Source organism: Bombina bombina, chromosome 6, assembly GCF_027579735.1.
Source record: "Bombina bombina isolate aBomBom1 chromosome 6, aBomBom1.pri, whole genome shotgun sequence".
In the NCBI taxonomy this organism is placed as follows: Eukaryota; Metazoa; Chordata; class Amphibia; order Anura; family Bombinatoridae; genus Bombina; species Bombina bombina.
In genome coordinates, this window is record NC_069504.1 from 789,389,338 (window position 1) to 789,461,426 (window position 72,089).

The following is a 72,089-nucleotide window of genomic DNA, read 5'->3' on the forward strand; positions in this document are numbered from 1 at the left end:
ACCTCCTGCCTCGGGCCTCTGGTGGGCACCTCCGGTCTCAGGCCTCTGGTAGGCACCTCCAGTCACGGGCCTCTGTCAGGCACCTCCGGGCTCGGGCCTCTGTCAGGCACCTCCGGGCTCAGGCATCTGGTGGGCGCCTCCGGTGTTAGGCCTCTGGTGTGCACCTCTGGTCTCGGGCCTCTGGTGGGGGCCTCCGGTTCGGGCCTCTGGAGGGCGCCTCCAGTGTCCAACCTCTAGTGGGCGCCTCCTGCCTCGAGCCTCTGTTTGGGGTGTCTGGGGTCTCGGGCCTCTGGTAGGCACCTCCTGCCTCAGACCTCTGTGGGCGCCTTGGGCCACTGTTGGGCACCTCCTGCCTCGGGCCTCTGGTAGGTACCTCCTGCCTCAGACCTCTGTGGGCGCCTCAGGCCGCTGTTGGGCACCTCCTGCCTCGGGCCTCTGGTGGGCGCCCTGAGTCTCGAGCCTCTACTAGGTGCCTCCTGCCTGTGGTGGGCACCTCTGGCCTTGGGCCTCTGTCGGGAACCTCCAGTCTCGGGCTTCTGGCAGGCACCTCTGGTCACAGGCCTCTATAGGGCACCTCCGGGCTAAGGCCTCTGGTGGATGCCTCCGGTCTTAGGCCTCTTGTTGGCCCCTCTGGTCTCGGGATTCTGGTGGGCGATTCCTGCCTCTGGCCTTTGGTGGGTGCCTCGGGCCTCTGTTGGGCACCTCCTGCCTCGTGTTGGGAGCCTCCTGCCTCGGACCTCTGGTGGGAGCCTCGGGCCTCTGTTGGGCACCTCCTGCCGCGGGCCTCTGGTGGGTGCCTCCTGCCTCTGGTCTCTGGTGGGCACCCCTGCCTCGGGCCTCTGGTAGGCACCTCCGGTCTTAGGCCTCTAGTTGGCTCCTCCTGCCTCAGGTCTCTGGTGGGCGATACGGTCTCAGGCCTCTGGTGGGCGCCTCCTGCTTTAAGCCTAAGTTTGCACTCCTGTTCCTGGTCCTACCATGGGCATTACCTTAGACGCCAGTTCTGGTGTGTTCACACCTGCTTACCTTTCCTGCTTCCAGCTTACAAGTCTCCTGATCCAGTGTAATAAACTAACTTTCTTGTCTGTTACTTAAGCATGCCTAATAATAATTCCAGAAAGCAGCACATACCGCTTGCCCCTTTCAGTATTGCAGACAGTCTTTAGCCTGCCACCACCTTGCATAAGCTCCATACCCCTGAACCCGCTCATCCGAGTGTGACACACATTCATCCACAAATAATTCTTCAAACTATCTACCACTTTATATAACTACTTCATACTGTTCACTACCATCTTCATACTATTACTATAATTCAGTACTCATGTAAACACCTCAACTTTAAATACAAACACTTTTGTATGGCCATAATATAAGATATACATTCAATGCCAGTTTGTATTTAAGGGCACGTTAGTGGAACCTGTTTTTCAGTACTCTGCCTCTCTTTTTTTAATCCCAAATTTAGGCTCCCAATATGCCGAATTAGATTATGGGCTTTCTACCTGACGCCTCTATAAAAGTGAGGTCGGGCAGAAAGCCCCTTCACCTCCTCCTCCTTCCATCCACATTCTCCGTTAAACAAGGCAGATTACCAAAAGTAGGGCCAGAAAATAAATATGAAATGAGCTCAAGATGAAAAACTATCATACCATAACTATAATTAAATACTCATGTAAACACCTCAACTTTAAATACAAACAAATACAAATACAAACAAATGTAGGTTTCAATATGACAAATTAGATTATGAGCTTTCCTCTGGTCTTGGGCTTCTGGTATGTACCTTTTGCCTCTGGTGAGCACCTCCTGCCTCGGATATCTGGTGGGCACCTCCAATTTTAGTCCTCTGGTGGGCACCTATGTTCTCGGGCCTCTGGTGGGTGCCTCGGGCCTCTGGTCAGCACCTCTTGGTGTGGGCCTCTGGTGGGAACCTCCTGCCTCAGGGATCTGGTGGGCACCTCGGGCCTCTGGTTGGTGCCTCCTGCCTTGGGCCTCTATTGGGTGCCTCGGACCTTTGGTGGGCACCTCTGTTCTTGGGCCTCTGGTGGGCACCTCCAGTGGGCACCTTAGGCCTCTGGGGGCACCTCCTGCCTTGAGCCTCTGGTGGGCGCCTCCTGGCCCGGGCCTCTGGTGGACGCCTCCGGTTTTGGGCCTCTGGTGGGTACCTTGGGCCTCTGTTGGTCACCTCCTGACTCGAGCCTCTGGTGGGTGCCTCTTGTCTCTGGCCTGTGGCAGGCACCTGTGATCTCGGGCCTCTGGTAGGCACCTCCAGTCACAGGCCTCTGTCGGGCACCTCTGGGCTCGGGCCTTTAGTGGGTGCCTCCTGACTCAAGCCTCTGGTGGGCACCTTCAGTCTCGGGCCTCTGAAGGGTGCTTCTGGGTGCGGGCCTCTGGTCTTGGGCCTCTGGTGGGCGCCTCCGGTCTCCAACCTCTGGTGGGCGCCTCTGGCTTGGTAGACGCCTCGGGCCTCTGTTGGGCACCTCCTGCCTCGGACCTCTGGTGGGCGCCTCGAGCCTCTGTTGGGCACCTGGTGGGTGCCTTGAGTCTCGGGACTCTGGTGGGTGCCTCGAGTCTAGGGCCTCTGGTGGGCACCTCTGGCCTCGGGCCAATGGTGGGCTCCTCCAGCCTTTGGCCTCTGGTGGGCGCCTCTGGGGGGCGCCTCCAGCCTTTGGCCTCTGGTGGGTGCCTCCGGCCTTCGGCCTCTAGTGGGTGCCTCCTGTCACATGCCTCTTGTGAGTGCCTCCTGTCTCAAGCCTCTGGTGGGCATCCCGGTCTCAGGCCTCTGGTGGGTGCTTATGGCCCCGGGCCTCTGGTGGGTGTCTCCTGTCCTCAGTCTAAGTTTACACTCCTGTTCCTATACCTACCGTGGGCCTCTGGTGGGTGCCTCCTGCCTCGATCCTGCCTCGGGCCTCTGTTGTGCACCTTCGGTCTCGGGCCTCTGGTGGGCGCCTCCGGTCTTAGGCCTTTGGCGGGCACCTCCGGTTTGGGCCTCTAGTGGGCACTTCCAGTGTCCGACCTCTGGTGGGTGCCTCCTGTCTCGGGCCCCTGTTTGGCGCATCCGGTGTTGGGCCTCTGGTGGGCGCCTCCTGCCTCTGACTTTTGTAGGCGCCTTGGGCCTCTGTTGGGCACCTCCTGCCCTAGGCCTCTGGTGGGCGCCTCCAGTCTCAGGCCTCTGGTGGGTGCCTCGAGTCTCGGGCCTCTGGTGGGCGCATCGAGTCTCGGGCCTCTGGTGGGCACCTCTGGCCTGGGGCCTCTGGTGGGCTCCTCCAGCCTTTGGCCTCTGGTGGGCACCTCTGGCCTTTGGCCTCTGGTGGGTGCCTCCGGCCTTCGGCCTCTGATGGGTGCCTTCTGCCACGGACCTTTTGTGAGCTCCTCTGGTCTCAAGCTTCTAGTGGGCATCCCGGTCTAAGGCCTTCGGTGGGCGCTTATAGCCCTGGGCCTCCCGTGGGTATCTCCTGTCTTCAGTCTAAGTTTGCACTTCTGTTCCTATACCTACCGTGGGCCTCTGGTGGGTGCCTCCTGCCTCAATCCTCTGGTGAGAATCTTCGGTCTTGGGCCTCGGGTGGGCGCCTCCTGCCTCTGGCCTTTGGTGGCACCTCGGGCCTCTGTTGGGCACCTCCTGCCTCGGGCCTCTGGTGGGTACCTCCAGTCTTGGGCCTCTGGTAGGCACCACTGGTCATGGGCCTGGGTCAGGCACCTCCGGGCTTGGGCCTCTGTCAGGCACCTCCGAGCTTAGGCCTCTGGTGGGCGCCTCCAGTCTTAGGTCTCTGGTGGGCACTTCCGGTCTCGGGCCTCTGGTGGGCGCCTTGGATTCGGGCCTCTGGTGGGTGGCTCCGGTGTCCGACCTCTGGTGGGCACCTCCTACCTCGGGCCTCTGTTTGGCGCATCTAGTCTCGGGCCTCTAGTGGGCGCCTCCTGCCTCGGACCTCTGTGGGCACCTTGGGCCACTATTGGGCACCTCCTGCTTCGGGCCTCTGGTGGGCGTCTCGAGTCTTGGGCCTCTGGTGGGCACCTCGAGTCTCAGGCCTCTTGTGGGTACCTCGGGTCTCGGGCCTCTGGTGGGCACCTCTGGCCTTGGGCCTCTGGTGGGCGCCTCCATTCTCGAGCCTCTGGTAGGAGCCTCAGGCCTCTGTCGGGCACCTCCGATCTCAGGCCTCTGTCGGGCACCTCTGGTGTCGGGCCTCTGGCAGGCACCTCTGGTTGAAGCCTCTGTCGGGCACCTCCGGGCTCGGGACTCTGGTGGACGCCTCTGGTCTCAGGCCTCTGGTGGGCACCTCTGGTCTTGGGCCTCTGGTGGGCGTCTCCCGTGTCCGAAATCTGGTGGGCGCCTCCTGTCTCGGGCCTCTGTTTAGCGCTTCTGGTCTTGGGCATCTGGTGGGTACCTCTGGCCTCGGGCCAATGGTGGGCTCCTTCAGCCTTTGGTCTCTGGTAGAGCGCCTCTGGGGGGCACCTCCAGCCTTTGGCCTCTGGTGGGTGCCTCCGGTCATGGGCCTCTTGTGAGCGCCTCCAGTCTCAAGCCTCTGGTGGGCATCCCGGTCTCAGGCCTCCAGAGGGCGCTTATGGCCGCGGGCCTCCGGTGGGTGTCTCCTGTCTTCAGTCTAAGTTTGCACTCCTATTCCTATACCTACCGTGGGCCTCTGGTGGGTGCATCCTGCCTCGATCCTTTGGTGGGAACCTTCGGTCTCTGACCTCTGGTGGGCACCTCCTGCCTCCGGCCTTTGGTGGGTGCCTTGGGCCTCTGTAGGGCGCCTCCTGCCTCAGACCTCTGGTGGGTGCCTCGGGCCTCTGTTAGGCACCTCCTGCCTTGGGCCTCTGGTGGGTGCCTCCTGCTTTGGGCCTCTGATGGGCACCCCCTGCCTTGGGCCTCTGGTAGGTGCCTCCGGTCTTAGGCCTCTGGTTGGCTCCTCAGGCCTCAGGCCTCTGGTGGACGACTCCGGTCTCAGGCCTCCGGTGGGTGCCTCCAAAATGGGCTTTCTACCTGACTCCACTCTAAAAGTAAGATCGGGCAGAAAGCCCCTGCCCCCTCCTCCTCCTTCCATCCACATTCTCCATTAAACAAGGCAGATTACCAAAAGTAGGGCCAGAAAATAATTATGAAATGTGCTCAAGATGAAAAACTGTTCCACTGTCCACTCATCATACCATAACATAATTTAATACTCATGTAAACACCTCAACTTTAAATACAAACAAATACAAACAAATGTAGGTCCCAATATGCCAAATTAGATTATGAGATTCCCTCTGGTCTCGGGCCTCTGGCATCTACCTCGTGCCTCTGGTGGGTGCCTCCTGCCTCGGGTCTCTGGTGGGCGCCTCCGTTCTCGGGCTTCTGGTGGGCACCTGCGATCTTGGGGCCTCTTCAGGGCACCTATGGTCTCGGGCCTCTGATGGGTGCCTCCTTCCTCGGGCATCTGGTTGGCACCTCTTGGTGTCAGCGGTGGGGGCCTCAGGCTTTGTTGGGCACATCCAGTCTTGGGTCTCTGGTTTGCGCCTCCTGCCTTGGACCTCTGGTGGGTGCCTCCGGTCTCGGGCCTCTTGCGGGCTCCTCTGGTCTCAGGCCTCTGGTAGGCTCCTCCGGTCTCAAGCCTCTGGTAAGCACCGCCTGCCTCAAACCTTTGGTGGGCGCCTCGGGCCTCTGTTGGGCACCTCCTGTCTCGGGCCTCTGGTGGGTGCTTTCTTCTTCGGGTCTCTGGTGGGCACTCCCTGCCTCTGGCCTTTGGTGGGCACCTCCTACTTTCAGCCTAAGTTTGCACTCCTGTTCCTGGTCCTACCATGGGCATTACCTCAGATGCCAGTTCTGGTGTGTTCACACCTGCTTACCTATCCTGCTTCCAGCCTCCAAGTCTCCGGTTCCAGTGTAATAAACTAACTTGCTTGTCTGTTACTTAAGCATGCCTAATAGGGGTAATTCCAGAAAACAGCACATACCGCTGGCCCCTTTCAGTATTCCAGACAGTCCTTAGCCTGCCACCACCTTGCATAAGCTCCATACCCCTGAAATTGCTTATCCGAGTGTGACACACATTCATCCACAAATATTCCTTCAAACTATCTACCACTTTATATAACTACTTCATACTATTCGCTACCATCTTCATACTATTACTATAATTCAGTACTCATGTAAACACCTCAACTTTAAATGCAAACACTTTGTATGACCATAATGCAAGATATACATTCAGTGCCAGTTTGTATTTAAGGGCACGTTCATGGAACCTACTTTTCAGTACTCTGCCTCTCTTTTTATATCCCAAATTTAGGCACCCAATATGCCGAATTAGATTATGGGCTTTCTACCTGATGCTCTATAAAAGTGAGGTCTGGAAGAAAGCCCCTTCACCTCCTCCTCCTTCGATCCACATTCTCCGTTAAATTAGGCAGATTACCAAAAGTAGGGCCGGAAAACAAATATGAAGTGGGCTCAAGATGAAAGACCATTACATTGTCCACTCATCATACCATAACTATAATTCAATACTCATGTAAACACCTCAACTTTAAATACAAACACTTCTGTATGGTCATAATATAAGATACACATTTTGCGCCAGTTTGCATTTAAGGGCATTGTCACGGAACCTACTTTTCAGTACCCTGCCTCTTTTTTGATCCCAAATTAGGCTCCCAATTTCGCTCCCAATATGCCCCTTCACCTCCTCCTCCTTCCATCCACATTCTCCGTTAAACAAGGCAGATTACCAAAAGTAGGGCCAGAAAATAAATATGAAATGGGCTCAAGATGAAAAACTGTTCCATTCTCCACTCATCATACCATAACTATAATTCAATACTCATGTAAACACCTCAACTGTAAATACAAACAAATACAAATACAAACAAATGTAGGTTTCAATATGACGAATTAGATTATGAGCTTTCCTCTGGTCTCGGGCTTCTGGTACGTACCTCTTGCCCCTGGTGGGCGCCTCCTGCCTTGGGCATCTGGTGGGCACCTCCAATTTTGGGCCTCTGGTGGGCACCTATGTTCTCGGGCCTCTGGTCGGCACATCTTGGCGTGGGCCTCTGGTGGGCTCCTCCAGCCTTTGGCCTCCGGTGAGTGCCTACCGGCCTTCGGCCTCTGGTGGGTGCCTCCGGCCTCTGGTTGGCACATCTTGGCGTGGGCCTCTGGTGGGAACCTCCTGCGTCAGGGATCTGGTGGGCACCTCGGGCCTCTGGTTGGTGCCTCCTGCCTTGGGCCTCTGTTGGGCGCCTCGGACCTCTGGTTGGCACCTCTGTTCTGGGGCCTCTGGTGGGCGCCTCTGGTCATTGGCCTCTGGTGGGCACCTTAGGCCTCTGGTGGGCACCTCCTGCATTGAGCCTCTGGTGGGCACCTCTGGTCCAGGGCCTCTGGTGGGAGCCTCCGGTCTTGGGCACCTGGTGGGCATCTCCAGGCTCGGGCCTCTGGTGGGCACCTCGGGCCTCTGTTGGGAACCTCCTGCCTCCGGCCTCTGGTGGGTGCCTCCTGCCTCTGTTGCGTGCCTTTGATCTCAGGCCTCTGGTGGGCACCTCCGGTCTCTGGCCTTTGGTGGGTGCCTCCGTTCTCAGGCCTCTAGTAGAAACCTCCTGCCTCGGGCCTCTGGTGGGCACCTCCTTCCTTGGGCCTGTGGGGGGCATCTCCGGTCTCAGGCTTCTGGTAGGCACCTCCAGTCACGGGCCTCTGTGAGGCACCTCCGGGCTTAGGCCTCTGGTGGAAGCCTCCAGTCTTAGGCCTCTGGTGGGCACCTCCGGTCTCGGGCCTCTGGTGGGCGCCTCTGGTTCGGGCCTCTGGTGGGTGCCTCCTGCCTCTGTTGGGCGCCTCTGATCTCGGGCCTCTGGTGGGTGCCTCCTGTCTTGGGCCTCTGGTGGGCACTTCCATTCTCGGGCCTCTAGTAGATGCCTCCTGCCTTGGGCCTCTGGTGGGCACCTCCTGCCTTGGGCCTCTGGTGGCCACCTCCAATCTCAGGCCTCTGTTGGGCACCTCCTGTCTTGGCCTCTGGTGGGCGCCTCAAGTCTCGGGCCTCTGGTGGGTGCCTCGAGTCTCAGGCCTCTGGTGGGCACCTCGAGTCTCTGGACTCTGGTGGGCACCTCTGGCCTTGGGCCTCTGGTGGGCTCCTCCAGCCTTTGGCCTCCGGTGAGTGCCTCCGGCCTTCGGCCTCTGGTGGGTGCCTCCGGCTTCTGGTAGGTGCCTCCTGCCACAGGCCTCTTGTGAGCGCCTCCAGTCTTAAGCCTCTGGTGGGCATCCCGGTCTCAGGCCTCCGGTGGCCGCTTATGTTCCCGGGCCTCCGGTGGGTGTCTTCAGTCTAAGTTTGCACTCCTGTTCCTATACCTACTGTGGGCCTCTGGTGGGTGCCTCCTGCCTCGATCCTCTGGTGGGAACCTTCGGTCTCGGGCCTTTGGTGGGCGCCTCCTGCTTCCTGTCTTTGGTGGGCACCTTGGGCCTCTGTTGGGCACCTCCTGCCTCAGACCTTTGGTGGGCACCTTGGGCCTCTGTTGGGCACCTCCTGCCTCTGGTGGGTGCCTCCTGTCTTGGGCCTCTGGTGGGTGCCTCCTTCCTCTGGTCTCTGGTAGGCGCTCTCTGCTTTGGGCCTCTGATAGGCGCCTCCGGTCTTAGGCCTCTGGTTGGCTCCTCCTGCCTCAGGCCTCTGGTGGGCGACTCCGGTTTCAGGCCTCTGGTGGGCGCCTCCTGCTTTCAGCCTAAGTTTTCACTCCTGTTTCTGGTCCTACAGTGGGCATTACCTCAGACTCCAGTTCTGGTATGTTCACACCTGCTTACCTATCCTGCTTCCAGCCTCCATTTCTCCTGTTCCAGTGTAATAAACTAACTTGTTTGTCTGTTACTTAAGCATGCTTAATAGGGGTAATTCCAGAAACTACTAGGGTAATGGAACCCAATAGGGGGCGCTATAGTATGTAATATGTAGTTAGCAGTTGTACTTCAATAAACAATTGCAATCTAATTGCTATGTACAATACATAGAAATATATATAAACACACCTATATATATATTATTATAATTGCCTATAATAATCAGCAATTGATGTATTAATAAGGCACATATATCAAAGTCCCAAACCGTAGATGGATCACACCCAGATGGAAAACAGTCCAATATGATCCTGTAGTGTGTGTTCTAAAAAAGACCTTGAGGCCGCACTCTAACTTCACCCTCCACAGGTCAGCAAATCTAGGATAAAAAACAAGGAAAGAGGCGCCGTATGTGTGAATCCATAACCACAAGCATCAAAGAAAGGACAAGTGCAGGGTACTCACAATATAGGAAGGCACTCAGATGTGCCTGTAGAGGCAGGCTGGTATTTACAGCACACCAGCTGGCTGTATAAGGCACTCCAGGGGATCGTGTGGTAGAAATCAGATGGTCAGTCCAGCAGTATAAGGCTCAGGAGCTGAGTGCAGAAAAAACAAAAGGGCGCACAAACTGTGTGAATCTGTAAGGACCCAATAGTCAGTTAACAACCAGTGCAGGGTACTCACATTCTGTAGAGACACTCAAGTGTGTCAATAGAGGCAGGCTGGCTTTCACAGCAAACCAGCTGGCTGTGTCAGATAAGCAGCAGGATTAATCCCCAGCAGACAGGATACGGGATGAACAGGTAGCTTTATTTTGTTCCTTGCTTTATATTCATACACATCTGGTGCTGCAGAGATACTGTTAATCACAGGTGTGGCTGTGAGTCATTGCTTCTCCTTGGAAACCCGTCTGTTTTCTTTTGTACTCTTTGCTTTGAGCTACAAAGCAAAGAGTACAAAAGAAAACAGACGGGTTTCCAAGGAGAAGCAATGACTCACAGCCACACCTGTGATTAACAGTATCTCTGCAGCACCAGATGTGTATGAATATAAAGCAAGGAACAAAATAAAGCTACCTGTTCATCCCGTATCCTGTCTGCTGGGGATTAATCCTGCTGCTTATCTGACACAGCCAGCTGGTTTGCTGTGAAAGCCAGCCTGCCTCTATTGACACACTTGAGTGTCTCTACAGAATGTGAGTACCCTGCACTGGTTGTTAACTGACTATTGGGTCCTTACAGATTCACACAGTTTGTGCGCCCTTTTGTTTTTTCTGCACTCAGCTCCTGAGCCTTATACTGCTGGACTGACCATCTGATTTCTACCACACGATCCCCTGGAGTGCCTTATACAGCCAGCTGGTGTGCTGTAAATACCAGCCTGCCTCTACAGGCACATCTGAGTGCCTTCCTATATTGTGAGTACCCTGCACTTGTCCTTTCTTTGATGCTTGTGGTTATGGATTCACACATACGGCACCTCTTTCCTTGTTTTTTATCCGTAATTCCAGAAAGCAGCACATACCGCTTGCCCCTTTCAGTATTCCAGACAGTCCTTAGCCTGCCACCACCTTGCATAAGCTCCATACCCCTGAACCCGCTCATCCGAGTGTGACACACATTCATCCACAAATAATTCTTCAAACTATCTACCACTTGTATGGCCATAATATAAGATATACATTCAGTGCCAGTTTGCATTTAAGGGCACATTCATGGAACCTACTTTTCAGTACTCTGCCTCTCTTTTTTTATCCCAAATTTAGGCTCCCAATATGAACTAGATTATGGGCTTTGTACCTGACGCCTCTATAAAAGTGAGGTCGGGCAGAAAGCCCCTTCACTTCCTCCTCCTTCCATCCACATTCTCCATTAAACAGGCAGATTACCAAAAGTTGGGCCGGAAAAGAAATATGAAGTGAGCTCAAGATGAAAGACTGTTACATTGTCCACTCATCATACCATAACTATAATGCAATACTCATGTAAACACCTCAACTTTAAATACAAACACTTCTGTATGGTTATAATATAAGATACACATTTTGTGCCAGGTTGCATTTAAGGGCACATTCATGGAACCTACTTTTCAGTACCCTGCCTCTCTTTTTTTATCCCAAATTTAGGCTCCCAATATGAACTAGATTATGGGCTTTGTACCTGATGCCTCTATAAAAGTGAGGTCGGGCAGAAAGCCCCTTCACTTCCTCGTCTTCCATCCACATTCTCCATTAAACAGGCAGATTACCAAAAGTTGGGCCGGAAAAGAAATATGAAGTGGGCTCAAGATGAAAGACTGTTACATTGTCCACTCATCATACCATAACTATAATGCAATACTCATGTAAACACCTCAACTTTAAATACAAACACTTCTGTATGGTTATAATATAAGATACACATTTTGTGCCAGGTTGCATTTAAGGGCACTATCACGGAACCTACTTTTCAGTACCCTGCCTCTTTTTTATCCCAAATTTGGTTCCCAATTTGGCTCCCAATATGCTGAATTAGATTATGGACTTTCTACCTGACTCCACTCTAAAAGTGAGGTCGGGCAGAAAGCCCCCTTAACTCCTCCTCCTTCCATCCACATTCTCCGTTAAACAAGGCAGATTACCAAAAGTAGGGCTGGAAAATAAATATGAAATGGGCTCAAGATGAAAAACTGTTTCATTGACCACTCATCATACCATAACTATAATTCAATACTCATGTAAACACCTCAACTTTAAATACAAACAAATACAAATACAAATAAATGTAGGTTTCAATATGCCGAATAAGATTATGAGCTTTCCTCTGGTCTCAGGCTTCTGGTACATACCTCGTGCCTCTGGTGGGCGCCTCCTGCCTCGGGCCTCTGGTGGGCACCTCTGATTTTGGGCCTCTGGTGGGCACCTACGTTCTCTGGCCTCTGGTGGGTGCCTCGGGCCTCTGTTCTGCACCTCTTGACATGGGCCTCTGGTGGGAACCTCCTGCCTCAGGGATCTAGTGGGCACCTCGGCCTCTGGTGGGTGCCTCCTGCCTTGGGCCTCTGTTGGGTGCCCTGTACCTCTGGTGGGCATCTCCGTTCTTGGGCCTCTGGTGGGCACCTCTGGTCATGGGCCTCTGTTGGACACCTCAGGCCTCTGCTGGGCACCTCCTGCCTCGAGCCTCTGGTGGGTGCCTCCATTCCTGGGCCTCTGGTGGGCGCCTCTGGTCTTGGGCCTCTGGTGGGCACCTCTGGGCTCGGGCCTCTGGTGGGCACCTTGGGCCTCTGGTTGTTACCTCCTGCCTCAAGCCTCTAGTGGGTGTCTCTGGTCTCTGGCCTGTGGCAGGCACCTCTGGTCTCGGGCCTCTGGTAGGCACCTCCAGTCACGGGCCTCTGTCAGGCACCTCTGGGCTTGGGCCTCTAGTGGGCGTCTCCAGTCTCGGGCCTCTGGTGGGCACCTTCGGTTTTGCGGCTCTGGTGGGCGCCTCCAGTCATTGGCCTCTGTCGGACACCTCTGGGCTCGGGCCTTTGGTGGACGCCTCCGATCTCGGGCCTCTGGTGGGTGCCTCCGGTCTCAGGCCTCTGGTGGGCACCTCAGGTCTCGGGCCTCTGGTGGGTGTCTCCGTTCTCGTGCCTCTAGTAGAAGCCTCATGCCTCGGGCCTCTGGTGGGCACCTCCTGCCTCGGGCCTCTGGTAGCCACGTCCAGTCTCGGGCCCCTGGTAGCACCTCCGGTCATGGGCCTCTGTCAGGCACCTCCGGGCTTGGGCCTCTTTTAGGCACCTATGGGCTTATGCCTCTGGTGGGTGCCTCCGGTCTTAAGCCTCTGGTGGGCACCTCCGTTCTCGGGCCTCTAGTAGAAGCCTCCTGCCTCGGGCCTCTGGTGGGCACCTCCTGCCTCAGGCCTCTGGTGGGTGCCTCTGTTCTCGAGCCTCTAGTAGAAGCCTCCTGCCTCGGGCCTTTGGTGGGCTCCTCCTGCCTCGGACATCTGGTGGGTGCATCGGGCCTCTGTTGGGCACCTCTGGGCTTGGGCCTCTGGTGGGCACCTCTGGGCTTGGGCTTCTGGTGGGCACCTCTGGGCTCAGGCCTCTGGTAGGCATCTCAGGCCTCGGGCCTCTGGTGGGCACCTTGGGCCTCTCGTGGGCACCTCCTGCCTTGGGACTCTGATGGGCTCAAGATGAAAAACTGTTCTATTGTCCACTCATCATACCATAACTATAATTCAATACTCATGTAAACACCTCAACTTTAAATACAAACAAATGTAGGTCCCAATATGCCGAATTAGATTATGAGATTTCCTCTGGTCTCGGGCCTCTGGTACATACCTCGTGCCTCTGGTGCGTGCCTCCTGCCTGAGGTCTCTGGTGGGCACCTCCGGTCTTGGGCCTCTGGTTGGTGCCTCTGGTCTCGGGCCTCTGGTGGGCACCTACATTCTCGGGCCTCTGGTAAGTGCCTCCTGCCTCAGGCATCTAGTTGGCACCTCTTGGCATGGGCCTCTGGTGGAACCTTCTGCCTCAGGCCTCTAGTGGGCACCTTGGACCTATGGTGGATACCTCCTGCCTCAGACCTCTGTTGAGTGCCTTGGACCTCTGGTGGGCGCCTCCGGTCATGGACCTCTGGTGGGCACCTCGGACCTCTGGTGGGTGCCTCCGTTCTTGGGCCTCTGGTGGGCACCTCTGGGCTTGGGTCTCTGGTGGGAACCTCTGGGCTCTGGCCTCTGGTGGGCAACTCTGGGCTCAGGCCTCTGGTGGGCACCTCCGGGATCGGGCCTCTGGTAGGTGCCTCTGGCCTCTGACCTCTAGCTGGCGAATCCTGCCTTTGGACTCTGGTGGGCACCTCCTACCTCGGGCCTCTGGTGGACACCTCCGGACTTGGGCCTCTGGTGGACGCCTCCAGTCCCGGGCCTCTGGTGGGCGCCTCCAGTCTCGGGCCTCTGGTGGCGCGCCTCCTGTCTCAGACCAGTGGTGGGCACCTCTGGTCTCAGGCCTCCGGTGGGTGCATTCATTCTCGGGCCTCCTGTGGGTGCCTCCATTCTCGGGCCTCTAGTAGGTGCCTCCATTCTCGGGCCTCTAGTGTGCACCTCCTGTCTCAGGCCTCTGGTGGGCGCCTCCTGCCTCAGGTCTCTGGTGGGCACCTTGGGGCTTTGGTGGATGCCTCCTGCTTCAGGCCTCTGTTGGGCACCTCAAGCTTTTGTTAGGCGTGTCCAGTCTCGGGTCTCTGGTTGGTGGCTCCTGCCTTGGACCTCTGGTGGGCTCCTCTGGTCTCGGGCCTCTGAGAGGCACCTCCAGCCAAGGGCCTCGGTCGGGCACCTCTGGGCATGGGCCTCTGGTGGGCAACTCTGGTCTCAGGTCTCTGGCAGGCACCTTCGGTTTCAGGCCTCTGTTGGGCACCTCTGGGCACAGGCCTATGGTGGGCACCTCCGGTGTTGGGCCTATAGTGGGCACCTCTTGTCTCAGGCCTCTGGTGGGCACCTCCGGTGTCCAACATCTGGTGGGCGCCTTCTGCCTCAGGCATCTGTTGGGCACGTCCGGTCTCGGGCCTCTGGTGGGTGCCACTGGTCTCGGGGCTCTGGTGGGTGCCTCGCATCTCAGGCCTCTGTAGAGCACCTGCTGCCTTGGACCTCTGGTGGGTGCCTCGGGTCTCTTGTGGGCACCTCGGGCCTCTGGTGGGTGCCTCAAACCTCTTGTGAGTGCCTCCTGCCTCGGGCCTTTTGTGGGTGCCTCTGGTTGGCATTTCCAGCCTCAGGCCTCTGGTGGGCATCCCGGTCTCGGGCCTCCGTGGGTGCTTAGGGCCCGGCCTCCGGTGGGTGCCTCCTGTTTTCAGTCTGTTTGCACACCTGTTCCTATACCTACCGTGGGCCTCTAGTTGGTGCCTCCTGCCTCGGGCCTCTGGTGGGCTTTTTTGGTCTCAGGCCTCTGGTGGGTGTCTCTGGGCGCAGGCATCTAGTGGGCACCTCCGGTCTTGGGCTTCTGGTGGGCACCTCCGGTCTCTGACCTCTGATGGGTGCCTCCTGCCTCTGGCCTCTGGTGGGTGCCTCGGGACTCTTTTGGGTGCCTACTGCCTCTGACCTCTGGTGGGCGACTCAGGCCTCTGTTGGGCACCAACTGCCTTTGGCCTCTGGTGGGTGCCTCCTGCCTTGGGTCTCTGGTGGGCACCCCATGTCTCGGGCCTCTGGTGGATGCCTCTGGTTAGCTCCTCCTGCCTCAGGCCTCTGGTGGGTGACTCCGGTCTCAGGCCTCCGGTGGACGCTTACGGCCCTGGGCCTCCAGTGGGCGCCTCTTGCTTTCAGCCTAAGTTTGCACTCCTGTTCTTGGTCCTACCATGAGCATTACCTCAGATGCCAGTTCTGGTGTGGTCACACCTGCTTACCTATCCTGCTTCCAGCCTCCAAGTCTCCTGTTCAACTAACTTGCTAGTCTGTTACTTAAGCATGCCTAATAGGGGTAATTCCAGAAAGCAGCACATACTGCTGGGCCATTTCAGTATTCCAGACAGTCCTTTGCCTGCCACCACCTTGCATAAGCTCCAAACCCCTGAACCCGCTCATCCGAGTGTGACAGACAATCATCCACAAATAATTCTTTAAACTATCTACCACTTTATATAACTACTTCATATTGTTCGCTACCATCTTCATACTATCATTAGAATTCAGTACTCATCTAAACACCTCAACTTTAAATAAAAACACTTCTGTATGGCAATAATATAAGATATAAGTTTGCATTTAAGGGCACATTCACGGAACCTACTTTTCAGTACTCTGCCTTTTTTTTTTTATCCCAAATTTAGACTCCCAATATTCTGAATTAGATTATGGGCTTTTTACCTGATGCCACTATAAAAGTGGCCCTCTGGTGGGTGCCTCCTGCCTCGGGCCTCTGGTGGATGCCTCCTGCCTCGGGCCTCTGTTGGGCGCCTCAGGCTTTTGTTTGACTCCTCAGGCTTTTGTTGGGCGCGTCCAATCTCGAGTCTCTGGTTGGCGCCTCCTGCCTTGAACCTCTGGTGGGTGCCTCCGGTCTTGGGCCTCTGGTGGGCTCCTCCGGTCTCGGGCCTCGGGTAGGCACCTCTGGTCACGGGCCTCTGTCGGGCACCTCTGAGCTCGGGCCTCTGGTGGGCGCCTCTGGTTTCGGGCATCTGGCAGGCACCTTCAGTCTCGGGCATCTGGTGGGCACCTCTGGGCGTGGGTCTCTGGTGGGTGCCTCCAGTCTCTGACCTCTGGTGGGTGCCTCCGGCCTATGCTTGGTGCCTCATGCCTCCGGCCTCTGGTGGGTGCCTCGCTCCTCTGTTGGGCGCCTCCTGCCTCGGACCTTTGGTTGGCGCCTCCTGTTTCCAGTCTCTGGTGGGCACTCCCTGCCTCCGGGCTGTGGTGGGTGCCTCTGGTCTCAGGCCTCTGGTGGGTGACACCGGTCTCAGGCCTCCGTGGGCACTTACGGCCCTGGGCCTCCAGTGGGCATTTATGGCCCCGGGCCTCTGGTGGGCACTTACAGCCCCGGGCCTCCAGTGGGCACCTACTGCTATCAGCCTAAGTTTGCACTCCTGTTCCTGGTCCTACCATGGGCATTACCTCAGACGTCAATTCTGGTGTTGCTAGTCTGTTACTTAAGCATGCCTAATAGGGGTAATTAAAAAAGCAGCATATATCGCTGGCCCCTTTCAGTATTCCAGACAGTCCTTTGCCTGCCACCACCTTGCATAAGCTCCAAACCCCTGAACCCGCTCATCCGAGTGGGACACACAATCACCCTCAAATAATTCTTTAAACTATCTACCACTTTATATAACTACTTCATACTGTTCGCTACCATCTTCATACTATCATTAGAATTCAGTACTTTAAATCCAAACAATTCTGTATGGCAATAATATAAGATATACATTCAGTGCCAGTTTCCATTTAAGGGCACGTTCACGGAACCTACTTTTCAGTACTCTGCCTCTTTTTTTTATCCAAAATTTAGACTCCCAATATGCTGAATTAGATTATGGGCTTTTTACCTGACGTCACTATAAAAGTGAGTTCAGGCAGAAAGCCACTTCACCTCCTCCTCCTTCCATCCACATTCTCTGTTAAACAAGGCAGATTACCAAAAGTAGGACAGGAATAGAAATATGAAGTGGGCTCAAGATGAAAGACCGTTCCATTGTCCACTCATCATACCGTAACTATAACTCAATACTCATGTAAACACATCAACTTTAAATACAAACACTTCTGTATGGTAATAATATAAGATACACATTTTGTGACAGGTTGCATTTAAGGGCACTTTCACAGAACCTACTTTTCAGTACCCTGCCTCTTTTTTGATCCAAATTTGGTTCCCAATTTGGCTCCCAATATGCCGAATTAGATTATGGGCTTTCTACCTGTCTCCACTCTAAAAGTGAGGTCGGGCAGAAAGCCCCTTCACCTCCTCTTCCTTCCATCCACATTCTCCATTAAAAAAGGCAGATTACCTAGGGCAGGAATAGAAATATGAAGTGGGCTCAAGATGAAAAACTGTTCCATTGTCCACTAATCATACCATAATTATAATTCAATATTCATGTAAACACCTCAACTTTAAATACAAACAAATACAAATACAAACAAATGTAGGTATCAATATGACGAATTAGAGTATGAGCTTTCCTCTGGTCTCGGCTTCTAGTATGTACCTCATGCCTTTGATGGGCGCCTCCTGCCTCGGATCTCCCCACATCCATCTCCCATTCATGGTTTGGGAGGCCTACTATGGAATGCTCCAACTATCCATATGGATTTCTGGCATGAGAAAGGGATAACGCAGACATCTGACCTATATATGTCGGGAGCTCTTGCTTCCGCTGATCAGCTGTTTGGACCCCTGGGAGAGAACCCACTGCGGTTTCAATTTGAAAGCTTTTGAGTACTGAGCCTTGTTAGATCTAGAGGCTTTCCCAAATCAGTTTTGAGAGAAAAAACCAAATGGGAAATGAGGTGGGCCCAAGGCAAAGTCACGTACAGACCATTGTCCTTTCATTATGCAGCTCTCTTGACAGATCATGCAACCAATCTCCCATGGCAGCTAAAGGCCTAGTGCAGAGAATTAGATGTTACAATCCCGGATAGCGAGTTCTCCTCAGCGATCTCGACTACAAAAAACACCCTCCATTGTGTGACAGTCTTAGAGACATATATAAAGGTAATATTGAAATGGCATAGGACTCCAGTGAGACTGGCTAAGATGTATAAAACCAATAGTCTGCAATGCTGGAGGAATTGCGATCAGCTGTGTTCGGACACACATATCTAGTGGTCTTGTCCGAAGATTGTGACTTTGTGGTCTGATGTTGAGCTGCTCCTCAGGTCCCTAAATATAGAATTAAGCCTGACTCCCCAAATGGTGCTATTTTACATTTTCCCACGCTCTGTTCTCATATCCACCAGACGACTACTTATCTACATTCTGGCAGCAACTAAATTGTGTATTGCTCGAGCTTGGAGGCAACCAGATCCCCCGACCCTGAATAGAGTATGCGACCTGGTGAACCACTTTGTGTAAATGGAAAGATTCGTTGCTGGCGAAACCAATAAGATGGAGGCATATTGGGAGACATGGTTGGATTGGACTACATACCAGTAAAAGGCAAAAGCAATCTTTTGCCAACTCAGGACTATGTACTTGAGACTGTTCAGTGGAGACTTCTTTCCTAGACCCCTCTATGTAGACTTGCCGGGAGAATGACAAATTTCTCTCCGCTAATTCCTCTTTTTTTTTTTTTACTCGTCTTCCTTCTACCCTCTTCCTCATCTGTGTCCCTCCCCTTAAACTGAACCCTATTCTCATTAGCCCTAATCGGGTAGAATGCTGTTCCAATTTGTTCATCATACTTAATCAGACAGATAGTGCACTCATTCCTAGACACACATATATTCTTGTTTGTTTATCATACACGCTCTATTCAAGAGTGAATGCAAGTTCTTTTGGTACTCCCCAAAGTACCTGTAATATAGAGAGCCCTTCGCCTTTAGACATCTGTTCACTAGGCCTACCCCTTCCTGCACACTTCTCCTTTAAGTTTTAGGCCTTGATCTAACAGCTGACGTGTCGTAAGGTGATGGAGGGCATGAAAGTTATATCAGATATATCAGATAAATTCATGTTTCAAGGTTTAACATAATTGCTCATGAGATCTGCAACACGTCATTGTTTATTTTTTTGTTAACTAATTCTAATTGATTATGTACAAGTTGCTTGAGGTTTCATCGATTTGTCTGTATTCTTTTCTATGCAAACTCAATAAAAAACTTTTTTTTTTTAATAGTTACCTTTTTTTCTCACTTGTATTTTTTTTACAGTAGCATTTCGTGATAAGAATTATTGATTCCTCTGGAACAGAATTTACAAATATGTCCTTCAGGGTTAAGTCCCATAGGCATGAAAAGAGCTTAATATATGGTTCATTATTTATATCTATATATATATGTCATTGAAAATAATTATTTGAAGCAACAAGTCTTTTCATAAGGTAAGCATCTTATAGACTCTGTAAACTCTGCTTTAATTTATTTTATATGTTATATTGTAATATGTAATTACAATCACAAACTTTCTGCCTCATTGGAATTGTTTTGAAGAAAATTTTCCTTAGGTTAAACTCACATTTTCTTTCTGATATATAAACTTTTCATTGATAAACTTAACCTTGTATTGTAACATTAATCATTTTGTATAAGATGATTAATTATTTTTTGGGATAAATCAGAGAACATAATCTGCAGGGGGCGGCATTGCAAAAGCAGTTCACCAGAACTGCTTGTGCAATGTAAAATGCAGACAGCGTATGTCTTTTTCTGCTGTTTTACCTGTGTATGGACAGGAAGTAGAAAGAATGCAGCGTTTAACAGAAGGTGAGAGGATATGGTTTTGTTAGCCATCAAAGCCCGGTTTGCATGATAGTAGCTTGTATAAGAGGGATGGTTTGCATCTGGGTATTAAAGGGACAGATGTTCTGAGTAAAGAATTTAAAGACTTTATTAGTAGCAATTTAAACTATTGAATGGGAACAGTGTTAACATACCCACCTGCCCCCCAGAGCATGACAAAACAGTTATCCAAAGTTTACATTCTAATTTATTTAATGAAAAAAACACTACTTTTAGGAGTACGACTGAATAATGTAAGCAGGGGATCAGGGGATGTATTGACCATGCAAAAGGATTTGAAAATTCTAGAAATGTTCTTTGCGCAATGTGCACAAATGCATCTCAGTTTAGAAAATAAATTAGTAAACACCTATACTCAAAAAACCTTCTCTTGATCCAACCGCCCCATCCAACTACCGCCCTATTTCCCTACTCCCTCTTGTCTCAAAGCTTCTCAAAAAGCTAGTATATGCATGCCTATTCCATTTCCTTACATTAAACTCTCTCCTCGACCCACTGCAATCCGGATTCCGTCTCCATCACTCCACAGAGACAACAATCGTTAAGGTAACCAATGACCTACTTACAGCAAAATAAAAAGGCCACTTCTCTCTGCTTATTCTCCTTGATCTGTCCACAGCCTTTGATACTGTTGACCACCCTTTTTTTGCTCCAAACCCTCCAATCCTTTGGCATTTGTGACACAGCTCTCTCGTCTCATGGTTCTCTTCCTACCTGTCAAATCATACCTTTAGTGTAGCCTTCTCTGGGGCCTCCTCTGCCCCATCACCACTTTCTGCTGGGGTACCACAAGGCTCTGTCCTCAGTCCCCTTCTCTTCTCAATCTACAGGTCATCATTAGGTTGCCTAATAAAATTCCATGGGTACCAATATCATTTGTATGCCGACGACATTCAAATCTACTTCTCTGCACCAGACCTATCTCCTTCCTTGTTAACCTGTGTCACTAACTGTCTTTCTAAAATCTCTTCCTGGATGTCCTATGACTACTTCAAGCTAAATCTTTCCAAAACTGAGCTCCTTATTTTCCCCCTTCTTCCAAAATCTCCACCCCAATCTCTCTATAACTGTCAACAACTCCATCATTACCCCTACCCCGCATGCCCTCCGTCCCCTTTGCTCTGCTCATGATCTCCTCCTCTCCTCCTCTCTTGTTACGTCCTCATACTCCCACTTACAGGACTTCTCCAGACTGGCTCCTATCTTGTGGAACTCTCTTCCTCGCTCCACAAGACTCTCCCCTAGTTTTGAAAACTTCAAGCGCTCACTAAAGACTCTACTGTTCAGGGATACATACAACCTACACTAACCTTTCTTTATACCGTTTCCTATCCCCCATTGATATCCCCTTGAACCCCCTTAGCATGTAAGCCTAAGAGCCATGCTGTTTGTAGATCACCCTCTTTAGAGCTGACTACAACACTGCGACTCTTGGCAGGGCCCTCTACCCGTCTGATCTCTATAAATGTTTCCTTATATTTCGCCTATGTTTATAGCGCTGCAGAATCTGTTGACGCTCTACAAATAACTGATAATAATAAATAATAACCTAAACTTACTGCAATAATGATTCAAGATAAGTTGGATTTAGTAGCTATAACAGAGGCATGGTACAATGATTCTCACGAAAAAGTCATACGTGGTTCCATTTTGTTTTAAAAAAGAAAGGAGGACTTTAATATGAGGGTATGGATTAATTGGGGAGTTTTTAAAAGGATATACTTAATTTAGTATCGTATGTAGACCCTTTAGAAACATATTTTAGGCAAAACATAAACAGGAAAGAAATGCAGAATTAGAATCAGGGACTTCAGCATACTGATTAAGTACTTTTAATCATTGCAAAAAAAGGTTTAATCAAATACAAACATGGTTTGGGAGGCCTACTATGGAATGCTCCAACTATCCATATGGATTTCTGGCATGAGAAAGGGATAACGCAGACATCTGACCTATATATGTCGGGAGCTCTTGCTTCCGCTGCTCAGCTGTTTGGACCCCTGGGAGAGAACCCACTGCGGTTTCAATTTGAAAGCTTTTGAGTACTGAGCCTTGTTAGATCTAGAGGCTTTCCCAAATCAGCCTTGAGAGAAAAAACCAAATGGGAAATGAGGTGGGCCCAAGGCAAAGTCACGTACAGACCGTTGTCCTTTCATTATGCAGCTCTCTTGACAGATCATGCAACCAATCTCCCATGGCAGCTAAAGGCCTAGTGCAGAGAATTAGATGTTACAATCCCGGATAGCGAGTTCTCCTCAGCGATCTCGACTACAAAAAACACCCTCCATTGTGTGACAGTCTTAGAGACATATATAAAGGTAATATTGAAATGGCATAGGACTCCAGTGAGACTGGCTAAGATGTATAAAACCAATAGTCTGCAATGCTGGAGGAATTGCGATCAGCTGTGTTCGGACACACATATCTAGTGGTCTTGTCCGAAGATTGTGACTTTGTGGTCTGATGTTGAGCTGCTCCTCAGGTCCCTAAATATAGAATTAAGCCTGACTCCCCAAATGGTGCTATTTTACATTTTCCCACGCTCTGTTCTCATATCCACCAGACGACTACTTATCTACATTCTGGCAGCAACTAAATTGTGTATTGCTCGAGCTTGGAGGCAACCAGATCCCCCGACCCTGAATAGAGTATGCGACCTGGTGAACCACTTTGTGTAAATGGAAAGATTCGTTGCTGGCGAAACCAATAAGATGGAGGCATATTGGGAGACATGGTTGGATTGGACTACATACCAGTAAAAGGCAAAAGCAATCTTTTGCCAACTCAGGACTATGTACTTGAGACTGTTCAGTGGAGACTTCTTTCCTAGACCCCTCTATGTAGACTTGCCGGGAGAATGACAAATTTCTCTCCGCTAATTCCTCTTTTTTTTTTTTTTTACTCGTCTTCCTTCTACCCTCTTCCTCATCTGTGTCCCTCCCCTTAAACTGAACCCTATTCTCATTAGCCCTAATCGGGTAGAATGCTGTTCCAATTTGTTCATCATACTTAATCAGACAGATAGTGCACTCATTCCTAGACACACATATATTCTTGTTTGTTTATCATACACGCTCTATTCAAGAGTGAATGCAAGTTCTTTTGGTACTCCCCAAAGTACCTGTAATATAGAGAGCCCTTCGCCTTTAGACATCTGTTCACTAGGCCTACCCCTTCCTGCACACTTCTCCTTTAAGTTTTAGGCCTTGATCTAACAGCTGACGTGTCGTAAGGTGATGGAGGGCATGAAAGTTATATCAGATATATCAGATAAATTCATGTTTCAAGGTTTAACATAATTGCTCATGAGATCTGCAACACGTCATTGTTTATTTTTTTGTTAACTAATTCTAATTGATTATGTACAAGTTGCTTGAGGTTTCATCGATTTGTCTGTATTCTTTTCTATGCAAACTCAATAAAAAACTTTTTTTTTTTTAATAGTTACCTTTTTTTCTCACTTGTATTTTTTTTACAGTAGCATTTCGTGATAAGAATTATTGATTCCTCTGGAACAGAATTTACAAATATGTCCTTCAGGGTTAAGTCCCATAGGCATGAAAAGAGCTTAATATATGGTTCATTATTTATATCTATATATATATGTCATTGAAAATAATTATTTGAAGCAACAAGTCTTTTCATAAGGTAAGCATCTTATAGACTCTGTAAACTCTGCTTTAATTTATTTTATATGTTATATTGTAATATGTAATTACAATCACAAACTTTCTGCCTCATTGGAATTGTTTTGAAGAAAATTTTCCTTAGGTTAAACTCACATTTTCTTTCTGATATATAAACTTTTCATTGATAAACTTAACCTTGTATTGTAACATTAATCATTTTGTATAAGATGATTAATTATTTTTTGGGATAAATCAGAGAACATAATCTGCAGGGGGCGGCATTGCAAAAGCAGTTCACCAGAACTGCTTGTGCAATGTAAAATGCAGACAGCGTATGTCTTTTTCTGCTGTTTTACCTGTGTATGGACAGGAAGTAGAAAGAATGCAGCGTTTAACAGAAGGTGAGAGGATATGGTTTTGTTAGCCATCAAAGCCCGGTTTGCATGATAGTAGCTTGTATAAGAGGGATGGTTTGCATCTGGGTATTAAAGGGACAGATGTTCTGAGTAAAGAATTTAAAGACTTTATTAGTAGCAATTTAAACTATTGAATGGGAACAGTGTTAACATACCCACCTGCCCCCCAGAGCATGACAAAACAGTTATCCAAAGTTTACATTCTAATTTATTTAATGAAAAAAACACTACTTTTAGGAGTACGACTGAATAATGTAAGCAGGGGATCAGGGGATGTATTGACCATGCAAAAGGATTTGAAAATTCTAGAAATGTTCTTTGCGCAATGTGCACAAATGCATCTCAGTTTAGAAAATAAATTAGTAAACACCTATACTCAAAAAACCTTCTCTTGATCCAACCGCCCCATCCAACTACCGCCCTATTTCCCTACTCCCTCTTGTCTCAAAGCTTCTCAAAAAGCTAGTATATGCATGCATATTCCATTTCCTTACATTAAACTCTCTCCTCGACCCACTGCAATCCGGATTCCGTCTCCATCACTCCACAGAGACAACAATCGTTAAGGTAACCAATGACCTACTTACAGCAAAATAAAAAGGCCACTTCTCTCTGCTTATTCTCCTTGATCTGTCCACAGCCTTTGATACTGTTGACCACCCTTTTTTTGCTCCAAACCCTCCAATCCTTTGGCATTTGTGACACAGCTCTCTCGTCTCATGGTTCTCTTCCTACCTGTCAAATCATACCTTTAGTGTAGCCTTCTCTGGGGCCTCCTCTGCCCCATCACCACTTTCTGCTGGGGTACCACAAGGCTCTGTCCTCAGTCCCCTTCTCTTCTCAATCTACAGGTCATCATTAGGTTGCCTAATAAAATTCCATGGGTACCAATATCATTTGTATGCCGACGACATTCAAATCTACTTCTCTGCACCAGACCTATCTCCTTCCTTGTTAACCTGTGTCACTAACTGTCTTTCTAAAATCTCTTCCTGGATGTCCTATGACTACTTCAAGCTAAATCTTTCCAAAACTGAGCTCCTTATTTTCCCCCTTCTTCCAAAATCTCCACCCCAATCTCTCTATAACTGTCAACAACTCCATCATTACCCCTACCCCGCATGCCCTCCGTCCCCTTTGCTCTGCTCATGATCTCCTCCTCTCCTCCTCTCTTGTTACGTCCTCATACTCCCACTTACAGGACTTCTCCAGACTGGCTCCTATCTTGTGGAACTCTCTTCCTCGCTCCACAAGACTCTCCCCTAGTTTTGAAAACTTCAAGCGCTCACTAAAGACTCTACTGTTCAGGGATACATACAACCTACACTAACCTTTCTTTATACCGTTTCCTATCCCCCATTGATATCCCCTTGAACCCCCTTAGCATGTAAGCCTAAGAGCCATGCTGTTTGTAGATCACCCTCTTTAGAGCTGACTACAACACTGCGACTCTTGGCAGGGCCCTCTACCCGTCTGATCTCTATAAATGTTTCCTTATATTTCGCCTATGTTTATAGCGCTGCAGAATCTGTTGACGCTCTACAAATAACTGATAATAATAAATAATAACCTAAACTTACTGCAATAATGATTCAAGATAAGTTGGATTTAGTAGCTATAACAGAGGCATGGTACAATGATTCTCACGAAAAAGTCATACGTGGTTCCATTTTGTTTTAAAAAAGAAAGGAGGACTTTAATATGAGGGTATGGATTAATTGGGGAGTTTTTAAAAGGATATACTTAATTTAGTATCGTATGTAGACCCTTTAGAAACATATTTTAGGCAAAACATAAACAGGAAAGAAATGCAGAATTAGAATCAGGGACTTCAGCATACTGATTAAGTACTTTTAATCATTGCAAAAAAAGGTTTAATCAAATACAAACATGGTTTGGGAGGCCTACTATGGAATGCTCCAACTATCCATATGGATTTCTGGCATGAGAAAGGGATAACGCAGACATCTGACCTATATATGTCGGGAGCTCTTGCTTCCGCTGCTCAGCTGTTTGGACCCCTGGGAGAGAACCCACTGCGGTTTCAATTTGAAAGCTTTTGAGTACTGAGCCTTGTTAGATCTAGAGGCTTTCCCAAATCAGCCTTGAGAGAAAAAACCAAATGGGAAATGAGGTGGGCCCAAGGCAAAGTCACGTACAGACCGTTGTCCTTTCATTATGCAGCTCTCTTGACAGATCATGCAACCAATCTCCCATGGCAGCTAAAGGCCTAGTGCAGAGAATTAGATGTTACAATCCCGGATAGCGAGTTCTCCTCAGCGATCTCGACTACAAAAAACACCCTCCATTGTGTGACAGTCTTAGAGACATATATAAAGGTAATATTGAAATGGCATAGGACTCCAGTGAGACTGGCTAAGATGTATAAAACCAATAGTCTGCAATGCTGGAGGAATTGCGATCAGCTGTGTTCGGACACACATATCTAGTGGTCTTGTCCGAAGATTGTGACTTTGTGGTCTGATGTTGAGCTGCTCCTCAGGTCCCTAAATATAGAATTAAGCCTGACTCCCCAAATGGTGCTATTTTACATTTTCCCACGCTCTGTTCTCATATCCACCAGACGACTACTTATCTACATTCTGGCAGCAACTAAATTGTGTATTGCTCGAGCTTGGAGGCAACCAGATCCCCCGACCCTGAATAGAGTATGCGACCTGGTGAACCACTTTGTGTAAATGGAAAGATTCGTTGCTGGCGAAACCAATAAGATGGAGGCATATTGGGAGACATGGTTGGATTGGACTACATACCAGTAAAAGGCAAAAGCAATCTTTTGCCAACTCAGGACTATGTACTTGAGACTGTTCAGTGGAGACTTCTTTCCTAGACCCCTCTATGTAGACTTGCCGGGAGAATGACAAATTTCTCTCCGCTAATTCCTCTTTTTTTTTTTTTTTACTCGTCTTCCTTCTACCCTCTTCCTCATCTGTGTCCCTCCCCTTAAACTGAACCCTATTCTCATTAGCCCTAATCGGGTAGAATGCTGTTCCAATTTGTTCATCATACTTAATCAGACAGATAGTGCACTCATTCCTAGACACACATATATTCTTGTTTGTTTATCATACACGCTCTATTCAAGAGTGAATGCAAGTTCTTTTGGTACTCCCCAAAGTACCTGTAATATAGAGAGCCCTTCGCCTTTAGACATCTGTTCACTAGGCCTACCCCTTCCTGCACACTTCTCCTTTAAGTTTTAGGCCTTGATCTAACAGCTGACGTGTCGTAAGGTGATGGAGGGCATGAAAGTTATATCAGATATATCAGATAAATTCATGTTTCAAGGTTTAACATAATTGCTCATGAGATCTGCAACACGTCATTGTTTATTTTTTTGTTAACTAATTCTAATTGATTATGTACAAGTTGCTTGAGGTTTCATCGATTTGTCTGTATTCTTTTCTATGCAAACTCAATAAAAAACTTTTTTTTTTTTAATAGTTACCTTTTTTTCTCACTTGTATTTTTTTTACAGTAGCATTTCGTGATAAGAATTATTGATTCCTCTGGAACAGAATTTACAAATATGTCCTTCAGGGTTAAGTCCCATAGGCATGAAAAGAGCTTAATATATGGTTCATTATTTATATCTATATATATATGTCATTGAAAATAATTATTTGAAGCAACAAGTCTTTTCATAAGGTAAGCATCTTATAGACTCTGTAAACTCTGCTTTAATTTATTTTATATGTTATATTGTAATATGTAATTACAATCACAAACTTTCTGCCTCATTGGAATTGTTTTGAAGAAAATTTTCCTTAGGTTAAACTCACATTTTCTTTCTGATATATAAACTTTTCATTGATAAACTTAACCTTGTATTGTAACATTAATCATTTTGTATAAGATGATTAATTATTTTTTGGGATAAATCAGAGAACATAATCTGCAGGGGGCGGCATTGCAAAAGCAGTTCACCAGAACTGCTTGTGCAATGTAAAATGCAGACAGCGTATGTCTTTTTCTGCTGTTTTACCTGTGTATGGACAGGAAGTAGAAAGAATGCAGCGTTTAACAGAAGGTGAGAGGATATGGTTTTGTTAGCCATCAAAGCCCGGTTTGCATGATAGTAGCTTGTATAAGAGGGATGGTTTGCATCTGGGTATTAAAGGGACAGATGTTCTGAGTAAAGAATTTAAAGACTTTATTAGTAGCAATTTAAACTATTGAATGGGAACAGTGTTAACATACCCACCTGCCCCCCAGAGCATGACAAAACAGTTATCCAAAGTTTACATTCTAATTTATTTAATGAAAAAAACACTACTTTTAGGAGTACGACTGAATAATGTAAGCAGGGGATCAGGGGATGTATTGACCATGCAAAAGGATTTGAAAATTCTAGAAATGTTCTTTGCGCAATGTGCACAAATGCATCTCAGTTTAGAAAATAAATTAGTAAACACGTATACTCAAAAAACCTTCTCTTGATCCAACCGCCCCATCCAACTACCGCCCTATTTCCCTACTCCCTCTTGTCTCAAAGCTTCTCAAAAAGCTAGTATATGCATGCCTATTCCATTTCCTTACATTAAACTCTCTCCTCGACCCACTGCAATCCGGATTCCGTCTCCATCACTCCACAGAGACAGCAATCGTTAAGGTAACCAATGACCTACTTACAGCAAAATAAAAAGGCCACTTCTCTCTGCTTATTCTCCTTGATCTGTCCACAGCCTTTGATACTGTTGACCACCCTTTTTTTGCTCCAAACCCTCCAATCCTTTGGCATTTGTGACACAGCTCTCTCGTCTCATGGTTCTCTTCCTACCTGTCAAATCATACCTTTAGTGTAGCCTTCTCTGGGGCCTCCTCTGCCCCATCACCACTTTCTGCTGGGGTACCACAAGGCTCTGTCCTCAGTCCCCTTCTCTTCTCAATCTACAGGTCATCATTAGGTTGCCTAATAAAATTCCATGGGTACCAATATCATTTGTATGCCGACGACATCCAAATCTACTTCTCTGCACCAGACCTATCTCCTTCCTTGTTAACCTGTGTCACTAACTGTCTTTCTAAAATCTCTTCCTGGATGTCCTATGACTACTTCAAGCTAAATCTTTCCAAAACTGAGCTCCTTATTTTCCCCCTTCTTCCAAAATCTCCACCCCAATCTCTCTATAACTGTCAACAACTCCATCATTACCCCTACCCCGCATGCCCTCCGTCCCCTTTGCTCTGCTCATGATCTCCTCCTCTCCTCCTCTCTTGTTACGTCCTCATACTCCCACTTACAGGACTTCTCCAGACTGGCTCCTATCTTGTGGAACTCTCTTCCTCGCTCCACAAGACTCTCCCCTAGTTTTGAAAACTTCAAGCGCTCACTAAAGACTCTACTGTTCAGGGATACATACAACCTACACTAACCTTTCTTTATACCGTTTCCTATCCCCCATTGATATCCCCTTGAACCCCCTTAGCATGTAAGCCTAAGAGCCATGCTGTTTGTAGATCACCCTCTTTAGAGCTGACTACAACACTGCGACTCTTGGCAGGGCCCTCTACCCGTCTGATCTCTATAAATGTTTCCTTATATTTCGCCTATGTTTATAGCGCTGCAGAATCTGTTGACGCTCTACAAATAACTGATAATAATAAATAATAACCTAAACTTACTGCAATAATGATTCAAGATAAGTTGGATTTAGTAGCTATAACAGAGGCATGGTACAATGATTATCACGAAAAAGTCATACGTGGTTCCATTTTGTTTTAAAAAAGAAAGGAGGACTTTAATATGAGGGTATGGATTAATTGGGGAGTTTTTAAAAGGATATACTTAATTTAGTATCGTATGTAGACCCTTTAGAAACATATTTTAGGCAAAACATAAACAGGAAAGAAATGCAGAATTAGAATCAGGGACTTCAGCATACTGATTAAGTACTTTTAATCATTGCAAAAAAAGGTTTAATCAAATACAAACAGTAGGACAGACCAACACAATAAAGGAAAGAAAATAAATATTGAAAGGAAAACAGAGCATGGCCAGCTCAACATTAGTAAAACCATATTATATGCAGAATATATATACAGAGAAAAGCTTTTAATAAAATCCCTTGCAACACCTCCACCAGCGAGTGGCTTCCCCTCAAGTGTTATAGTCTGTCCTCCTGTTTGTATTTGATTGAACCTTTTTTTGCAATGATTAAAAGTACTTAATAAGTATGCTGAAATCCCTGTCTTTCTGTTGGTAAGATTCTAGTCCAGCATTTATTTCCTGGTTTTTTTTTTGCCTAAAAAAAGGACTTAAATATGCCTGATATAGACTGGGAAATACCTGTTGCTAAATCAACTAGAAGTAAGTATATTCTAGAATCTTTACAAAGGGAATCTCATGAATAACTAGTAAACAACCAACGTGTAAAGGAACTGTATTAGATGTAGTACTTATAAACAGTGATATAGTATCTGAAGTGTCTGTGGGTGAGAATTTAGGCTCTAGCGATAATCAGTCTGTATGATTTAATATGCAGGCAAAGATACGGTGCAATCACAGTAAAACAAAAGTTTTATACATTAGAACAACTGTTTTTTTCTTACATGGGCAAATACCTAAATGAATCTCTAAAATGGATGGCACAGATTACAGGAGTACAAGAATATTTTAAAAATGTTATTCTAGATGCAACTTAACACTGTATTAGGCTTGTTAAAAGTACTTAATAAGTATGCTGAAATCCCTGTCTTTCTGTTGGTAAGATTCTAGTCCAGCATTTATTTCCTGGTTTTTTTTTGCCTAAAAAAAGGACTTAAATATGCCTGATATAGACTGGGAAATACCTGTTGCTAAATCAACTAGAAGTAAGTATATTCTAGAATCTTTACAAAGGGAATCTCATGAATAACTAGTAAAGAACCAACGTGTAAAGGAACTGTATTAGATGTAGTACTTATAAACAGTGATATAGTATCTGAAGTGTCTGTGGGTGAGAATTTAGGCTCTAGCGATAATCAGTCTGTATGATTTAATATGCAGGCAAAGGTACGGTGCAATCACAGTAAAACAAAAGTTTTATACATTAGAACAACTGTTTTTTTCTTACATGGGCAAATACCTAAATGAATCTCTAAAATGGATGGCACAGATTACAGGAGTACAAGAATATTTTAAAAATGTTATTCTAGATGCAACTTAACACTGTATTAGGCTTGTTTGTAAAAGTTAAAGAAAACCAATATAGTTTTCAAGAGAAGTAGCACACGCAGTGAAGACAAAGAAGTTAAGATAAAAAATTCAAACTCCCTGACTCAGAAGAGGATAAAGAAAAATGGAGAACCCAACAAAAGGTGACAAAGTAGTTAATGAGAAAGGCTAAAGCTGATGCAGAAGAGAAAATAGCACAATCTGTAAAAAAAATGGTGGGAAAACCTTTTCAGCTATATTAGTGAAAAGAGAAAAACTAACGTAGTGATAGTAAGAATCAAGACTGATGATAGAGTAGTGGAAGGAGATAAAAAATTAGCAAACTGGGGGGCGGAGCCAACTCTGGAGCAGAGCGGTCGCACATCACGGCAGCTCCGGCTAAATTATATATAAATAAACTAGTTTAGAGACCGCTGAGGCTCCTCTACTCTACCAGCTTTGTACACTTATAGGTTTCAGTGACCTTTCTACCTAAATTCGAGAAGTGAAGCGTTCTGAGAAGGGAACTCTACCCCTCTGGGACTTGTCTGGTTAAACGGGAGCTTCAGGAGCGGCCATTTTTTCTGCCACGAGGAGTTCAATCTGTGAAAAAGTCTAACTGATTGCCGCTATATTGCCACCGATAGCGATAACTTTTGAACCACCGCGCCATGGCATCAGCAGCCTACATTGTCGGGGAGATAAGCAACCTCCTTGATGCCTGCAGATCTGCACTTGAACTCAGCCTGGGGGAACGAAGGTTGTGATATTTGACGCAGACTCCCACACCTCTACACCCGGCTATAAAGGTTGCGACACTCTGGGGCCCCAGTGTGTGCTACCCATTCTATATGATTTCGGGAGTGCTTCGAAAACGGCTCCCACAACAACTAATCACTCTGATAAGGTAGATAGTGAGACTGTGCAGCATGAAACTGAGTATTTTACTAGTCAATCTGATTTGAGTGGAACAACGGATCAGACTCTCTATTCTGCTCTGGAAGTTTTGACCGCCCAGAAGCATATAGATCAGACACACTTCCAATTTGTGACCGAAGCATCTACTCGGGGGAAACTCTTGGCAACACTTTCTGATCAGCAGGCCAACTACTGCATGGCCCCCTGTAGTAGGCTGGGCTGGGATCTGGGGGACATGGCCCTTACAGTGACAGGTGTAATACATGCACCGGGAGCACTGGTGTTCTCTAACATTTGGACCTGGTATGTAAAGCTACAGGGGAGCTGTGGATACTTCAGATGTAGGAATACCTTCTTTGTTCATAACCCTCACATGGACTCATACATCTCTCTAAAAGCGGGTGTGGGCTGACTTATTAATCTCCCCTTATAAATACGAGCAAGCCTTGGTACAAGACAGTATTAATAGACGGTATCAATATTACCAAAGTGCTGCTTCTGCTGGACAATGAACCTTTTGTTATATGCCTATTTTAATTGTTTAGTCATGTGTCCGAGTTAATGTTTTTTGTTCTTATTTCCATACTTATTATAAGATTGCTGAATAGTTTGTGTAACTATTTGTTTGTGTATATGCTAGCCACTGTAGTATTACTATATGGGTGTGTAGATTAATGTTTGAACCGCTAATAGGTCTGGGATATTTTAGTATACGCTTGTCTGTTTTGTTGGGGTGCCTGTTGGGTTGGGTTGCCTGCGGCCGGGGTGACCTAATAAGAACAATGTTTACTTCCATTGTTGTATTTCAGGGCATAATGTATACACACCCCAATTAAAGTCCTATAAACAATTTTACGTTATACCTCTATACAGCGGTATCTTAATGCCATATACATCTACGTAATAAGTTATGTTTCACTTTCTGCCTCCTATGCCCATGGATAGGTCATAAATAATTTGCATGTAGATAGATATAAGTGTTATAATTTCCACACTTTTTACTAATGCTGTTGTTCTATTGGTCTTTAACAGGCCTTATATTGGCTATGCGTGCGTGACATGCTAGCTTCTCTTATGCAGCTTACCTCAACTAAGTTTAGGCTGGCGAATGGTCAACTACGGCCTTAAAATATTCACTAGCTATATATAATTAGTGTGTATTACACTTAGTAAGTTTAAAGTGTATGGGGTTTTAGAATTTATGTTTACCTGGTCAATACTCTGGTAATCTTCTTTGTTAAAGCTGGTTGCAGCGTGTACCATGGTTAGTTTTCACACATGCTGTTGTTTTATACACTATCCTATAGTTCTCCTCATTTAGATCTAATTTCGCCCTGTACCACCTCCACATCAGCTAGCTCAAATTAGCAATCTGCATTTTGAATTAACTTAATTTGTGCAGACTGGTTGAACACTATAATATTGGGGCACACTAACAAAGGCTATTATTACTATTGACAGCAGAGTTGTATTCTCGTTTAAGATAAGATATGCTCTGTCTAGAGAGCATTTCACTTCCACATGCTATAGGAACTGATAGATGCCTATTTGTACCACCATATTATATAACTAATGGATATCACTTATTCCCTCCTACAAAACTACATGACAATCAGAACATCCACTACTCAAAGTTAATATGAGTTCTTAGCTACCTTATGCTACAATTTATTAAGGCACCTACACCCACTTAACACTTTAAGTTGCACTCATATATAGATTCTTGTTGTTATGTTTGTTAGTAACTGATAGACCCTATCAGATGATGTCCTAAATGCTGATTGTTAAAAATTACTACTGTATATACAAACATTTGAGAGGCAGTCATGTTGGCCCTCATGTCTCCTACAAAGAGATCATTAGAGCTGGTTTACTGTTCAGCCATTATTGCAATGTTTAGCCCAACTGCCACCTAAACATGCCCATCTGTAGTTATATATGGGTTCTTGATATTAGTTTCCTAAATAGATGCCTGAGCTGCAGCTGCAGTTTCAATTGTAAATTCTATGTTGCAAGAATTATATACCAGATTTTAGATCATGCCTGGATACGGGTGATGACATCAGCTTCTTTTATTTTACCTATATTCTATATTACTAGGCTCCGCCCCCCCCCCTTTTGGAGCTTATTTATTAAGCTAAGGGACACAGATCCCATCGAAGACCCCCTAAAAAAAAATACAGAAGAGTCCTTCATTATAGTTGTGGTTGATAAACTTTTCTATGATATAGGTATATGTCTATAGCCTGGAGGACCCTAAAAGGGCCCTATATAATAATCCCTCCACCCATACTCTATTCACTTATCTTTGGACCACTCTAGCTACAAGGGATTATCTTTGACCCTATATGTTATTGAATTTAATAAGAAGATACAGATGTGAGGACCTAAAAAGAGGTCCTATATACCATAAACTTTAAAATTTGAGGTCGATTCACAGGTTTATTAACCACATAGATTACATTACATTTCTTGGAATTGCTCATGGTTATTAGTTTCTTATTGTTAGAAATATTTGTACGCCTCCCATTTCTGATGTAACGCTCTGTGTATAAATAGTAATGTATACTTTTCTAAACCGCCCCACTGGTTGGAGGCCTATGTTTGTGGTTACTATGTATTACTTTATCTTTCACCTCAATAAAAAATATAAAAAAAAATAAAAAAAAAAAAAATTAGCAAACTAAATTATTACTTTTGTTCAGTATTTACAACAGATTGTAAGGATAGTGGCCTAGATTTGGAGTTCGGCGGTAAAAGGGCTGTTAACGCTCCGCGGGCTTTTTTCTGGCCGCACCATAAAATTAACTCTGGTATCGAGAGTTCAAACAAATGCTGCGTTAGGCTCCAAAAAAGGAGCGTAGAGCATTTTTACCGCAAATGCAACTCTCGATACCAGAGTTGCTTACGGACGCGGCCGGCCTCAAAAACGTGCTCGTGCACGATTCCCCCATAGGAAACAATGGGGCTGTTTGAGCTGAAAAAAAACCTAACACCTGCAAAAAAGCAGCGTTCAGCTCCTAACGCAGCCCCATTGTTTCCTATGGGGAAACACTTCCTACGTCTGCACCTAACACTCTAACATGTACCCCGAGTCTAAACACCCCTAACCTTACACTTATTAACCCCTAATCTGCCGCCCCCGCTATCGCTGACCCCTGCATATTTTTTTAAACCCCTAATCTGCTGCTCCGTAAACCGCCGCCACCTACGTTATCCCTATGTACCCCTAATCTGCTACCCCTAACACCGCCGACCCCTATATTATATTTATTAACCCCTAACCTGCCCCCCACAACGTCGCCGACACCTGCCTACACTTATTAACCCCTAATCTGCCGACCGGAGCTCACCGCTATTCTAATAAATGTATTAACCCCTAAAGCTAAGTCTAACCCTAACACTAACACCCCCCTAAGTTAAATATAATTTAAATCTAACGAAATAAATTAACTCTTATTAAATAAATTATTCCTATTTAAAGCTAAATACTTACCTGTAAAATAAATCCTAATATAGCTACAATATAAATTATAATTATATTATAGCTATTTTAGGATTAATATTTATTTTACAGGCAACTTTGTAATTATTTTAACCAGGTACAATAGCTATTAAATAGTTAAGAACTATTTAATAGTTACCTAGTTAAAATAATAACAAATTTACCTGTAAAATAAATCCTAACCTAAGTTATAATTAAACCTAACACTACCCTATCAATAAAATAATTAAATAAACTACCTACAATTACCTACAATTAACCTAACACTACACTATCAATAAATTAATTAAACACAATTCCTACAAATAAATACAATTAAATAAACTAGCTAAAGTACAAAAAATAAAAAAGAACTAAGTTACAGAAAATAAAAAAATATTTACAAACATAAGAAAAATATTACAACAATTTTAAACTAATTACACCTACTCTAAGCCCCCTAATAAAATAACAAAGCCCCCCAAAATAAAAAATTCCCTACCCTATTCTAAATTAAAAAAGTTACAAGCTCTTTTACCTTACCAGCCCTGAACAGGGCCCTTTGCGGGGCATGCCCCAAGAATTTCAGCTCTTTTGCCTGTAAAAAAAAACATACAATACCCCCCCCCAACATTACAACCCACCACCCACATACCCCTAATCTAACCCAAACCCCCTTAAAGAAACCTAACACTAAGCCCCTGAAGATCTTCCTACCTTGTCTTCACCATACCAGGTTCACCGATCCGTCCTGGCTCCAACATCTTCATCCAACCCAAGCGGGGGTTGGCGATCCATAATCCGGTCCAGAAGAGGCTCCAAAGTCTTCCTCCTATCCGGCAAGAAGAGGACATCCGGACCGGCAAACATCTTCTCCAAGCGGCATCTTCGATCTTCTTCCATCCGGAGCGAAGCGGCAGGATCCTGAAGACATCCAGCGCGGAACATCCATCCGGACCGACGACTGAACGACGAATGACTGTTCCTTTAAGGGACGTCATCCAAGATGGCGTCCCTCGAATTCCGATTGGCTGATAGGATTCTATCAGCCAATCGGAATTAAGGTAGGAATTTTCTGATTGGCTGATGGAATCAGCCAATCAGAATCTAGTTCAATCCGATTGGCCGATCCAATCAGCCAATCAGATTGAGCTCGCATTCTATTGGCTGATCGGAACAGCCAATAGAATGCGAGCTCAATCTGATTGGCTGATTGGATCAGCCAATCGGATTGAACTAGATTCTGATTGGCTGATTCCATCAGCCAATCAGAAAATTCCTACCTTAATTCCGATTGGCTGATAGAATCCTATCAGCCAATCGGAATTCGAGGGACGCCATCTTGGATGACGTCCCTTAAAGGAACAGTCATTCGTCGTTCAGTCGTCGGTCCGGATGGATGTTCCGCGCTGGATGTCTTCAGGATCCTGCCGCTTCGCTCCGGATGGAAGTAGATCGAAGATGCCGCTTGGAGAAGATGTTTGCCGGTCCGGATGTCCTCTTCTTGCCGGATAGGAGGAAGACTTTGGAGCCTCTTCTGGACCGGATTATGGATCGCCAACCCCCGCTTGGGTTGGATGAAGATGTTGGAGCCAGGACGGATCGGTGAACCTGGTATGGTGAAGACAAGGTAGGAAGATCTTCAGGGGCTTAGTGTTAGGTTTCTTTAAGGGGGTTTGGGTTAGATTAGGGGTATGTGGGTGGTGGGTTGTAATGTTGGGGGGGGGTATTGTATGTTTTTTTTTACAGGCAAAAGAGCTGAATTTCTTGGGGCATGCCCCGCAAAGGGCCCTGTTCAGGGCTGGTAAGGTAAAAGAGCTTGTAACTTTTTTAATTTAGAATAGGGTAGGGAATTTTTTATTTTGGGGGGCTTTGTTATTTTATTAGGGGGCTTAGAGTAGGTGTAATTAGTTTAAAATTGTTGTAATATTTTTCTTATGTTTGTAAATATTTTTTTATTTTCTGTAACTTAGTTCTTTTTTATTTTTTGTACTTTAGCTAGTTTATTTAATTGTATTTATTTGTAGGAATTGTGTTTAATTAATTTATTGATAGTGTAGTGTTAGGTTAATTGTAGGTAATTGTAGGTAGTTTATTTAATTATTTTATTGATAGGGTAGTGTTAGGTTTAATTATAACTTAGGTTAGGATTTATTTTACAGGTAAATATGTTATTATTTTAACTAGGTAACTATTAAATAGTTCTTAACTATTTAATAGCTATTGTACCTGGTTAAAATAATTACAAAGTTGCCTGTAAAATAAATATTAATCCTAAAATAGCTATAATATAATTATAATTTATATTGTAGCTATATTAGGATTTATTTTACAGGTAAGTATTTAGCTTTAAATAGGAATAATTTATTTAATAAGAGTTAATTTATTTCGTTAGATTTAAATTATATTTAACTTAGGGGGGTGTTAGTGTTAGGGTTAGACTTAGCTTTAGGGGTTAATACATTTATTAGAATAGCGGTGAGCTCCGGTCGGCAGATTAGGGGTTAATAATTGAAGTTAGGTGTCGGCGATGTTAGGGAGGGCAGATTAGGGGTTAATACTATTTATGATAGGGTTAGTGAGGCGGATTAGGGGTTAATACATTTATTATAGTAGCGCTCAGGTCCGCTCGGCAGATTAGGGGCTAATAAGTGTAGGCAGGTGTCGGCGACGTTGAGGGGGGCAGATTAGGGGTTAATAAATATAATATAGGGGTCGGCGATGTTAGGGGCAGCAGATTAGGGGTACATAGGGATAACGTAGGTGGCGGCGATTTGCGGTCGGAAGATTAGGGGTTAATTATTTTAAGTAGCTGGCGGCGACGTTGTGGGGGGCAAGTTAGGGGTTAATAAATGTAATACAGGGGTCGGCGGGGTTAGGGGCAGCAGATTAGGGGTACATAAATATAACGTAGGTGGCGGTCGGCAGATTAGGGGTTAAACATTTTAATCGAGTGGCGGCGGTGTGGGGGGACCTCGGTTTAGGGGTACATAGGTAGTTTATGGGTGTTAGTGTACTTTAGGGTACAGTAGTTAAGAGCTTTATGAACCGGCGTTAGCCCAGAAAGCTCTTAACTCCTGCTATTTTCAGGCGGCTGGAATCTTGTCGTTAGAGCTCTAACGCTCACTTCGGAAACGACTCTAAATACCGGCGTTAGAAAGATCCCATTGAAAAGATAGGCTACGCAAATGGCGTAGGGGGATCTGCGGTATGGAAAAGTCGCGGCTGAAAAGTGAGCGTTAGACCCTTTAATCACTGACTCCAAATACCAGCGGGCGGCCAAAACCAGCGTTAGGAGCCTCTAACGCTGGTTTTGACGGCTACCGCCGAACTCCAAATCTAGGCCAGTGAGATTCTATTAAGGGATTTTACTTTAAATGATAATGTAAGTACTATTTTTTTTATTTATTTTTTTACAGAGGAAGAAGCTTCAATGACTTTATAAAAAATAAAAGTAAAAAAGTCTGTAAGTCCAGATAATATTCATCCAAGGGTTCTAAGAGAACTTTGATCCATGATAGCTACTCCATTAGCTGATTTATTTAATCAGTCACTATTAACAGGAGTTGTTTCAAAAGACTGGAAAACTGCCAATGTAGTCCCTCTTCATAAAAAAGGTAGATTCAGATAACTATAGGTCAGTCAGTTTGATCTCAATTGCAGGGAAATCAATGGAAACTCTTTTAAAGGAAATACTTGTGTCTTACCCTTCAGACAAACAACTTAGAAGACAAACGACAGCATGGTTTCACTGCTGGAAGATCAAAACCACAGCAAGAACCCCTGCTAACACGGACCGTTAATATAAACAATGTCTCTAAGTTGCGGTATTACGGCTCAGAAGGTAAGTCTCTGCCCTTGACAAAGCCAAACATTAATTGGCGAAATGTACGTCAGAGTAGAGTTTGTGACATCACTGTAAGGGTAGAGACTTACCTTCTGAGCTGTAAAACCGCAACTTAGAGACATTGTTTATATTTTCAGTCCGTGTTAGCAGGTGTTCTTGCTGTGTTCTTGATCTCTTTTTAATCCGGGTGGTTTCACACTTGTTATAATAAATATTTTAACATAGTCAATGTTTCTGTTAGGAATCTCAATGAGCCTTTAAATCTAGAGCTTGATATTAAGCTCTGGAGCATGTGAGTACATTACATATAAATATTTCATGCCATAGTGCACCACAGGACTGCACCATTGCAGTTTCTTTCTTGGAGGTACAATCCTTGGAATCTTCAAGCAATTTAATGTATTATTTGGGACTTATTTGCACAGCTATTATATATTTCATATCATTTTATGCACAATCACATTGTTTTGAGTATTGGATTTTATTTGTTTGTGATTTAGACATGTTTATATATTGTTTTTGATTAATCTAATTTATTTATTTGCCCATATAAATAAATTAATAGACTAGGGAGGAGCCATAGATGTAGCATATCTAGACTTTAGTAAAGCATTAGACACTGTCCCACACATCAAACTTATTCACAAAATGTATTGCCTTGGAGTAGATGCTTAGATTGTTAAGTGGGTAGAATTCTGGCTTAAGGATAGAAGGCAGAGGGCTTCAATTAATGGAGTACATTCAAATAAGGGGTCAGTTATTAGTAGTGTTCCCCAAGGGTCTGTTTTGTTTAACAAATTCATAAGTGATATTGGAAGTGGGCTTCAGGGGAAGGTTTGCTTGCTGATTATACAAAAATGTATAACAGAGTTGATGTTCCAGGGGTGGTTGTTCAAATGAAAAGTGATATTAAAAAACTGGAGGACTGGGCAAATAAATGATATCTAAAATGTAATATTACCAAGAGCAAAATTATGCATATAGGATCCAAAAACCCAAGGGCCAATTATAGTCTCAATTGCACATTATTGATTGTAACTGAAATTATTATTTCACATGATTTATTATTTAGTACACAATGCAGCAGTGCAGCCAATAAGGCCAGTTGAATACTTGGTTGCATTTTGAAATGTAATAGTAGCAGCAATATCAAGGTTCTTATGCCACTTTACAGATCATTAGTTAGGCCTCATCTGGAATACTGTGTATAGTTCTGGAGATGATATCTTCAGAAAGATATAAATAAAGTAGAACATTTCCAAAGAAGGGCTACTGTAAGGGTACACAATCTAAAATATAAAAAGTACAAAGAAAGGCTCAATGAACTAAATATGCATAGTTTAGAGGAATGAAGGGAAAGAGGTAACAAGATAGAAAATTTAAATATGTGAAGGGAGTTAATAAAGTGGAAGCTGCAAGTATTTTCCACAAAAAAAGTATGCCAAAACAAGGGGTCACAATCTTAAAGGGACACTAAACCCAAACATTTTTGTTCAGGTAGAGAATACAATTTTAAGCAACATTTAAATTTTCTTCTATTATCTAATGTGGTTAATTTTTTAGATATTCTTTGTTGAAGAAATAGCAATGCACATGGATGAGCCACTCACATCTATGCGCATAAATCAATCAGTAGCTACTGAGCCAATCTACATATGCTTTGTAGCAAAGTATATTAAGAGTGAGAAGTAAATTAAAAAGTTGTTTAAAATTGCATGCTCTTTCTTAATCATGAAAAATAAAATTTGGGTTTCATGTCCCTTTACGTTAGAGGATAGAAGATTCAGGAGAAATTTTATGAAGCATTTTGTTAACAGAAAGGGTGGTGGATTTGTAGAATAAACTTACAATTGAGGTGGTAAACACAAAGGGCTCTAGTTATCAAGCTGTCTACTTACCTGCATTCGCCGGCCCAATACCTTACATCGCCGCCACGGACCTGAATACGTTCGCCAAAGTTATCAAGAAAGCTGTCAAGAAGCCACACACCAAGTATGGGGCGAATAGCAGTGGACTGTTGTTAACTGACAGTCATCGATCTCGCTGCTCATCGGCTTCGTCACAGCTTTCTTGCTAGCCTGTCACTAAGCACCCACACTATACTATACTGTTTTTCCCCCTAAACCGCCACTCCCGGAGCCCCCTGCACCTAAATAAACTTATTAACCCCTAAACCGCCACTCCCGGACCCTGCCACAACTATAATAAAGTTATTAACCCCTAAACTGCCGCTCCCGGACCCTGCCGCCGCTATAATAAATATATGAACCCCTAAACCGCCGCACCCGGACCCCGTAGCCACCTACATTATACCTGTTAACCCCTAATCTGCCACCCCCTATACCGCCGCCACCTACATAAAGTTATTAACCCCTATCCTGCCGATCCCGGACTCCGCTGCAAATAAATTAATTGTTTAACCCCTAAACCGCCGCACCCGGAGCCCTCCGCCACCTACATTACATTTATTAACCCCTATCCTGCTCCCCCACACCGCCGTCACATACAGTACATTTATTAACCCCTAATCTACCCCCCCTACACCGCCGCCACTATATTAAATTAATTAACCCCAAAACCTAAGTCTAACACCCCCCTAACTTAAATATTATTTAAATTAATCTAAATAAATATCCCTATAATTAAATAAATTATTCCTATTTAAAACTAAATACTTACCTATAAAATAAACCCTAAGATAGTTACAATATAATTAATAATTACATTGTAGCTATTTTAGGTTTTATTTTTATTTACAGGCAAGTTTGTATTTATTTTAACTAGGTACAATAGCTATTAAATAGTTAATAACTATTTAATAGCTACCTAGTTAAAATAATTACAAAATTACCTGTAAAATAAATCCTAACCTAAGTTACAAATACACCTAACACTACACTCTCAATAAATTAATTAAATTAATAAACTACAATGATCTAAAATAAAATACAATTAAATAAACTAAACTATATTACAAAAAAAACAAACACTAAATTATAAAAAAAATACAAGAATTTTAATCTAATTACACCTAATCTAAGCCCCCTAATAAAATAAAAAAGCCCCCCAAAATAATAAAATTCCCTACCCTAAACTAAATTCTACAAAAGTAATCAGCTCTTTCACCAGCCCTTAAAAGGGCTTTTTGCGGGGCATTGCCCCAAAGTAATCAGCTCTTTTACCTGTAAAAAAAAAGCAATACAATACCCCCCCAACATTACAAACCACCACCCACGCACCCCTACTCTAAAACCCACCCGATCCCCCCTTAAAAAAAACTAACACTACCCCATTGAAGATCACCCTACCTTGAGCCGTGTTCACCCAGCCGGGCACCACTGGTCATCCGATGAAGCAGAAGAGGACATCCGGACTGGCAGAAGTCTTCATCCGATCGGGGCAGAAGATGTCCTCCAAGCGGCAGATGTCTTTATCCAAGCGGCATCTTCTATCTTCAATCAACCGGAGCGGAGCGGAGCCATCTTGAATCCAGCCGACGCGGAGCCATCCTCTTCTTCCGATGTCCTAACAGCGAATGAAGGTTCATTTAAATAACGTCATACAAGATGGCATCCCTCGAATTCTGATTGGCTGATAGGATTCTATCAGCCAATCGGATTTTTCCTACCTTAATTCCATTTGGTTGATAGAATCCTATCAGCCAATCGGAACTCGAGGGACGCCATCTTGGATGACGTCATTTAAAGGAACCTTCATTCTCTGTTAGGACATCGGAAGAAGAGGATGGCTCCGTGTCGGCTGGATTCAAGATGGCTCTGCTCCACTCCGGTTGATTGAAGATAGAAGATGCCGCTTGGATGAAGACATCTGCCGCTTGGAGGATCTCTTCTGCCCCGATCGGATGAAGACTTCTGCTGGTCCGGATGTCCTCTTCTGCCCCATCGGATGACCAGTGGTGCCCGGCTGGGTGAACACGGCTCAAGGTAGGGTGATCTTCAATGGGGTAGTGTTAGTTTTTTTTAAGGGGGGATCGGGTGGGTTTTAGAGTAGGGGTGTGTGGGTGGTGGGTTCTTATGTTGGGGTGGTATTGTATTGCTTTTTTTTTACAGGTAAAAGAGCTGATTACTTTGGGGCAATGCCCCGCAAAAAGCCCTTTTAAGGCTGGTAAAAGAGCTGATTACTTTTGTAATTTAGTTTAGGGTAGGGAATTTTATTATTTTGGGGGGCTTTTTTATTTTATTAGGGGGCTTAGATTAGGTGTAATTAGATTAAAATTATTGTAATATTTTTTATAATTTAGTGTTTGTTTTTTTTGTAATATAGTTTAGTTTATTTAATTGTATTTTATTTTAGATCATTGTAGTTTATTAATTTAATTAATTTATTGATAGTGTAGTTTTAGGTGTATTTGTAATTTAGGTTAGGATTTATTTTACAGGTAATTTTGTAATTATTTTAACTAGGTAGCTATTAAATAGTTATTAACTATTTAATAGCTATTGTACCTAGTTAAAATAAATACAAACTTGCCTGTAAAATAAATCCTAACCTAAGTTACAATGTACAATGTAATTATTAATTATATTGTAGCTATCTTAGGGTTTATTTTATAGGTAAGTTTTAAATAGGATTAATTTATTTAATGATAGGAATATTTTTATAGATAAATTTAAATAATATTTAAGTTAGGGGGGTGTTAGGGTTAGACTTAGGTTTTGGGGTTAATTAATTTAATATAGTGGCGGTGGTGTAGGGGGGTAGATTAGGAGTTAATAAATGTAATGTAGGTGGCGGAGGGCTCCGGGTGCGGTGGTTTAGGGGTTAAACAATTAATTTATTTGTGGCGGGGTCTGGGATCGGCAGGATAGGGGTTAATAACTTTATGTAGGTGGCGGCGGTATAGGGGGCAGCAGATTAGGTGTTAATAGGTATAATGTAGGTGACGGCGTGGTCCGTGAGCGGAGGTTTAGGGGTTAATAAGATTATTATAGTTGCGGCGGGGTCTGGGAGTGGCGGTTTAGGGGGTAATAAGTTTATTTAGGTGCCGTGGGGTCCGGGGGGCAGATTAGGGGTGTTTAGACTTGGGGTACATGTTAGGGTGTTAGGTGCAGACACTTCCCATAGGAATCAATGGGATATCGGGCAGCAGCGAACATGAGCTCTCGCTGCTGTCAGACTCCCATTGATACCTATGGGGCGGCGGATTGAAAACCAGGTATGCTGGCCCGGAATAGTGGCGAGCGTACCTGGTAGGTATTTGATAACTACCAAAAGTAGTCAGATTGTGCCGAACTTGCGTTCGGAACATCTGTAGTGATGTAACAATCGATCTGTGTCGGACTGAGTCCGGTAGATAGAATGTTACGTCACTATGTTCGACTTTTGCCGGGCTGTAGGGCTTGATAACTACAGCGAATCAGCCTCGCCAAAAATACGCTGCAGAATTCCAGCATATTTGCGGTTGACGGCTTGATAACTAGAGGCCAAAGACTTTAAACAAATTGAAAAATGCCTGGAAAATGCCTAAGGCTATCCTAAGAAAAAAGTAACAAGTAATATGAGTAGACTTGATGGGCCTTTTTGGTTCTTATCTACCATCAAATTATATGTTTCTATGTAATGTATTAATATTGCAAACTTTGCTTTGAACCACCATACCCTTACTCGCAAAGCACCACAACTGCAAAATAAAACTTGAAGCAAAACATTAAGCTCTCAATTAAAAATTTACAGATTGCTTTCAAAGCCTGTGCTATGGCTCTCAAGAGTTGAATGGTTAATTGTTTCCTGACCATAGTACTTAACTGCACAACAAGGGCACTGACTGTCAACATACTGAAGAACTAATACCAGTCCACCCAGTGTTATAAGTAAGAGGGGCATATTGCTAGGTTAACTCATTTGTAAAGCACCTCAACTACACTACACTTTGATAAGCCACCTGCTAAAGATAAGGAGAGCAAACATAGACCAGCAGGTCTGCAGTGGTTTCCAACTGTAAAATTCCTCCCAGAGAAATGTGATATAATGCAACTGCAGTTGATTATGGTACATCTTTGGCAGTAAAATGATATTATGATGTGGTTCAGAGGCAGACAGGTGGTTAACAATGTGAACAATGCTCACATTATCATACCAAAAAAGATTACTTCCTTCCTAAGCAACACGTCCTGCCCAGAGCTTGACACCACAATTGAGAAGATTTCCAATAGGTTTCATGATCTAGACCACACTGTACCCACCCAATCCTTCATCGTTCTGCACTCCATTACACTACAAGAATCACTCAATGGGGGCGATTTATCAAGGAGTGGATGCTGCTTCTGACCCACTCCACTTCAGTTCTGCCTGAAGCGGAAGTCCATCCGCACTTTAATAAATTGACCGGCAAAACTCAAAACTATTGTTGCATGTGAGGAAATACAAAATCAGCACAGGTGGGGGAATCTGAGACTGACCTTATTAAAGTTTTTCAGAAATTTCAATCAAATGTTTAGGTTCTCATCCATGTCCCCATAATATAGATTACAGTTAACAAAAATGTAGGTAGACTTTCATGTAACTAGGTTGCTTTGATATGAGTCCAGTTTTTTGGGGGTTTTTTTTAGATTACTTCAAAGAGTCCCTTTTTTTTAAAAAAGCCCTTTATTATTATTATTATTATTATAGTGTCCAGTTTAATTCAGAAGAAAACAGTTAAATAAAAACTTGTACTAGAAGAAAATAGTAAAATACACTAAAACTCTTTAAGTTTAAAAGTCATCTAGTGCCTGGTTTCTCAGCAGTAGGGCCACGGCCTGGTACCAGGTGTGACAACCCTTCTGGTGGGCCATGACCTGACATGCCCCACTGTGCAGTCTGACAGGCCCGCCACTCCACACATAAGGAATATCAGTCAGGCCTGTCAGAGTGCCATTGCACATTTGCGTGCACAGTGTGCATGTAGCGGCAGTTCAACGCACAGGACAAAAAGCAGTGAAATGCTTCTGTAAAGATGGAGCATCGGTTTAAATGTAGAGTGCAATCTGGAGGCATTGAGAAGCTTTTCTTATGATCGCTGCTGCTTACATTGCGGAAAGCCGGCTCACATGTGAGAACCTGCCCTGCAAGGACTCCAGAACAGCTTACGCTGCTTTGTACATGGAGCCCAAAGTCTTGTATAAGATGTATCAGAGGAACTTTCATTGAGACAGAAAACAGAAACTGATATTTAAAACAATTATTATATTTATAAATACCTGAAAATTAAGAACTTCATTGTTATTGCAAAACCAATACAACAATATCAACAAGCCACTAGTTATACGGTCTAAAAGTCTTTGACGTTTTTCTAAATACATATATACACAAATAAACACATAAAATACATACATATATACATAAATATATATACCTATACACATATTTAGAAATATATATATTTATATAGAAAAGACTGCTAATCCATGTGGCCATATAGATAAAATTGTGCTTTCTCCCTTGAAGTTGTGGCTGACACTGCACTAATTGGCTAAAATGCAAGTCAATAGATTATACATAAATAGCCATGTGATCAGGGGGTTGTCAAAAAAGGCTTAGCTACAAGGTAATCACAGAGGTTAACAGATTATTAATATAATCATGTTGGATGGGCAAAACTGGGGAATGGGTAAAAAAGTGATTTTCTATCTTTTTAAAGAATAAAAATTAACAGTCCCTTTAACTGTTACAACCAATTAAAAAGTTGTGCAAAACACATAAAAAATACATTGAACAGTTTAGTTACACTCATAATAACACTAATATTTTTTTTTAATTTTTTTTTAAAACTGCAATATAAATTCATAAGTGCTCAAAGATATGAAGTTTCTGTTCGAAATGAAAGGCTGCAAAAGGCTTTAACTTTATATACATACATACATTCATATACATGTCTAAATATGTATATGTATGTATATTGCAGGGACTTTGTTTTTTTCTGCACTGTTTTCAGATACTTCCATTAAGGAGCCTCACCTGTATTATCTCTATCCGTATGTCCAGCTGAGTGTTTACATTGGAGCGGATTTGAATGACTTTTATATAAATCCTGATTTATGGACATTATTAGTATTTTATTCAGTTGTTATGGTGTATTGCAATTATTAATGCACACCAAAGGTGAACTAACATTGATTTAGCACTATATGAATTGTTTCCTTCACAGGTCACAGCTTTTTTATATTCACATTGCACAGATCTGAATTGGATTCTTAACTTATTGAAAGCCTTTTTATTTTAGAATATTGTGACCGTGTTAAAGTATTCTCCTATAGACTTCAATTGAGCTTGAAAAGTGGAAAAAAAAAACACCCAACAAGTCGAGCAAACCCGACAGCGCTTAATCAAGTGTACTAACCTGACATGAAATATAAATATTTCCCATTCACATAGCAGGATATGCTCTATTTATTAATATATATATATATATATATATATATATGATTTTTTGGTAAAATATATATATCCATCCCTATATAGCTATATGATTATATATAGGTGTATATATATGATTTATGAACATTATTAGTATTTTTTTCAGTTGTTATGGTGTATATTGCTATTATTTATGCACACCGAAGGTGAACTTACATTGATTTAGCACTATATGAATTGTTTCCTTCACAGTTCACAGTTTTTTATATTCACATTTTATTTCATTTTATTCAACTGGATTCCCTTTTTTAAGGACACACACACACATATATATATATATATATATATATATATATATATATATATATATATATATATATATATATATAAAAATATTTATTCCTACTATAAGACCCTAATAGGGATCTTCAATAATAAATACATTACTGCCTTCATTTCTCTTCCTTTATATATATATATATATATATATATATATATATATATATATATATATATATATATATATATATATATATAAAGGAAGAGAAAGGAAGGCACTAATGTATTTATTACTGAAGATCCCTATTAGGGTCTTATAGTAGGAATAAATATATATATATATATATATATATATATATATATATATATATATATATATATATATATGTGTGTCCATGCATACATACATACACATTGGAGTCCTTAGCAATCCAAAACCTGAAAACAGGAATAATGTTTATTCAATATTAAAGGGCCATAATACCCAAATGTTTAAACACTTGAAAGTGATGCAGCATAGCTGTAAAAAGCTGACTAGAAAATATCTCCTGAACATCTTTATGTAAAAAAGAAAGATATTTTACCTCAAAATGTCCTCAGTAGCCACCTCCCATTGTAAAGGATTTCTAAGCAGCATTTTAGTGTGTCTGTCCTGGGACAGCTTAGGGGATGAGCCTCGTGAACTCTCATATTATTTCACCAATCAGGTAAAGGAAGCTTACTATGAAATCTCATGAGAGTTAAGTCAAATCTCATGAGATCACAGTAAGAGTTCATGACCTCAGCACTGCTGATTGGCTGCTGTTCATTTCTTCATTTTTTTTTTATTTTTACCTGCAGCTGGGAACAGCTGAGTATAACTTTTTACACAGAAGTTACTCTGCTGAGCTGAGGAAATTGTGAGGTAAAATATCTTCCTTTTTTACATAGAGATGCTCAGGTGATATTTTCCTGTCAGCTTTTTACAGTTATACTGCATCAGTTTCAAGTGATTTAGCATATGAGTATTATGTCCCTTTAATATTTAATAATGTGTATTTACTGTAATATTTAGCATTCCAATATTGTTCACGTAAAGGAAAATGTTCTTCTTTTTGTAAATAAAAAATATTATATATATATCTGTACTGTATATACCTTTACCTTTATATCTAATGCTATAAATATATAGGTATAGATATATATTTTATATTAAAATGATCACATATTTAAAGAAATAAATATTTATTAATACCTTTTTGTTTTATTTTTTCTATGTGAAGAAAATACGATTATAAAATATGTATAAAGCGTCTCGGGTTTCACCAATGGTTTAGCTCACGTGAAGAATTAGTAATCCTTAAGGTGCATTATTGAAAAATAAACTATTAAATATTAAATATATTATTAATAATGATCTAAAATTATTATAGAAACTGTAAAATGATTTAGAATATTTTACAGTGTCTATAATAATTATATATAATTATTATTATTTTTTAATATTTAATATTTCAATAACTTGCTTTAAGATACCTAATTCGTCATGTGCGCTAAGTAGACACATTAAACCTACATTCTGAAAACCGAAGCGTGTTACGCATATTTTACATTTCTGTGTAAATGTATTTTTTTTTTTTATATATATATATATATATATATATATATATATATATATATATATGTGATAATGTTAATGTAAAATATATATCTATACCTATACTTCTATAGAAATTGATATACAGGTAGAGGTATGCACACACATCATGCTGGTGATGTTGCTATTCTAACTATTTGGGGACATTTGATAAAGATGCCAGTAGGGCATTGAAACGTCATGCTCTATTCCCTATGTTAACCTGTGTTAAATAAAAGCTATTTTTTATACAAGACCAGTGAGTGCAATCTTTTCCTGGAAAACTGCATTACTTTTGACTTTGCACCCTGGCAGATGCATGAGTTGTTTATTGGAGTTCAAAATTACCTTGGAACTTTATATATATAATATATAATATATATATATATATATATATATATATATATATATATATATATATATCATCCGTTATTGTATAGCACTCTCAATCTAAAGACCGGGGTACTGCAGCAAACTAAACACAAGTTCAAAGAAATCAAATAGGATATTTTTAATCCTTGATAGTGACATATCGGAGTTTCACCTGAAGACGGAGATGAAACTCCGAAATGTCACTATCAAGGATTAAAAATATCCTATTTGAAAAATTCCGGCGAGTGCCTGCTTTTCTTTGAACATATATATTGTGATTGTTATTTTGGGTCCATTATTTGTGGCTATATCAGATTTAGATAGCATAGAGGTTGCTCCCTTTATTATTATTATCATTATCTTTAATCAACAATTAGTCAGTAGAGACATGGGCCTCTAGTTATCAAGCCGTCAACCTCAAATACGCTGGAATTCTGCAGCGTATTTTTGGCAAGGCTGATTCGCCTTAGTTATCAAGCCCTACACACCGGCAAAAGTAGAATTTAGTGACGTAAGCTTCGATCCGCCGGACTCAGTCCGACACAGATCGATTCTTATGTCACTCCAGATTTTCCGCACACAAGTTCGGCACAATCTGACTACTTTTGCTAGTTATCAAAAAACTAGCAGGTACGCTCGGCACTTTTCCGGCCCAGTGTACCTGGTTTTCAATCCGCCGCCCTGTAGGCGACGGATCCCATAGGAATCAATGGGAGTCTGACCATAGCGAAAGTTCATGTTCGCTGCTGCCCGATATCCCATTGATTTCTATGGGAGCTGTCTGCACCTAACACCCTAACATGTACCCCGAGTCTAAACACCCCTAATTTGTCCCCCCCTACACCGCCGCAACTAAATAAATGTATTACCCCCTAAACCGCCGCTCCCGGAGCCCACCGCCACTCTAATAAACTGATTAACCCCTAAACTGCCGCTCCCGGACCCCGCAGCCACTATAATAAACTGATTAACCCCTAAACCGCCGCTCACGGACCCCGCCGCCACTATAATAAATATGTTAACCCCTAAACCGCCACTCCTGGACCCCGTCGCCACCTACATAATACCTATTAACCCCTATCCTGCCCCCCTACACCGCCGCCATTATAATACATTTATTAACCCCTATCCTGCCCCCCTACACCGCAGCCACTATAATAAATTTATTAACCCCTATCCTGCCCCCCCTACACCGCCGTAACTATAATAAAATTATCAACCCCTAAACCTAAGTCTAACCCTAACACCCCCCTAACTTAAATATTAATTAAATACATCTAAATATTATAACTCTTATTAACTAAATTAATCCTATTTAAAACTAAATACTTACCTTTAAAATAAACCCTAATATAGCTACAATATAAATAATAATTATATTGTATCTATTTTAGGATTTATTTTTATTTTACAGGCAACTTTCAATTTATTTTAACTAGGTACAATAGCTATTAAATAGTTATTAACTATTTAATAGCTACCTAGTTAAAATAAAGAGAAATTTACCTGTAAAATAAAAACTAACCTAAGTTACAATTACACCTAACACTACACTATCATTAAATAAATTATTCCTATTTAAAACTAAATACTTACCTGTAAATTAAACCCTAAGATAGCTACAATGTAATTAATAATTACATTGTAGCTATTTTAGGATTTAAATTTATTTTACAGGTAACTTTGTATTTATTTTAGCTAGTTAGAATAGTTATTAAATAGTTATTAACTATTTAATAACTACCTAGCTAAAAGAAATACAAAATTACCTGTAAAATAAATCCTAACCTAAGTTACAATTAAACCTAACACTACACTATCATTAAATTAATTAAATAAATTACCTACACATAACTACAATTAAATACAATTAAATAAACTAACTAAAGTACAAAAAATAAAAAAAAGCTCTATTACCTTACCAGCCCTTAAAAGGGCCTTTTGCGGGGCATGCCCCAAAGAATTCAGCTCTTTTGCCTGTAAAAATAAAATACAACACCCCCAACATTAAAACCCACCACAACACTACCCCCCTGAAGATCATCCTACCTTTAGCCGTCTTCAGCCAGCCGACCACCGATGGAACAGAAGAAGACATCCGGAGCGGCAGAAGTCATCATCCAAGGGGTACTGAAGAAGTCTTCCATTCGATTAAAGTCAACATCCAGGCGGCGCTGAAGAAGTCTTCCATCCGATTGAAGTCATCATCCAGGCGGCGTCTTCAATCTTCATCCATCCGGAGCGGAGCAGAGCCATCTTCAGACGAGCCGACGTGGAGCCATCTTCTTCCACCGACGACTGAACGACGAATGACGGTTCCTTTAAGTGACATCATCCAAGATGGCGTCCCTTGAATTCCGATTGGCTGATAGGATTCTATCAGCCAATCGGAATTAAGGTAGGAAAAATCTGATTGGCTGATTAAATCAGCCAATCAGATTGAAGTTCAATCGGATTGGCTGATCCAATCAGCCAATCAGATTGAGCTCGCATTCTATTGTCTGTTCCGATCAGCCAATAGAATGTGATATCAATTTGATTGGCTGATTTATTAACCCTTATCCTGCCCCCCTACACCGCCGCCACTATAATAAATTTATTAACCCCTATCCTGCCCCCCCTACACTGCCGTAACTATAATAAAATGATCAACCCCTAAACCTAAGTCTAACCCTAACCCTAACACCCCCTAACTTAAATATTAATTAAATACATCTAAATATTATAACTCTTATTAACTAAATTAATCCTATTTAAAACTAAATACTTACCTTTAAAATAAACCCTAATATAGCTACAATATAAATAATAATTATATTGTATCTATTTTAGGATTTATTTTTATTTTACAGGCAACTTTCAATTTATTTTAACTAGGTACAATAGCTATTAAATAGTTATTAACTATTTAATAGCTACCTAGTTAAAATAAAGAGAAATTTACCTGTAAAATAAAAACTAAGTTACAACTACACCTAACACTACACTATCATTAAATAATACTAGGGGTTACTAGGGGTTAATACATTTATTATAGGTGGCGGCGGTGTAGGGGGGGGCAGGATAGGGGTTACTAGGTATAATGTAGGTGGCGGTGGGCTCCGGGAGCGGTGGTTTAGGGGTTAATACATTTATTATAGTTGCAGCGGTGTCCGTGAGCGGCGGTTTAGGGGTTAATAACTTTATTTAGTTGCGGGGGGTTCCTGGGGCGCCGGTATAGGGGGTTGAACAGTATAGTTTAGTGTGGGTGCTTAGTGACAGGCTAGCAATAAAGCTGTAAAAAAGCCGAAGAGCAGCGAGATCGGATGAGTGATAACTTGGTACTTGGTGCGTGGCTTTTTGACAGCTTTATTGATAACTTTGGCGAGATTATTCAGGTTCCCGGCGGCGATGGTAGGCGAGCTTAGGCGGGTGTATTGGGGTCGGCGATGGCAGGTAAGTAGACACGTTGATAACTAGAGGCCATGAAATGACTAAATATAGTTTATATTTTTTTTAAATAGTCCGGACCTATATAATATATTATATTATATTGTAATATCTATTGTCCTTGTATCTTTCTCCCCAGATACATTTTTTCTATTCTATTTCAGAGTAGATAGTGAAATAATCAAGTGGTTCTGTAACAATATTTAATAAGTAACCAATTGGTTTTGTAAATTGGGTAGCAGTTCTTTTAGAGTGAGCTGATAAAGTTCTTACCTCCATTCACAAGAGCACGTTCCTTCCCTTTAACCACTAGACAGCACATTGAGGGCGTTTCATCCAATCAATAGTTAGGTCAGCCTATATCAATATGCAAATAGAGCAGGGCAGTATGCAGTCTATGAATAAGTCTCAGAGAGAGCCGAAACGCATAAGACAGGCCCCTCACATGAGCTCCTAACAGCCCACACAACATCAGTCCATAGCTACACTACTTGCTTATATGCATATATTCTTTAGCATATATAGCGTTGCTGTTTTAAGTCTATTTGTATAATAAAGTGTTTTTTTGCTTTGAGCATCGGTCCGGACTTTTCTTCTTTTTGTATGAACTTACCCAGTGGTGGAGATTGCCTTTACGGACCTGGCTCAGTTGTTTGCACGTTGTCATTTCTGCCCGACACTGCTTAGGAGGACCAACGGAAGCTCTGGTGCTCAATTCGGCAACGCCAACAGACGTTGCCGTACGGACTTGAATGACGTCATAGGGCGCGGACATCGGTGTTAGAGTCTCAGTGAATACGCCGAACACGATATAGCAACGGACATCCCCAACAGCACGGCTTTTTGGTGGACATCAGAAGAAGTACTGTCACTAGGGTAAGAGGAATGTTTATTCATCTATTACCAGACATGTGAATCTTTAAAAGATGCTAAGTGTATTGCTTATCTGTGAGAATATATGGTGGTGAGACAACTTAATACTGCTCTATAATGGATTCGAGCATTAAGCTAATACAGTAACTGATTTAGAAGGCTTGTCATACTACATTATACAAGCTCCTGTTTGACAACATCTCCTTCGAGCAAGTGGTAATAGGTAGAGGCTGTAAAATCCTTTGTTCTGCTTACATTATTATTAATGACTGCCTACAGCCTCCCTACTCACCGCTAATACCAGCTACACTTATACATATCGTTGCTCCCCTGCAGCTATACCGCAGCATTAGAGACTCTGGTCTCATCTATTGGGATCTTTACATTAGTTTTCTTTTGTTTAACAAATAGCAAAATAACAGCAGAGGTAGCATGGCCCAACAATTTTACTCAATGCAATCTGTGGCACATATGGAGGGGAACAGATCTAGTTTGGAGGATGCCTTTGACAATAAAGTGAATTTGTTTTAGATCTCAGATGTTTTTATGGATATGGAGAGGGCACTCATTGAAGAGTACAAACTTTGGTGGGACAAACGCACCTTGGAGAAATATATATCTATAAGTATGGTTCCAAGAGGCCTCCGTATTAAGAAATTGCCAGCATTTATTACTACAGATTAAAAATTCATCTTTGAATGGAATACAGTATTATCAGAGTGCTCCTTGAGATTAATAACACTCATTATCAAGCACAAAGAGGCGAAGCTGATGGAAGCCAGGGACAAAATTGAACAAGTCCAAAAGGATCTCAATACTTTCATGGAGCATAAGGATTATTCCAAATTGGATGGAGAATTGGACATTATTAAATTCAAGAAATATTCACGTGACCTGGATGACAATTGGAGTACCAAGAGGAACATTAGAAATAAGAAGTCCAACAATAGAAAGAATTCACAACCCAAAGAAGTGAAGAAAGATCACCAAAAAAAAGTATCCTTTTCTGACACAGATCCAGAATCTAATGAATCTCCAAGATTTTGTGGACTTTATGTTGAGTGGGCAATCCTCTGGAGAAGATGAAGTTGTGTCTGCTAGGGGTTCTGGACCCACTTTGTCAAATGTGCACCTCACATCCACATTGTCCTCTTTTCCTGACTCTGCACCATCAAGTACACCTAGTATAGATAGTACTGAATCGAATCTATCTAGTGAGAGGGTAGCCTTGACAGCAATTCTGAAAAAAACAGAAGCCCCCAAGCCCCCAAGAGGCAATAAATATATAGAAAAGCCCAGGAAGTACAGGGAGCAGAGGGCCTAATAGGACAGCAGGTTTCTCAGTTAGTTCAGGGACAGGGAGAAGGAGGAGGAGGAAGAATGTCCACAAGAGAGGAGACACTGAGGCCCCAGTACCATCTGAGGAGAGGCAGGCGCGCCAACAAATACAGGGATCCAACATTTTAAACTTGTCAAGTGCCACTCTTACAAAATCAGAATTGGAGATTTAAAGTTTGGGCCTCAATTTTGTACCTACAACAAGATTTAGCGTGTTTGATACATTAATTGACATCAACAGATTTATACGAGGCCTTACCCTGAAAAAATTCTACACGCTTAATCCCCCAGTAAATAAAGAATTTGTAAGTTTGGATACAGCAGCACAACACGATTTTCTCTGTCCCATAGAGGCAAGGGATTTTTTTAATTTATGTGAGTTAGAATTGGAAAGCTCTGATAGAAACTTGGTAGGAAGCCATAAGGGCGTCAAGCCTAAGTCCATCTTCTATCCCACACAACATAGAGGACAAGTATTAGAATCCTTTCACAAAAGGATGGAGGAGGATCTCCTTAAATTGGAAAGACAGGAGTCTGAATCTTTGATTGGAGATAAGGGTAATCTCACACGTGAGCAAAAATTGGCTCTCAAAACTCTTCAACAATGAGACAATATCGTCATCAAGCAGTCCGATAAGGGGGGCTCCATTGTGGTGTTGGATAAGACTTATTACATTATGGAAGCAGAGAGACAACTATTGGACAAAGAGGTCTATTCCATAATATCTGGGGATCCAACCCGCCAATTTGGAGTCCTCCTGCTAGATTTGCTTGATGACGGTAGGTACATGGGACTGATTGATGATGAGACATTTGAATATCTCAATGTGAAACATCTTGTGGTCCCCATATTCCATCACCTCCCCAAGGTCCATAAGTCCTTGGTGGAGGTGAAAGGATGTCCTATTGTCTCTGGAATAAGTTCTCTTTTTGAGAACCTATCGAATTGGCTAGAGTCTTTACTGCAACCCTTGGTGTTTGGGTTGCCTTCTTATTAGAGGGATACCAAACACCTGTTAAGGTTGATGCAACAACATATCTGGAATGAAAACATGGTTTGGCTTACGGTAAATGTGGTTGGACTATATTCGGCTATTCCCCCCTCCAAAGGGATGGTGGCCACCAGGTACATGCTTGATAAATTCAGTACCTACTATGAGAACCTCAAAGATTACATTATGCGAGTGTTAGATTTTCTACTAACACATAATAATTTTGAGTTTTCTGGTACTTTTTATTTGCAGAAGCGAGGAACGGCCATGGGTGCGAAATTTGCAGCAGCATATGCCAATATTTTCATGGGCTGGTGGGAGTTGACGCACCTGTATACTGATTTAAATTCTTTTCTAACATCCATCACTAGTTACAAACGTTACATAGATGACCTCCTGTTTGTATGGTCTGGCAAACAGGAGGAAATCAAGGACTTCTGTGATTATCTTAATGACAACGAAGTGGGTTTGAGCTTTACCTTCAGCTCTGATAAAATCAGTACTCCATATCTTGATGTCACGTTGACAGGTTTGCCAGCGGAAATTAGGGTGAGTACTTCCCTCTATGTCAAACCAATATCATCTAATACCTTCTTGCATGCAAGCAGCTGCCATCCCAATCATACTAGTTATGGAATCGCGAAGGGACAGTTCCTAAGATTGCGCCGGAACTGTTCAGAGGATGATAGATTCTTCCGTGAAAGTAGAATCCTTACACAAAAAACAACAAAAATGTTGTATCAAGAGCCTATAATGATGTCTCAAAACGGGATAGATTATCCCTCTTGGAGGACACTCCAAAATTGAGGTCCAAAAGGCACAAGCCCACTTTCGTGACCACATACAGTTCACAGTATTATGCAGTGTGCAGAATTCTCAGGAATAATGTACCTATTTTGTTTTCAGATGATAGCCTGAAAGATGAAATTAAAAATGGATGCCTTTGTGTCCCTAAACGTAACCTAACCATTGGGAACCAAGTTTCTCCATCACTACTTAAGAAACCAAAATCTAAAAGTAGTTGGTTACTCCAAAAGGGACATTTTAAACGTGGAACAAGTTCATGCAAGGCATGTGGTTTTGTTACTACAGGTAAAACTTTTCAATCAAAAGCGACCCAGAGAGTATTTAATCATGCATACTGCACAAACTGTAGATCTACATTTATTATTTATATGATAACATGTGAAATCTGTGATAAACAGTATGTTGGTTGCACCTCCAGGGAGGCAAGGGAAAGGGTACGTGCCCATCTTAATGAAATTGAACGTGGCATTCTCACCACTGGGGCTTCAAAACATTTTATAGAGGTTCACCAAGGTAATCTTAAAAGCTTTGCATGGACGGTCATCGATTATATTCCTAAAAAGCCAAGAGGGGGTGACAGATCCAGGGACCTCTTGAAAAGAGAGGTATTCTGGATCTTCACCTTAGGGACCAGGCAACCAATAGGTCTGAATATTGAAACAGACCTGATCAATCATTGGTGATCTTTAATGTTGTCTGTCTGTTCAAGTTTTTAGGTCCTCAAGCGCCAAGTAAGTGCCTTTTTGCCTAAATATCGCTTGGACTTCTTTGATCTCCAATTACAGACTCACATGGGTTTGGAAAATCCCTAGTGTATACCACACACACACTCATTTCAAGTTTGTCTACTTCATAAGTATAGGTCTAAATAGATTAGGACAATGAATTGTGATTGTTATTTTGGGTCAATTATTCGTGGCTGTATCAGATTTAGATAGCATAGAGGTTGCTCCCTTTTTTTATTATTATTATCATTATCTTTAGTCAACAATTAGTCAGTAGAGATATGAAATGACTAAATATAGTTATATACACATTCATTTAGAATGGTATTTTTTTGGGGGAGCACCTGAACGCCAATTAGGTCTGTTTTTTAAATAGTCCGGACCCATATAATATATTATATTATATTATATTGTAATATCTATTGTCCTTGTATCTTTCTCCCCAGATAAATTTTTTCTATTCTATTTCAGAGTTGATAGTGAAATAATCAAGTTGGTTCTGTAACAATATTTAATAAGTAACCAATGGTTTTGTAAATTGGGTAGCAGTTCTTTTAGAGTGAGCTGATAAAGTTCTTACCTCCATTCACAAGAGCACGTTCCTTCCCTTTAACCACTAGACAGCACATTGAGGGCGTTTCATCCAATCAATAGTTAGGTCAGCCTATATCAATATGCAAATAGAGCAGGGCAGTATGCAGTCTATGAATAAGGCTCAGGGAGAGCTGAAACGCGTAAGACAGGCCTCTCACATGAGCTCCTAACAGCCCACACAACATCAGGCCATAGCTACACTCCTTGCTTATATGCATATATTCTTTAGCATATATAGCGTTGCTGTTTTAAGTCTATTTGTATAATAAAGTGCTTTTTTGCTTTGAGCATCAGTCCGGACTTTTCTTCTTTTTTGTATATATATATATATATATATAGGTGGCCCTCGTTTTACAACGGTTCAATTTACACTGTTTCAGAATAACAACCTTTTTTTCCAGTCACGTGACTGCTATTGAAAAGCATTGAGAAGCAGTGCATTTATTAAAATAGCCAGTGGGTGGAGCTGTCCGCTTGTGTTGCAGCAAAGCCAAGCAAGCTGAAATTAATCAGTTTAACCAGACCTGAGCTATCGAGCAGATTTCAAAGGAACAAGATCTTCCTGTCTATAACTCAGTCCAGATTAGAATGCATAGAAAGAACTGTTTGCAGAAAAATGCAAGTGAAGTCTGTGTTGTGTGATTATTTTATTAGGTTTATAATGCTGTTTAGTAAATGTTTTTATTCATTTAACTTAGTTTAATTATATATTCTGTGTTGTGTGATTATTTTATTAGGTTTATAATGCTGCCTAGCATTTAAAGTCTTCATTTCAAAGCTTTTAAAATAATGTATTAGGTGTTACTTATGACAATTTTGAGAGGGGCCTGGAACCTCTCTCTATCACTTCCCATTGACTTACATTATAAACTGGGTTTCAATTTACAACGGTTTTGATTTACAACCATTCCTTCTGGAACCTAACCCCGGCGTAAACTGAGGGCTACCTGTATATATATATATATATATATATATACGTATATATATATATATATATATATATATATATATATATATATATATATATGTATTTACAATAAAATAAAAAATTTCTGTGAGTGAAGAACATTGGAATGTGAATTATTAATAACTGGACGGGTTAGCGTGTAAGCGATAATTGTAAGTTTTTTTTTCTGCGCTCTCTATTGAAGTCTATGGGGAGGAAAAGTTAGCATGGTCGCGATATCTGAAGTCTTAAAGTTTGTGTGCATCAGGTTTTGCTTGCGCACAAACTTTTTATTTTCAACTTGTAATACGGGCACTATCTGGTGCGCTCTAAAAGATAACGTCTAGCAAAGTTTACACTCCAGCAACAATGCTTCTAGTAAAAGTTATTACTGTTTTTCTGTGACATACACACATATCCTGTGAGGGTCTGTGCACCAGTATTCAAACACTAACACCTTCTCAGAGGGTCAGAAGTTGCTTGTATGACATAAATTACGTCTTCAGAAGCAATACACACCACTGCCACCTCTCTGAGAAGGTGTGGTGGATTGGCCCTGCCAGGATATGTGCATATGCCGCAGAAAAACAGTAATAACTTTACTAGAAGCATTTAATGTAAGTATATTGCAAAAATGCAATATATATGCTATATCAAATTGAAATGAAAAGTATGCAAAGCACTTTGAAAGGTAAATCCTTGAAGTATTTTAATAGACACCACATCTGACAGTTTTTTAAATTAATAATTAGATTTAATTGGGTTATTTTCTTTGAAGTAGACTTAATTGCAGCACCATTTATTCTCTATTGTTAATTGCTTTTAAAGTAATGCACTAAGTTTTTTACTCATCAACATCTTTTTTTTTTTGGCTTTCTCAGATTTTGAAAATTTTTTTAAATGGTAAGATTATAATTTTTCACCTGTTTTGCTAAAGATTTATATATATTGGCTGTATTATTTCCCATTGTAACAGTAATTATCAGGTTCTGCTTTTAGCTTTATAGTAACCTGCCCCACTTTTTGAATATGGCCCTACAGCTACTGTAACGCTCTTCTTTTGCACCATTTGTAGACTTTGAGCATCTAAAGTAGAAGTCTCTTCTCTCCAAAGTTATTCTTCAGCTATGAAAAATGTATGCATATTTATTAAATAAAACACTGATAGAATTTCACATCCTGGCATTCTCAAGCTCAGTTGAAGGGAGAATTCTTAATTTTGTTGGGTTTTTAACTGTTTATTTGATGGCTGTTATCGGAAACATCATTATTGTCACACTTGTGAGTCTATTTTGCCATCTTCAAACAACTATGTACTTGTTCCTATGCAATCTTGCCATCTTAGACATCTTATATGTTACTACCACTTTACCCAGATTATTGTACATTTCTTATACAGGGGACAACACAACAAGTTATACAGCATGTATTACTCAGTTATATTTATTTATGTTTCTTGCTGATGCTGAAAGTTTTTTACTGACTTCCATGGCTTTTGATCGCTATATTGCCATTTGTTATCCACTGCACTATTCTATGATCATGATCAAATCAACATGTGCGTTGTTGGCTGTTCCTGCATGGGTAATGGGGGCCGTGAATGGATTGATTCTTACTTTGTTTGTTGTAACTGGTTTAGCATTCTGTGGTTTGAATGAAATTAATAATTTCTTTTGTGATTTGAAAGCCTTGATCTTCATTTCATGCACTGACACTTCCTTTTTAAGACATTTCATCTTTGTAGAGGGCGCATGTATTGGAGCTATTCCACTTCTACTCATTTTAACATCGTATTCATGTATATTTTCTACTATCTTTAAGATCAAGACATCGGTGGGAAGATTAAAAGCTTTTTTAAGTTGTTCTTCCCATCTTACTATTGTAATTTTATATTATGGGTCAGCCTTTTGCTTGTACATGACATTTTCTCAAGAACTAGACAAGTATTTTGCGGTTTTATTTGTAACTATAGTTCCAGTCTGTAACCCATTAGTATACAGTTTAAGGAACAAAGACATTTTACTGGCCATGAGGCAAGTAGTTTTTTGGAATAAAGTTTTGCCCACAAAGAGGTAAATTTCTTTTTCTAATTACTAGTAATTCATATGTAAAATTGATTCCCACAAAATAATGTGTATATATTTTTTAAGGTTTTGGAAATGTGATGAAAAAAATATGTGTGGGGTTAAGGATTACTGAAATCTAGATTATTTTTGTAGAGTGTTTGGTTGATACATTTTTTGAAATCTTTGTAGATTTTTTTTCATTATTGATTCATTTTTAAATACAGACATTGATACAAGGCAAATGCTGAACAAGTATGTGAAGTTACAAAAGAAAGTATAGTATCCAGAGGCAAATTAGAAGTCCAGTTTATAATGACCTTATCTGAGTCCACTGAATTATGTTTTAAGAATAAAAAAAAATAAAATACAATTTTTGTCTGCTACCTTTTTTTTGTTTCTAAAGAATATCACATTTGTTGCACAATGTATAGAGTGGATAGAAGGTGAACAGGGGAAAGAAGCTTATAATTAAATCATGAGGGTGGGCGAGGGGGGGGGGTAGCATGTGTTGTGATATGGTAGTATTGGAGGAAGGAGAGGGATAACTTATAGTCTCCAAATAAAACTTGAGGTCCGCTAACAGTGATATCTTATTTATTTTATAAAATCCAAATTCCTCTAGGTGTATTAGCTCATCTGTTTTTTGTAACCATAAGTCTACTGTCGGTAACTGAGGTGATTTTCAAAATATGAGGGATACGTAGTTTGGCACTATTTAAGCTTATTTGCAGTAATGTGGACATAATTTTACATCTGCATAATGCGTGGTCATTTAGTAGTACCAAGGTAGAGGATAGGACAAATTCTGATCCAAGTAGCATACAAAATGTTTTCAATATAGACTTCCAAAAGAGAGTTAATTTGTTGCAGAGCCACCACAAATGGACCATATCGCTATGAACATCACAGCCTCTCCAACAAAGTGGAAAAATGGCGGGTTAGATTCTTTTGAGTCTCACTTGTTGTTATGAACCAAGCATCCAAACTAAAAAGAAAAAGAAAAGGTCTGGGAGGCATTCTGCTCGAAAAGGCTGTGCTGGGATTTGAACCTGTGGCTCTGTGTTTACTACTTAGTTTACTTGTATGTTGAGCCACAGCCACTTCTAGCAGTTTTTAGAAGTTTCAAATGCAACTTAAAAGATCTGTGAAATGAGTACTTGTCTTACTTGTAATTACACCTGTGCAAAACACAGGTGCTCTCAATTTTGGATTTACTCAGAACCAATCCTGTACAAAACCTCCCTATTTAAGGCTGGCTGTTAGGCTGCATATTGTCTTGACATTGTTTCTGTTTTGTCACAAGCCAGAACCTGTTTCCAGTAGTTCAGTACATTTTTGGAGGAAGAATTCACGTTTGCACCTGTTTACAAGTTTGTTTCCTGCTTTGTGCAAATCCTGCACTTCAGTTATTACCAGGACAAAGACTTTACCTTTAAACCTGCTACCTGTTTACAAGGTTGTTTCCTGCTTTGTGCAAATCCTGCACTTCAGTTATTACTAGGGCAAAGACTTTACCTTTAAACCTGCTACCTGTTTACAAGGTTGTTTCCTGCTTTGTGCAATTCCTGCACTTCAGTTATGACCAGGAGAAAGACTTTACCTTGAAACCTGTTACCTGTTTACAAGGTTGTTTCCTGCTTTGTGAAAATCTTGCACTTCAATTATTACCAGGAGAAAGACTCTCCTTTTGAATCTGCATCTGTGCTTACTTGTTTGTTCCTTTCCACTCCTGGCGTATGTGGACATAACATACCTGAATAGTATATATTAAAAATACAAGTATTTTCTTAATCAAAGTATTTTGTTATTTAAATAAATCTGATATATTTTCAATCTATATGGCTTCTACTAATCTTCATTTAAAGCAACTGTTCCAGACAATGATGCTCTCACAAAATATCCTGAGACAGAACATGACACTTGTGTTAGATACCAGCATAAGAGGATTTTAAAGTTGACATGGCACCTGTCTGTGAGTGCAGTCAAATTCAGGTTTAGTATACATTTTCTAAATTTTAGTAGGTTTATCTTATATTTCCAGCCATAGTCATACACATTAGAGTCTTCAGAGATTGAAAACAATTTTAGTAATATAACAGATAACGATGTGATTCTCATTTTATATAGAAAACAATAGAGCATTCAATCCCTATATTTAAAAAGTGTTTCTAAATTTACAAAAAACAAAACCCCACAAAGCTCCAGTGAATTGCTGATTTTTTCTTAACACTGAAGAAAATGTTGTTTAGAAAGAGTGCTCAACTTAGTTGTATTTCAAGACTTTACTGCATTTAATGCTGTTAAGGGCTGTCTAAACATATTATGGAACACGGGTTAAAATGCACATATTAATCAGTGAAACATTATTATGAAATGTGGATGGTAATTTCTTGAAAGAAAGATTACCAAAATGCTTTGTTGAATGGTGTCTAAAAATAGGAATAACTGAGAAGTATATGAGTTGGTTTGAGAGGATGGCAACAGAATGTAATTGTGGTTAAATACATAGGTCTGATGAACTAGTATATGATTGGATTTATTATCAGTTATTTATAAAGCACCAGCAGATAAAACAGCTCTATACAAAGAATAAAAACATTACAGGAAAACAGTAATACACAGACAAGTACAGTAGGGGTAAATAACAGTTGTAGGTGCAATAATTGAGTTATACAGAAGGATAGGAAGGCCCTGCCCTTGAGCACAATCAGTAGTAGTTCACTTAAATACAAAGTGGCCTACAGGTAGAAAGGTTCTCAAGCTTACAATGTAAAGTAGAGGGAATGAACACAGATGGCAAGGGAGAGGGAAGTAAGTATGATATAATGTAGTCAGAATTAGGATTGGAGTTAGGATTAGAATCAATCCTCTATGATGGTGGACCACAAAGGTTGTATTAGTCCTACCTAATGTCTTAATAAATTCGTTAAAAGCGTGAAGTCCAAGCGTTTGGCGCTTTGGATTGGGGGTTAGGGTCACATGTACTGTGAAGGCATATGTAGGTGCAGGTCAAATTATATTACAGTGGAGAATTGCTATATATGGGAATACTAAATGACACAGAACATACGTCTTCCAAATAAAATATCACAGTTTAATACAATTTCATGCAATTCGATACAAGTTACACAAGAAAATATGGATCCATAACAGTGTTAAAAAGGTTTAAAAACAATATGGCGGTAAAATCCTAAAATTCTAAAACAATTAGAGATGGGTGAAGTTTATCTAACAAGATCTCCACGTATGTGAGGGGGAGGGCAAAAAGAGGAACAGCTGTACAGCATATATTACATATTCTAATAGAATAACAATATAAATATAAGACAAAAGATATTAAAACCAGTGAGCGCAGGGTGAACAACACCAAACTCCTGAGAATACCTATGTTTTCCCAAAATAGGTAAGTGAAATGACTAAAAAGGGGGAGTGAACCAGGAGCGCTACAGCTAAAGGTGCTAAAAAATAAGACAATATGTTTGATACTTGGAAATATGACAAGGACAATAACGTATCTAAAATGAGACACAATTTAATTGACAAAAATAATAACAAGTAAAAACGGACGTCTCCGTAAGTAAAAACTTCTTAAGTTGCCGCCAACTTCTTAAGTTAAACTGTTTCCAAGTATCAAACATATTGTCTTATTTTTTAGCACCTTTAGCTGTAGCGCTCCTGGTTCACTCCCCCTTTTTAACAATATAAATATGTCGGTAAAAGAAAATAATGATGATGATATACAAATGAACAAATATGTAGTTAGAAGAAGTGTGATCTCTAGACAGATGTGAAGGCAGTCCAAATTAGTGAAAAAGTGGTTCAATCCGTAAAAGAGCACAAAAAAGTTCAATGGTTATTTAGAATAAAGTTCACAAAAAAGTTTTCCAAAGTGTATAATCCTTTTTTGAAAAAACTTGATGTCTCAAAAAGATGATAGAAAAATATCAAAAAATATAAAAATATATAAATGTGACTGGTGTGTGCACAAACTAGTGAACGTGATCACTGAAAAACCAAAAATTGTTTAAACTTCAAAAAGCCTGTGGTTCTTGGTAGAGTGCACAAAAATATAAAGATCAAAAATGTAATGCAAAAATTAGAACAAAAATTAGAAAAAATATATACAAAAGAACTTGGGGAATCCTCAAAACCTGTAAACAAAAGATAACAACATAGTGTGATATTGTTATAAATAAGCAATAGTAAGAAGGGATAATGCTCACCATATACTTGTCAACGCGTTTCAGCCTGCAGTAGAGGCCTTTCTCAAGACTAACATATGGTGTGGGTGAGCACCAACCTTTATACCTTTTTTCTATCCAATCGTGATCTTCCAAAATTGCGCCAAAATTTTTGCGCCAAAATTTTTGCGCCAAATAATTGTTCTTCCGGGATTGTAACCCGGTAGTGTTACCCCGGAAGTGTCTAGTGGACCTTACTTTTGTTGTTTGTCCAAATAGAGTAATATAGTAATGAAGGCCTATTTGGTGCTTTTAAAGCTCTTATGTGTGACCATTATTGTTTCCATTATATCGGTGTTACCCCTTTTCGTATAAAAGTCTAAACTGCTTCCTATTGGTGGGTGTGTTTGCACCGGATGCGGTATTACGTAAAACCGGAAGTCGGGGAATCGTACACTTCCGGTTCGGTCGTTAGACCTTTTGTTGTTGTGTTTAGACCTTGGTCATGTTGCATTAAAGCGGAAGTAAAGATTTATATACTTCCGTTTAGGTCGTTAGACCTTTACTGTTACTTTCTTCCGGGTAATAATAAGTTTTGTATTTTATTTTATGTTCTGAGACTTTGATTGGTTAGAAAATAGAAAATAGATTATAGATTAGAGTGCCATTATGTGGCTAAATCTAACCTTGGCTCCATAATTGGAGAGAAGAATTTTTTGGAAGGTTGTTCTGTTTTTCTATGGCGTTCAAAATTCCTTTGCACCTATATGCCTTAAAAAGTCACATATTTAAAATAATATGTTTGATCATAAAAAGTCACATATTTAAAATAATATGTTTGATCATAAAATACTGTGGTATGTAGTATTTGGGTTTAGTTTAAGCATAAGCCCAACCTATGTAGTAGAAGGTGGAGCGAGAAGTTGTTAGATGGTGGAAAATTAGGTTGTTATGTGTACTGGGTGAGGATTGGAGGATTGGGTTGTGTGTTATTAAACACATGATGAGGTGTCTAGTAGATATTTCGATCTAAAGATTGTGATTCTGTGTGTGGAGGTCTACCATACTATTCCTATGTGAGACTTTCTGATATTCCTGGAGCTATGCAGTAAGTGTAGGTGTGTTGAACTGGACAATAATGTGGCCTGTGTTACTATAGGCTAACAGCATAGTATCACATGTCCTGTGTGTAATGGTTATCTAAAAATTGTTGCGGAAACAGTAGAGTAAGTTCTCTGATTGGGTCCTTCATGTTTGTGTCGCTTGCTTTTTTAGAGGGGGACTTCCATCAGACCTTGGGGGGATGTCTTTTTCTCTTTGTGTTGTTATTGCTTTAGACTTAGTAGATGGCAAAGGTCTTCTTTGTTGTTTAGACCCTTTGGATGAAGACAGTCTAAGTCAAAGATCCATCTTGATTCGGCAATCAAGAGTTTTCTTTCATAATTGCCTCCCCTCAAGTTGGGTTTTATTATCTGTATTCCGTAGTATCTGAGGTCCTTGATGTTCCCTCTATGGTGGATGGAAAAATGGTTGTATAGGGTAGTGTCGGTGTTGCCATGTTCGATCTGTAATATATGTTCTCGTATTCTGTCTTTTAGGCATCTCGAGGTCTGACCGACATACTGGAGGCCACAGCTACATTGTATTATGTAGATCACACCTTTAGTACTGCATCTTATCAAGTTCTTGATCTCGTATTTGTTATTGGAATTGTGAGAGAGGAAGTTCTTTGTCTTCAGTCCCCTTTTGCACGCCTTGCAGCTAGGGCAAGGGAAGAATCCTTTGATGTTTCTCCCTAGAACGTCCTTTACTTGGGCTGTTTGTGGACGGGGGATGCTGGGAGATATTATGTTCTTAAGGTTGTCCGATTTCCTGTATATGAATCTGGGTCTGCTGGACAGTGTTTCTCCTATGATGTCGTCATTTTTCAATAGGTGCCAGTGTTTCTCCAGTATTCTTTCGATGGTTCGCCTATTCTCGCTGTATTGGGTGATGAAAGCGACATCTATAGAGTTGGTGTTGATGTTAGTTTCCTTCCTCTTATCTCTATATCTGAGGAGCTCCTTGCGGTCTCTACTTCTCACTTCCTCAATATCCTTATTGAGTTTCTCTTCATCATATCCTCTATCCAGGAAACGTTTTTTTAGTTCTTCTGCCTGGCTTTCCCAAAGGTTGTGGTCTGAACAGTTTTTCTTAAGTCGTAGTAGCTGCCCCTTGGGGATATTTTCCTTCCATCTGGCATGGTGACAACTCTCATTGTGGATGTAGTTGTTGCAATCTACTGGTTTAAAATATGTTGAGGTCTTGAGTTCCCCATTCTCGACTGTTATTTTGAGGTCTAAGAAGGTGATTTCAGTGTCACTAATCTCATGTGTAAATTTCAGGTTGTTGATGTTCTTATTCATGACTTTAAAACGTCACTTCATGAAATCCCCTTTGGAAATCGAAGCAAGACAAGATACCCGGCGCAGCACAGATCCTTACCAACATTCAGACCTGAAGCCCACCTCATCCTTTTACCCTATATCCAGTAAGGGTAACGCTATTGAAACTTTTGAGACAATGGTTTGTAGCGATCTGAGGAATATCAGCCAGAAACAGCTAATCAGACACAAGCACAACCTATCGAGGGGTCAGATGCAAACAATCAAAACATTAGAAAACAATCGCAACATAGTCATCAAACCGGCCGACAAGGGGGGCGGCATCGTAATACTAAACAAAGAAGACTACGACACAGAGTGCAAAAGAATACTATCAGATAAAGATACCTATGAAGTCATGAGGAACAACCCGATAGGAGAATACAAAAAAGAACTAGAGAGACTTCTAGACGAAGCCCATAGACAAGAGATCCTCAACCACAAGGAATTCAGATACATCAGCGTGGAACATCCAATAACTCCAGTCTTCTATTACCTCCCTAAGATCCACAAAAGACTCCACAACCCTCCGGGAAGACCAATTATCTCAGGTATAGGGTCCATATCCAGCAATCGCTCCGAATACCTAGACAGAAATCTCCAGAAGTATGTGACACATTTACCATCCTATGTGAAAGACTCCACACAGATTCTGAATATCTTGGAGGAAACAGAATGGAAGGATGGTTATCTACTAGTTACGTGCGACGTAACCTCCCTTTATACCAGCATACCCCACGAGGGAGGACGAGACGCCGTAGAACACTTTCTAAGAAAAGATCAGTCAGTACCCGATCTACAGAAAGAGTTTATCCTAGCAGGGATAAGCTACATTCTGACACACAACTACTTCTCCCATGATGGAAAATTTTACAAACAGTTGTGCGGTACAGCGATGGGGACCAGGTTCGCGCCGAGTTATGCCAACTTATATATGGGCAAATGGGAACAAATTTTCTGGGACTCTTGCCCAGCCGGCGCGGACCTGGTCTCCTATCACAGGTACATAGATGACATCCTCATGATATGGAGAGGTTCCAGAGACGATCTGGAACACACCTTAAATGTCATGAATAAGAACATCAACAACCTGAAATTTACACATGAGATTAGTGACACTGAAATCACCTTCTTAGACCTCAAAATAACAGTCGAGAATGGGGAACTCAAGACCTCAACATATTTTAAACCAGTAGATTGCAACAACTACATCCACAATGAGAGTTGTCACCATGCCAGATGGAAGGAAAATATCCCCAAGGGGCAGCTACTACGACTTAAGAAAAACTGTTCAGACCACAACCTTTGGGAAAGCCAGGCGGAAGAACTAAAAAAGCTACTACTAAGTCTAAAGCAATAACAACACAAAGAGAAAAAGACATCCCCCCAAGGTCTGATGGAAGTCCCCCTCTAAAAAAGCAAGCGACACAAACATGAAGGACCCAATCAGAGAACTTACTCTACTGTTTCCGCAACAATTTTTAGATAACTATTACACACAGGACATGTGATACTATGCTGTTAGCCTATAGTAACACAGGCCACATTATTGTCCAGTTCAACACACCTACACTTACTGCATAGCTCCAGGAATATCAGAAAGTCTCACATAGGAATAGTATGGTAGACCTCCACACACAGAATCACAATCTTTAGATCAAAATATCTACTAGACACCTCATCATGTGTTTAATAACACACAACCCAATCCTCCAATCCTCACCCAGTACACATAACGACCTAATTTTCCACCATCTAACAACTTCTCGCTCCACCTTCTACTACATAGGTTGGGCTTATGCTTAAACTAAACCCAAATACTACATACCACAGTATTTTATGATCAAACATATTATTTTAAATATGTGACTTTTTATGATCAAACATATTATTTTAAATATGTGACTTTTTAAGGCATATAGGTGCAGGCAGAATTCCTATAAGTCCAAAGGAATTTTGAACGCCATAGAAAAACAGAACAGCCTTCCAAAAAATTCTTCTCTCCAATTATGGAGCCAAGGTTAGATTTAGCCACATAATGGCACTCTAATCTATAATCTATTTTCTATTTTCTAACCAATCAAAGTCTCAGAACATAAAATAAAATACAAAACTTATTATTACCCGGAAGAAATTAACAGTAAAGGTCTAACGACCTAAACGGAAGTATATAAATCTTTACTTCCACTTTAATGCAACATGACCAAGGTCTAAACACAACAACAAAAGGTCTAACGACCGAACCGGAAGTGTACGATTCCCCGACTTCCGGTTTTACGTAATACCGGATCCGGTGCAAACACACCCACCAATAGGAAGCGGTTTAGACTTTTATACGAAAAGGGGTTACACCGATATAATGGAAACAATAATGGTCACACATAAGAGCTTTAAAAGCACCAAATAGGCCTTCATTACTATATTACTCTATTTGGACAAACAACAAAAGTAAGGTCCACTAGACACTTCCGGGGTAACACTACCGGGTTACAATCCCGGAAGAACAATTATTTGGCGCAAAAATTTTGGCGCAAAAATTTTGGCGCAATTTTGGAAGATCACGATTGGATAGAAAAAAGGTATAAAGGTTGGTGCTCACCCACACCATATGTTAGTCTTGAGAAAGGCCTCTACTGCAGGCCGAAACGCGTTGACAAGTATATGGTGAGCATTATCCCTTCTTACTATTGCTTATTTATAACAATATCACACTATGTTGTTATCTTTTGTTTACAGGTTTTGAGGATTCCCCAAGTTCTTTTCTATATATTTTTTCTAATTTTTGTTCTAATTTTTGCATTACATTTTTGATCTTTATATTTTTGTGCACTCTACCAAGAACCACAGGCTTTTTGAAGTTTAAACAATTTTTGGTTTTTCAGTGATCACGTTCACTAGTTTGTGCACATACCAGTCACATTTATATATTTTTATATTTTTGGATATTTTTCTATCATCTTTTTGAGACATCACGTTTTTTCAAAAAGGATTATACACTTTGGAAAACTTTATCATTATTTTCTTTAACCGACATATTTATATTGTTATTCTATTAGAATATGTAATATATGCTGTACAGCTGTTCCTCTTTTTGCCCTCCCCCTCACATACGTGGAGATCTTGTTAGATAAACTTCACCCATTTCTAATTGTTTTAGAATTTTCGGATTTTACCGCCATATTGTTTTTAAACCTTTTTAACACTGTTATGGATCCATATTTTCTTGTGTAACTTGTATCGAATTGCATGAAATTGTATTAAACTGTGATATTTTATTTGGAAGACGTATGTTCTGTGTCATTTAGTATTCCCATATATAGCAATTCTCCACTGTAATATAATTTGACCTGCACCTACATATGCCTTCACAGTACACGTGACCCTAACCCCCAATCCAAAGCGCCAAACGCTTGGACTTCACGCTTTTAACGAATTTATTAAGACATTAGGTAGGACTAATACAACCTTTGTGGTCCACCATCATAGAGGATTGATTCTAATCCTAACTCCAATCCTAATTCTGACTACATTATACCATCTATTCCCTTAACCTTTGGCCTTGCCTCTTTTGGCGCTCCTATCCTATTGTCTATTTACACTACAGCATACACCGCATACAGCATACTTTTGGGGATCCGCTTTAGACAGGAGCCACAGGTCACCCTATACACAAGCGCTACAAGTAAAATCAATTTTCTCTAAGTATGATATAAGGCAGAATGAACTGAGAGTGAGTGATTACATAGGGAAACAAAAAAGGGTGTGTGGTGACTGAGCAAATGAAGGTCTGATGTTGGCTTTAAAGCTGTAGAAAAGAAAAAGGAAAGGTAAACATTCCTGGTAATAAAGTATAGGGGGAGTGGTTTAACAGCAGAGGGGGATGTAAAATATTGGAATATTATAAAGAGAGTTAAAAACAATTCCATAATAGTCCATAAATAAGAAATAATTGCATTCAGTATCT